The sequence below is a fragment of the Phyllostomus discolor genome, chromosome 4 (assembly GCF_004126475.2).
Source record: "Phyllostomus discolor isolate MPI-MPIP mPhyDis1 chromosome 4, mPhyDis1.pri.v3, whole genome shotgun sequence".
Classification (NCBI taxonomy): Eukaryota; Metazoa; Chordata; class Mammalia; order Chiroptera; family Phyllostomidae; genus Phyllostomus; species Phyllostomus discolor.
This window is the reverse complement of record NC_040906.2, coordinates 105,848,375-105,917,839: the sequence shown is the minus strand read 5'-3', so window position 1 is coordinate 105,917,839 and position 69,465 is coordinate 105,848,375. Positions and strand designations below refer to the sequence as shown.

Genomic DNA, 69,465 nt, shown 5'->3' with positions numbered 1-69,465 from the left:
CCTCTGGCACCACCCTGAGGCTTTCTCGGCCGGTCCGCTATTCCCACGCCTGGGGCTGTGACCTGGCTCCAGACTGAGACCCTAGCCCTGACCTGCGCTGGGTAGCCAGATGGGGCGCAACCCAGAAATATCCCTACTGAGCGTCTGCGCTGTTAGGGTGGTCGGTGTGGCTGGCCGTGAAAGAATTCACAAAGAGAAGAAAGTGCAGGGAGAAAGGGATTTTATATTTACTTTCTTAAGGGAGGGGAAGGGCTGGGTACTGTGAGATACACCAGCTTTGAGGGGTGGGGCTTTGAGTTTTTATTAAATTACAATTGGATTAAAAAGGGGTCAGGGAAGGTTGCTGTTGTGTGGGCCCTGGGCTGTTGGGGCATTGTAACAGGAGGCTGAAGTTTGTTCCAATGTTATCTTCTTCCTTTGGCTGTAGGGAGCGGGTTAGTTCTGTTCTTGCTTTCTAGTAATATCCCATCCTGAGGACACACGCTCAGGAGAGTAAAAGTGTAACAGGGTGCAGCCAAGGGGGGGGGGGCCCAAATAGGGATTTGGAACAGGGTCCAGGGGTCCAGAATTCAAGGTGTCCAGGAAATATTAGAAAGATATATAGGATGTCCTCACTGCCCCCTTACAGGTGTGAGTTGGGGGAAGGGACACATGGAGCAGGAATATGCAGAGCTGTTTTGTACAGCAACAGCTTTGCAGCTAACCTCTGGCGTGATCATTTAACACATCTATAACCTTTAACTGGTTGCATAGACATGTTAAATAGCTGTGGCCATGCTTTGAGCCAGGGGGATGGAGGTACTTCCACTCAAGATGTAACTGGGGGGCAGCTCCCCCTGGTTACAGCGCCTGCGGAAGAGCTTGGAGACAATTGGCTCCACGCCAGGGGGCCATGCCTGTCCAGACTCACTACAGCAGCCCAGTAAAGCTGGAAGGATACGGAAATTCTGGCAGGTGTAACTGATTGTAGGAGGAGCCGGAAATGAGGCTGTAGAGGTAGGTTGGCTCAGGTATTTAAACTCAGACTCAGCAACCATGCCAGGAGAGAACCATGAGGCTTTGGCAGAGTGAGGATCACGTGGCTTTGGGGTGCTCCCTTTTGCTATGTGACTTAGGATGCAGGAGAGACTTTACCTGGAAGAAAAGGGGTGAAAGGACTCTTGCTGGTGGGCCATAAGAAGGTGCCACATGGCTTTAAATTAACTGGAGATCCTGGCGGCAACACAGCTAATGGTGCCGGGAGCCAGAATCACGGACTTCGACTTCTCTTCCTGAGATACGGTACCCCGGATTAGGGCAGAAGGAGAAGGAAGGACTGTGTGCATCTGTGGGTATCCTAAAGGACTTTAATATTTTAATGAAGACATTGGGTCACTACTTTAAGTCTGTATAGCTTTAAATAAACATTTCCTTTCCTTTTCACAAATCTCTGGCATTGAGAGATGTCTTTCCTCTGGTGGCAGGCATAGCGAACCTAGTGGGGGGTCCTTTCAGTAATAGTGTATTGTACCTCCCCCCGCCCCCCGCCCCCAACTTGGCCCTGTTCTATAACGAAAGGGCAGTCATGTTTAACAAGGTCAGGCCTGCTCGAAAGTGGTGCCACAAGAGCAAATGGGACTGACCTTATCCTTTCACTCATGACCCCATGCAACCTTTCCTGGACTCCAGAGTGGGCTTCTGAACTTCCCACTCCTCACAGCTGCTGGTGGCTGGGCCAATTATTCATTTTCAGGGAGGATGGGGGAGGGGAGAGGTAGGCTGGAGGAGGAAGTAGGGGCAGAGCCTGGAGAGGAGGTGGGATTAAGTTGGGGGGGATGCAGGAAGTGTTCCCGTGCCAGCATTTTCCTCGAAAGTATAGTTTCCTCTCAGCTGGACCCTGATGGCTGCTCCCCACTCCAACGGGCCAAGAGAAGAGCAGGAGGGGGATTTCTAGTAGAGCCTTCCTGTTCTTTCCAAGCCACGACATGAATCAGGAACTTATCATGTAAGTTCACTCTAGCCTACCTGATAAATGTGGATCTTGAGTAACTGGAATCTTCCCCACTGGCAAGTGGCAAAGACTCCTTTATCCCTGAACAGAATAACCTGAAAGCATTGGTTGTGCTCCTAAGTCCACTTCCAAACCTCATCCATGACCCCGAAAGACTATATATATATATATATATATATATATATATACACACACTGTGTTAGTGGAATGACATAAATTATTTATAAATATATACAGTATAGTATTATATAAAAAGTATATAACAAATATTTCATATATACATAGTTAAGTAGAATAGAAAAAGATAGAATGGAAAATACCAGCCTGCCCTGGCTGGTGCAGCTCAGTGGATTGAGTGCCACCCTGAGAACAAAAGTGTTGCCAGTTCAATTCCCAGTCAGAGCACATGTCTGGGTTGCTGGCCAGGTCCCCAGTAGAGGGTGTGCACGAGGCAACCACACATAATGTTTCTCTCCCTCTCTATCTCCTTCCTTTCCCCTCTCTAAAAATAAATAAATACAATCTTTAAAAAAAAAAGAAAATACCAACCTGATTTATAGATAGTGAATGTAAGTATAGTTTTATGAAATATATAACGGCTTTTTAAATGTTTGAAAAACACTGATTCCTACCCCTGAGCTGAATTCCCAAAGTAACCCAGAAGCGTTCTCTGAGTGCCTCTCCTCTCCCTTACACTCATCTATAAGGAAAGCAGTCCTGAGCCAATGACCTTCCTTCAGACAATGGCCCATGATGGAAATGGGCTTTGCTCTTTCTCTCTGAAAATAGTTGCTAGTTGGGGCTACCATGCAATGACTAACTCATTTTTCAGTCACATTAAATGCTTTTTAATCATCATCTATAGAAAGAATTGAATTGATTGTTGAGTGTCTTCCCACAAAGAAAACTCAAAGCCCTGTTTGTTACACCCCCACCAGTTGTACCAAATACTTAAGGAAAAGTAATTCTAATCCTACACAAGTTTGTACAGAAAATAAAAGAGGATATATCTCCTCATTTTATGAAGCTAGTATAATCTTTATACTAAAAGCATGACAAAGACATTAAAGAAAAAAATTATGTCAGTCATACTCATGAATATAGATACAGATCCCTAAACACAAGTTCCCATGAGCTTTCACACAGGGAGAATAAATCTCCCACTCAAATAAAAGATATCATTGGTTCCTTGGGAAAGCTGAAGATTGTTCCTTCCAAGAAAAAGCAAGGAGAAAATACATATGGGGTTGGCAAATGTAGGCTTACAATTGTGAGTACATGGAACAGTTTATTCTTGTATTATCGTTTATTAATTATTGTATTATTTACTTGTATTACAACTGTAAACCTCCTTTAGCCCAACCCTGTATATCTAGAAGAGGAAAATATATACATAAGTTCCTTAAGTTTTCTTCTTTCCTTCCTCCCTTTCTTTTCTCCTTTTTTTAAATCTTGGAGTGGTGGGTTGTGGATCTCAGTTACTGAGGAGAAGCAACCAATTGGAACCTCTGTGTTCTGCACCATGTCCACCCCACAGGGTGGGAATACACTCCATCTTAGCCTCATTTCTCACAAAGAATTATTTCAAATCAGATGAAATTATTACTTGATCAACTCAGAAAAGCAAAGGACAGGACATGTTGGAGTAACAACTGTTCTATGCCAGTAGTTTTCAAAATGTGGTCCCTAAACCACATTTGGCAGCTTCAGCATCCCCTGGAAATGTATTAACATGCAAATTCTCAAGTCCAACCCCAGACCCACTGAATCAGAAATGGTGGGTGTGGAGCCCAGGCATCTGCATTTTAACAGCCCTCCAGATGATTCTGATGCACTCATTTGGGACCGCCTGCTTTGACTCAACTGCTGCCCATACTGCCAGTGACTTCTTGTAAAATCCTCTAGACAAAAGTCAACAACATAATAAAACCTCATAATTGTCTCGCTTTCTAATAGCTCTGGATTTCCAGTACAAATAATTCTTTAACAAAGTTTTGATTTAACTAGGGAAAGATAACAGAGGTAGGTAAGCTCCCACTGAGGCCCAAAGGGAGAATCATCTTACTTGCCTTTTTAAAAAAATATGTTATTTATTTATTTATTTTAGAGAGAGGTGAAGGGGAGGAGAAAGAGAGGGAGAGAAACATCATTGTGTGGGGTCCCTCTCTCACACCCCCTACTGGGGACCTGACCTAGCCCATAACCCAGGCATGTGCCTTGACTGGGGATTGAACCTGAGAACCTACAATTTGCAGGCCAGCACTCAATCCACTGAGCCACATCAGCGAGGGCTTACTTGACTTAAAAAAATTTTTTTTTTATTATGGGCTAATTTTTAGGCCCAGCATGGAATCACCCTCATGTCCCCACTTCCTGCTTGGTTCTGTCATCCAGCAGTCTCTCACACTTTGTTTAAGAAAAATCCAGGAGAGCCATTTTATTCTGTATGTGAGAGAAAAGGGGAATGCCAATGATCCTTTTCTGGTCTGACAAAAAAAAAATCACAAATAATTTTACCTTTTTGTAGATGGAGATGTTAACATTGTCATCAGAGCATTAAAGTGTTAGGATGAGTGGTCAAAATTACAGATGTTTTATGGGTTAAGGGTCATTTTAAAAAGTCTGTCCAAAGTCTTTGAGGTCTAGAGGTTTGACAAATTATCTTTGTTAAAAATATTTACAAAGACAGATTTATGTTTTAAAAAATACATTTGTTGCCCTCCCCTGCTTTTGGGGCAGGAAAGAACCTTTTTCTTTCTTATCTGGCTGGGAATTTTGTGACTAGCATTTCAAGGCTAAGAACTAAAATTTCATTATTGGCATTGAATTAAAAAGAGGCAGACCCTATGGAAAATGCTGTGGTAGAACTGTAAGGGGTGTGGAACGAGGTTCAGAACAGGATGTAGGCTAAGAAGCACCGCCCCCCACCCCGCCCCGCCTCCCCTCCACCAAGCCTAGCTTGGGGGCTGGGAAAAGCAGCAGCACAGGGGTTGAGAGTTGTTTTGCATATCAACAACAGCTAGGCTACCTTCATAGTCTGCCTGGGTCACAGAGATGGGCATGACTTGGAACCGTAATGTAGCTGGGAGGCAGCCTCCCTGGTTACAGGGCCTGCACAAGAGGTTGGAGATGGTTGGTGCCATGCCCCAGAGCCACCCCTGCCCAGACTCACTAAGGCAGCTAAGGAAGGCAGAAAAATACAAGAGTGATAGCAGGTGTATCCTATTGTGGGAGGAGTCAGAAGTGGGGTTACTTATGGAGGAGGATCCAGGCTGGGATTTAAACAAAAAGGTGGGTTGCCTGCCTTATCCACATTGTGACAGGGACAATGCAGGACCTTCTGAGACTATGAAGGTCAATAGGGGGTGAAAGGACTCTTGTCAGCCAGCCATGAAGTGGTACCATGTAGTTTTGGATTAAGAACTGGAGATTACAGTGACACAGCTGATACTGCTGGGAACTGCGGAAGATGTGTTCAACTGAGCACAGATTATGGAGAGGAAGCTGGAGAAGTGAGCTTCAGACTTCTGTTTTTTTTTTTTTTCTTTTTTTTTTCTTCTGGAAAGCAGTACTTCTGGCTGGAATGCTCTGAGACTGGCCAGACTAGGCAGAGGGGGAGGGCAGGACTATGTCTTTGTGGGTGTAATCTCCGTTTCTAAAGGGAGTGAGATTTACCGGCAGAATTCCGATTGTTCTAAACCTGTATAACTTTTAATTAAATAATTCCTTTCCATTTTACCAAACTCTGGCTTTGAGAGCCAAAATTCCTACCAGTGGGCAAAGAAGAACCGTAGAACAAAAAGACCCCTGAGGGTGTTTTCTGTAACAGAACTAGTTAGGTAGGGAGTAGGGGACTTTTAACAATAGCCAAAAAGAAAAAGGAAAGAAAGAAAAGAAAAGAAAAGAAACAGAAAAGGAAAGGAAAGGAAAGGAAAGGAAAGGAAAGGAAAGGAAAGGAGACAGAAAGGCCCAATTTTCCCAAGGCCACCCCACCTGGAAAAAAAATACGTCACTCAATTTAGACCTATTCAACCAGGAAAGGAGACAGACAGAAAATTCAGAAGAATAAGAAAGGAAGAAAGCAAGCTTTCATTATTCATAGGTGATCTGATATGATTATAGAGAAAATGTAAAAGAATCTAAGATAAGAATTAATAAGAGAATTTAGTAAGGTGGTTGGATAAATATGCAAAATCTCAACTGTATTTTTCTATCAAAACAAAAAAGAAATGTGATAAAATAATCTCATTTAATAGCAAAATTATAGTAATCAGTAATAAAATCTTACAAAGAAAAGACATGCAGGATCTTTTTAAATTAAATTTATTGGGGTTACATAGGTTAATAAAATTATATCGGTTTCAAGTGTACAATTGTATATACATCATCTGTATGTTGTATTGTGTGTTCACCATTGAAAGTCTAGTCTGCTTCTGTACCATTTATCCCATTTACCCGCTTCTACCTGCTCCATTCCCATTCCCTTTCCCTCTGAACTCGCCATGCTGTTGACTGTTTTGGTTTTGGGTTTTTTTGTTTTTGTTTTTGTTTTCTTTGCTTAATCCCTTCACCTATTTCACCCAGTCCCCCAGTCTCACTCCCCTCTGACAGCTGCCAGTCTGTTCACTGTACCTATGAGTCTGTTTCTATTTTTTTTATTTTGTTCATTAGATTCCACATATAAATGCAATCATATGGTGTTTGTCTTTCTCTGACTGGTTTATTTCACTTAAAATAACACCCTCTAGGGTCCATCCATGCTCTCATGAAAGGTAGAATTTCCTTTTTTATGAGTGGATAGTATTCATTGTGTAAATGTACACAGATTTTTTATCCACTTACCTACTGATGGACACTTGGGCTGCTTCCAAATCTTGGTTATTGTAAATAGCATGACAAAGAACATGGAGGTGCATGTATTCTTTTTGAACATTGATTTTTAGAGAGAGAGGAAAGCGGGGAGAGACAGCGAAACATCAATTGGTTGTCTCCAATATACACCCCAACTGGGGATTAACCCCAAAACTTAGGTATGTGCCCTCAATGGGGATCAAACCCACAACTTTTAGTGTATGGCATGATGCTCCAACCATCTGAGTCACTCTGCCAGGGCTATTCTTTTGTTTCAGTATTTTGGGTTTCTTTGGATATATTCCTAGAAATGGAATCACTGGGTCATAAGGCAGTTGCATAAGGCAGTTTACTTTTGTGAGGAAACTCCATATTGTTTTCCACAGCAGTTGCAGAAACTATTTTTTTACCAATAGTGAATGAGGGTTTCTTTTTCTCCATGTCCTCACCAACTCTTGTCATTTGTGGATTTATCGATAATAGACATTCTGACAGGTGTGTGAGGTGGTATCTCATAGTTTTAATTTGCATTTCTCTGATGATTAGTGACATTTTTCATATATCTTTGGCCAACTTTTCATATAATCTTTTCATATATCTATTGGCCAACTACATGTCCTCTTTGGGAAAGTACCTATTCAAGTCCGTTGCCCATTTTTTAATTGAATTTTTCATTTTTTGTTTGGTGTTGAGTGGTTTGAATTTTTAATAAATTTTGGATATTAACCCCTTATCAGAAGTATCATTGGCAAATATATTCTCCCATTCAGTGTCTAGTCTTTTCATTTTGTTAATGATTTCCTTTGCTGTACAAAATGGTTTTGTTTTGATGTAGTCCCATTTGTTTATTTTTTCTTTTGTTTCCCTTGACCCAGGCTATATATATAAAAAAAGTATTGCTTTGAGAAATGTCTGAGATTTTATTGCCTTAGTTTTCTTCTAGGACTTTTATGGTTTCAAGTCTTACATTTGCCTTTAATGCATTTTGCATTATTTCTCGTGTCTGGTGTAAGAAGGTGGTTTGATTTCATTTCTTTGCATGAATCTATCCAATTTTCCCAATACCATTTATTGAATAAACTGTCTTTATCCCATTGTATGTTCTTGCCTCCATTGTCAAATACTAATTGACCATAGACCCATGTAGGTTTATTTCTGGGCTCTCTATTTTGTTCCATTGATCTGTATGTCTGTTTTTATGAGAGTAGCATGCTGTTTTGATTACTATGGCCTTGTAGTATAGTTGAATATCAGGTAGTGTGATTTCTCCAGCTTTGTTCTTCTTTCTCAAGATTGTTGTGTCTATTTGGGGTCTTTTGTGGTTCCATATAAATGTTAGGAATATTTGTTTTAGTTCTGTGAAATATACCATTGGTACTTTGATAGGAATTGTGTTGACCCTATAGATTGCTTTGGGAAGGATGGACATTTTCATAATGTTAACTCTTTCTATTCATGGACACAGTATATGCTTCTACTTATTTATATCTTCCTCAATTTCTTTCTTTAGTATCTTATAATTTTCTGAGTACAGATCTTCTAGCTCCTTGGTTAAATTTATTCCTAGGTACTTTATTCATTTATTTTTTTTACATGCAAGATCATAATGGGGAAAATTAAAAACAATGAAAGATGTTGCCAAAGTCCTGTATAAATGGAGAGATATATCATAATTATGGTCAGGGAACATCAATGTTACAAAAATGTGAGTCGTTCCCAATATGATCTATAGTTCAATGCTATTTCTACAAAAATTTATACCAGGTGTTCATAGAATTTAGACAAGAAGTGGCAAGATACAAGTGAAGACAAAAATGAAGTTGAGTGCTTCCAAAAATATAACAAGAGAGTATAATGTCATTGTAGCAAGACTGTACACTATTGATGGTGGTAGGATGTGTGGAAAACTGGACCAACAGAATAGGGTGGAAAAACAGCAGCAGGCCCCCTTGAATATGAAGAGTGGGTGTTAAAGATGGGGTAAAAGATGCACTGTTCAATAAATGATGCTGGAATAATTGTATATACATTCATCATACATAAAAAAAAATTCCAAGTGAACTAAGAAGAACTAAAATGTTGAAGACAAAACATTAAAGATTTCAAACAAAAATGCAAATAAATATGACTTCAATAAAGGAAATATTGATTAAACATGACACAAATGTTTTAAAAAACATAAAAGTAAAAGAAAACCTGGCTACATTAAAGTCAGAAACTTTTTATTAAAGTACACTCTAAAGAAAGAAGACTGAAAAGCCACAAACTAGATTTATTTGCCTCACACATAATTTACATAGGATTATAACCAGAATATTTAACAATAATCCAGGAGAAAAATGGTGAAAAGGTGTGAATAGGAATTTCATGAAAAAGGAAATAAAAATGACCAGTAGATATATTTTAAAATTATGCACATCTATAGTGATTACCAGAGAATTATGAATTAGAACTGCCTTTGAAATCTCACATTTTAAAATCATTAGCCAGGATGACTTCCAGAGCTATTAAAAAGTAAAATCCCTAGAGACTCTTCCCACCCAACTCTCTGGCCCACCCAAGCTATTAACAGAGATTTTTCCTTATAAATGGCTGGTCTTGGCTTATGCTTCACAACTTCCTAAATCCTCTCAAACAAGCAACAGCTGGCTTCAGTGAGCCCCCACTCCTTTATCTCTTGCTAAGGTACCCCAATCAGGCATTAGCAGTAGCTAGCCTAAGTTCACAGCTTGGCTTTGCCTGGGAATCTCTAAGCCCAGCAGAAGTAGCAGCCATCTCAGATTGCTTTATAGCCCAGGCAGGGTGACCTGAGGAAACACATAGGTGGGGGCTGAACTTGGCCTGCACCACCCGGGAAACCCCAGAGCCTGTGCACCCAGTGGACACCTACAGACCATGTTGGAGCACTACCACTCTGCCCCTGCACAACTGATCCTCCACAGAGGGTGGAGGTTGGTGATGAGTGGTCATAGCCAGTCCTTGAAGATGACTGACCTGGGTAAATCCCTCCCCCTCCATTGACCTGCTAACAGCAATCAAGGCTCAACTACAAGAGGAGGGTGTATTCAGCAAACATGAAGGGTGCACCTCAAGGACCCAGCTGGGGCTGTAGGGGAGGCTGTGCTACTGGACCTTACAGGACACCAGTACCTTAGGTCACGCTAATAAGAAAGGGAGTCATAGCAGCTTTACCTAATGCACAGAAACAAACACAGGGAGGCTGCCAAAATGAAGAGACAAAGAAACATGGCCCAAATGAAAGAACAGATCAAAGCATCAGAAAAAGAACTAAACAAAAGTGAAGATAAGCAATCTTCAGATGCAGAGTTTAAAACACTGGTCATAAGGATGCTCAAGGAACTTAATGAGGACCTCAACAGCATAAAAAAAAGATCCAGTGAGAACTGAAGGATACACTAATTGAAATAAAAAAAAATTTATAGGTAAACAACAGTAGAGTGGATGAAGCTGACAATCAAATCAATGATTTAGAACAGAAGGAAGCAAAAAAACAGCCAAGCAGAATGACAAGAAGAAAAAGCAATAAAAACAACAACAACAAATAACCAAGGATAATGTAAGCAGACTCTGGGACAACTTCAAGTGTTCCAAATGAACTAATGAAAAGATGTGAATAGGAATTTCATGAAAAAGGAAATATAAGTGACCAGTAAATATATTTTAAAATTTATTTTAAATAAATTAGAACAGATAAAGATCTTCCCAGGCAAGAAAAAAACTAAAGGAGTTCATCATCACCAAACCATTATTATACAAAATGTTACAGGGAGTTATTTAAGACAAAGAAGAAGATCAAAACTATGAACAATAAAATGGAAAACACGTATCAACAATCAAATCTATAAAACAAACTAAGCAAACAAGAACAGAGACAGAATCATGGATACAGAGAGGATTTTCAAGGTTGTTAGATGTGAGAGGGATATGGGAACAGGTGAAGAGGTGAGGGAATTAAGAAGTATAAATTGGTAGTTACAGAATAGCCATGGGGATGTAAAGTACAGTATAGGAAATGGAGTAGCCGAAGAACTTATACTCATGACCCATGGACATGGACAGTGGTGTGGGGATTGCCTGAGGGAATTAGGGGTGCTCGGTGGAGGGGGTAAAGGGGGAGAATTTGGACAACTGCAATAGCATGATCAATAAAATATAATTTAAAAATAATTTAAAAAATAAAATCATTGGACAGACAAAAATCAAAATGTCTAACTGTAACTGGAAAAGACACTGGCATTTGGGTTACCTGTCACTACCAAATCCAATAAGCAATGACAGTGATTGAATCTTTATGGGTGCTTTATTCAGATGGCCAGTGATCTGAGAAGATGATGGGTTCATACCCTAAAAGACCATCTTCCCTTTTCTTTCTAGGCCAGACCTTTTATAAGGGTGGGGGAGGATAAACAAGGTACAGTGAAGGCTTTGAGATTCAGAAGCTGCAACATGCATGTCGTGGGCAGTTAGCTGTTCCCAGGGGACAATCTACTCTCCCTGGAACACAAAGACCCAGATGCCTCCAACTTGTCCCCTGTGGTAATCTCTAGCAGTGCCCCAGGAGATCGGCTGTTTTTCCAAGAGCCAGGATGGACCTTATCTGTAGTTTCTGAAACAAAAGCTTTAACATACACATCACTTGCTAGACTTACAACTTTTTACCTTAAGCTAAAGTTTTCCAAGTCTTGAATCCCTTATCATAACATTCCCAGGCTTATTTGACAAAGGATTCAGTGTGCTAAAGTGGGAGAAAGAGCACAAGTTCTCAAATTTGAAAATAAATAGTAATGAGAGAAATGCTGTGTGAATTGAAAGGAAATGGCCAGGCAATTAAAAGTAAGTCATGAGAGAGAGAGAGAGAGCGATTTTTGAACTTGAAATAGGTCTGGCCCTGGCCAGGTAGCTCACTTAGTCAGAGAGTGTCCCCATATGCCAAGGTTGGGGGTTAGATCCCCGGTCAGGACACATACAACAATTGAATGCGTAAATAAGTGGAACAAAAAATTGATCTATCTCTCTCTCAGAAAAAAAATAATACATTTAAAAAGAAAGAAAGAAAGAAAGAAATCTGGTTTGCCCATTAGTCACAGGGGAGTACTGATTTCATTGTTAAAATGCTGAAGGTTTCCTGCCCAGTTTGCTGGGAACTCTGACCAGTGATGTTGGAGCCTGACTTGTGCTTCCTCTGGAATTGGCACTAGTTAGAATGAAAGAAAATGAACTAAGGCCGAACTTGGGGGGAGGGGGCATGAGTAGCAAGGGTCATGAACCAGAGTCTGATAGAACACACTGAGGGTTTAAACTGCTGTCCAGTGTGGCAGATTTCAGATCCCAAGGGAAATGGACCTGAGGGGTCACGGGAGCCCCAGGCATAGGGAAGTGAGTTTGGTGCACACTGCAAAGGGTCCCTGCAAGATGACACAAGTAGTTATTAGAAACCAGATCTGGCTTTTGGCTCTCTGAGCAGCACCATGGCAGTGGGCACAAACAAGTGCTGACAAAAGGTACAAAAAGGGAAAAAAAGAAGAAAGTGTTTGGTCTATTTTCTAAGAAAGATTGGTATGATGTGAAAGCACCAGCTATGCTCAATATATGAAATGTTGGAAAAACACTAGACTTACAACTTGAGTTCATGAGAACTCAAGGAACCAAAATCATGTCAAATGGTCTAAAGGGTCATGTATTTGAAGTGAGCCTAGCTGATCTGCAATATGATGAAGTTGCATTTAGAAAATTCAAGCTAATTACTGAGGAGGTTCAGGGAAAAAAACTGTATGACTGATTTCCATGTCATGGATCTTACCTGTGACAAAATGTGCTCCATGGTCAAAAAATGGCAGCCCATGATTGAAGCTCTCATGCTGATGTCGAGTCTACCAATGGGTACTTGCTTCATCTGTTCTGTGTTGGTTTTACTAAAAACTGCAACAATCAGATTCAGAAGACCTCTTCTGCTCAGCATCAACAGGTCCTCCAAATCCGAAAGAGGATGATGGAAATCATGATCCAAGAGGTGCAAACAAATGACTTGAAAGAAGTGGTTAATAAATCGACTCCAGATGGCACTGGAAAAGACATGGAAAAGGCTTGGCAATCTATCTGCTTCATGTTGTCTTTGTTGGAAAAGTCAAAATGCTGAAGAAGCCGAGGTTTGAAGTGGGAAAACCATGGAGCTTCACGGTGAAGGTGCCAGTTCTGGAAAAGCTACTGGGGATGAGACAGGCACTAAAGTTGAATGAGCTGATGGATTTAAACCCCCAGTCCAAGAATCTGTTTAAATTCTGACATTTAATGCTGGCAAATAAAAAAGCCTATTTGTGACATTTAAGAAAAAAAAAAAACAGATGTGGCCTCTAGAAAAAAGAAATATGTCACAGGTAAGAATATCCAGATCTTACACCTGCTGGCCAGATCAGACCTGGGGCCCAGGTGGGATGGAAGAGAGTAAAAGGAACAGGCAAAGGCACTGGGCAGAGATGTAATGGTCATTGAGCAGATCAGTTAAACATGGGGGGTTTGGGGGCAGAGTGCTGTAACCCCCTTGTTTTTGCTCCTCCTTTTATCTTGGAGACTTAGGGAGAGGAATGTGTGCTGGTCCAGTGTGTATTACTACATTTTTATGTCACCTAAGGAAAAAGAGTGTATATACTTTTATCAATGTGTGTATCTGTTCTCAAGTTTCTAGCATTCTGACCACAGTGGACACCGATTGTTCAGTTTCAGTAGTGGTATACATCTCATGCCAGTTCACAGAAAAGCAGGTTATGGTAGAACGTAACCAGAAAAGCATTGCTCAAAAAAGCATACTACGTATCAACTGGCATTTACAAAAGACAACCTTAAACTGAACTAGTAGTGTTTGATTTTCAGCTTAAAGACTATTTCCTCCTGCCCTTCAGTTTCTGACTGATATTATGATTCTTTACTACCACCTAGTGGAAATTCATTCATTGTTTAACACACACACACCTAAATTCATTCTTGTTATAAAATGTTCAAGCTGCATAGAGTAGTGTAGGGTAAAAGGTATCCATTCATCATTTCCCCCCACCCCGCTCCCCATCTCACTCTGCTTCCCAGAGGGAACTCTGCCATGTCCTGCTAGAACACTGCCTATGCAATTAAGTATTCAGCTGCGTGGCACCACAAGTTCCTCTGATATATCCACAGAGGACTGTGTTGTCTTTCTACTATAGAAGTAGATACAGCATTTTCCCTTCATGCTTTGGGTGAACACAGCAAAACAATGGTGATCAAAAGATTAAGCTCTTGAATTTAAAATCTATTGGAAGCTATGGTAGAGACAAGATGGAAGAAAAGCCTAGATTAGTGAATATCTGAAGTCAATGCCTATGCATCAGTAACAGATTTGGGAAGGACTCTTGATGAAGGTGGAGCCAGTTTCCTTCCTTCCTTTCTTTCTTTTTCTTTCTTTCTTTCTTTCTTTCTTTCTTTCTTTCTTTCTTTCTTTCTTTCTTTCTTTCTTTCTTTCAGAACTGAATGGGAATTTTATTTTATTTATTTATTTCATTCCAAATTATATTTTTCTTTTTTAATTTTTAATTTTTTAATTTTATTGTTGTTCAAGTACAGTTTTCTGTCTTTTACTCCCATCCCAGCCACCCCCATTCTCCTCACCTCCCTCCCATCCCCCGCCACCCAGTTTTTGTCCATGTGTCCTTTATACTTGTTCCTGTAAACCCTTCCCCTTTTCCCCTGAAATTCCCTCCCCTCTCCACTCTGGTCACTGTTAGCCTGTTCTCTATTTCAGTGTCTTTGGTTATATTTTGCTGCCGGGAGCTGACACAGTCCATGGGCTGAGGAAGGGGAGTGTTGGGAGTGGCTGGGGGCCCTCACTCTGCACTTCCTTTCCGCTGTCACAAGTGAGCAGTGCACCCCCAACTCAGATATTTTTGGCATAAAGGGCAGGACCAGAGATGTATAGTCTGTCTTATTATAAATTTGAACAAAATAAAATATTTCTGACAGTTTTTAAACTGTCTTTGCTTAATGTTCAGGGGAATGGATGGTCATCCATGCTGAAGAAAGAAAGGTCTAGGCAAGGAAAGAAAGAAACATGGAGATCTTGAGAACCTGGGTGCAAGAGACCCTGGCACCGAGAGAGAGCCATGGTTAATGACTCTTGGGTAATGGGTAGAGAGGTGACTTACACTGCTGTGCAGCAAATAAAAACCAGTTCAGCGCCTTAGTTTGGTTTCTTCCAGAAGCAGTTTCTGACACAAGAACAAGTGAAAGTAGTTAATTTGGGAGGAAATTCAGAAGCACAGGAAACTTCAGAAGCAATGGTGAAGGGGTGGGGAAGGAGGGCAGCTCAAATGACTGGAGCTCAATCCCACAGGGAAACCCTGGGAAATGATGTGGGACTCCGTGCCTCAGAGTTACTGCAGCTGAGGAGTGAGGGAGCTGCTCCTGGCATGTGAATTCCCTGCATTGTCCAGGCTATGTGAGGCAGGGCAGAGTGGCCTCCATGGCTTTGGAGAAAGCCTTCAGGAAAGAGATGCAATTGCTGGTGTAAGGGGTGCGGCGTTCACTGCAGTAGTAAGGCCCAGGGACACGGGCAGACACTGGGGGCAGTGGCCTCCTCTGGTCTGTTTCCAGGTGGGAAACCTCTGCATGGGCTTGGGCCTGTGGTCTGTAAGATCCATTATGTTTGCCATCAAAATTGAAGGCTTTAATAGTGTCATTTTCTTCAGTTGTGTCCAAACCTTCAGTAAAGTCTTATTAAATGTTACAGTCTTATCTAGCAGTTCTTTAATTAATAAAGACTAGGCCTAGGTGCAAATATAGGAGGCAGTATTGATTTGCTTCGGGCTGCCATAACACAGTGCCACAGACTGGGAGGCTGAAACAACACAAATCGATTTTCTCAGCGTTCTGGAGGCTAGACGTTTGAGATCGAAGTGTCAGCAGGGTTGATGTCTTCGGAGACCTCTTTTCTTGGCTTAGAGATGATGATCTTCTCCCTGTGTCTTCCTACGGTCTTCCCCTTGTGCGTGCCTGTGCCCTAATCTCTTCTTGTACCAACACCAGTCATATTGTGTTAGATCCTGTCCTCGTTGTAACTTAATTACCTGTTTAAAGACATTATCTCCCAATAAAGTCACATTCTGAGGTATTAGGGGTTAGGACTTGAACAAGATATGAATCTTAGAGGGTGAGGGACTACAGTTTATAACAGAGGACAGTAGGGCAAAGGGAAAATCCTCCTCCTGCATCTCCTTTTCTTTTCCCTCCCAAAGGTCAAGGTGAGTGAGAACAAATGGCATCACGGGGTTTGGTGGTTCTTTGACTCAGGAGACATGTGGCTCCAGTGTGAACAGTGAGCGACAGCAGAACTGAGAGCTAACCTGGAGCTGGATCACACGAGCGTCAGGCTACAGTTTCTGGGGCTAATTTGCAGCCAGAACTCCAGGTATAATTTTGGTTCACTTTCTGCTCAGGCATTTTCTAAAATTATTTTGAAAAACTAGAAACATCTTCATATATATTTAAAAAAATTAACTCTTTTATTTTGAGATAGTTGTAAATCCACATGCAGTTGTAAGAAACAGGATAGTGACGTCCTCCTAGTGGGGACTCAGGCAGCACAGACAGGACACTGCCCTTTGCTTGGTTCCCCCCCGTAGTGACATCCTGTGAAACTGTAGCACAATGTCCCAACCACAACATCGACATTGATACAGTACAGACACAAAGCATTTCCTTCACACCCAGTAGCCTTCCTCTTGCCCTTTTATAGTTTCCCCACCTTCCTCCCACTCCTACTACCTCCTTACTTCCAGACAACCACTGATCTTTTCTGCATTTCTATACTTTTTATAATTTCCTGTATGTTATATGAATGGAATCATACAGCATGTATGGCCTCTCCACACAGCATTCCAATAGGGATAGGCAGGTGAGCTTCATTACTTCCGGAACTCTGGTTTCCCGTTCAGTCCCAGCTGACGCACAGAGGGGCCCTTGTTACTGGAGTGGGAATTCTATTCCCCACTAGGCCCTCACTGGAACCCCCTGCTGGTTGGGGCAGGAGTGCCTCTTACTACTCCCCACCTGGGAGCAGAACTGACTCCACAATGGGGGTCTGGGTCACAGGTATTGGGGTTGCCTGATTAGCTCTGGGTTGTGTTAAAAATCCCAACCGTCTACTAGGCATTGTGTGACACCACCCAAGAGGGGTGGGGAACAGGTTCTGCAATGCTGGGGAGTGTCTAGATCTCCACTGATAACCTTGGGGACTGGGGGAGGGGCCCATTTCCACTGGGAAGGGATAACTATTCTGGCTCCCTACTCACTTTCTCTGGCATCATCCTGGCACGCGCGCACACGTGTGTGTGTGTGTGTGTGTGTGTGTGTGTGCGTGTGCGTGTGCGCTTGCGTAAGTTCTTTACTGCCTGATGAGGGTGGATGGAAGTCTAGGCTCCTCAGTGGGCTTTTGCTGGTGGGGGTGGAGTGAAGTTTTTGTGGGGTTTGCTGAAGTAGAGCAGTTGTCTAAATGTTTTCCATCTGTCTCACTAGGTGGCCTCCCTCCCTCCCCCTTTATTCCCTGTAGCTGTTGGTGTTTCTGGGCTGCTGGCTTTTTGAGCTCAAAGTCTGAGAGATATGAGGCCAAGAGAAAGTGTGGTCCCTTGGGTCCTGAAGTCCCTAGACAATCTGTCTTCTTGCCACCTTTCTGAGTCTTCCTGTATCTGTTTTACAATAACATTCAGGATCTGTGGTTGTACTTAGCAGGAGGAAGAGGAAAAAGGACATGTACTTTATTTATTGGAAGCAGAAGTCTTCTCTCCATAAGATTCTTATTGTAAGTTTAAATATGTGCAAGTTTCTGATCAATATTGGCATTTAAAAAATAAAATTGCTCATCATTTTAAAAATGTATCCAGTATTTTACATGCCCTCATCTGTATCATAAATATAAACATGTAGACATTTTGCATTGTTTCTTTTTTCCAATTTCATTTTCAACTTACCAGAATTTTATCCTAAATTTAAACTCCCAATTATTTTTTGTTTGGTCACCATATCATACTTCTATGCAACAACAAACTCAATAAATAAAAAGTTTTTATGGCCATAAAGTTCTAAGAATTATATATTTTTTGTTTGACTTACTACAATTAGGTACAGTGCACAATAGTTCAAAACAGTATTCATTTATTACACATTTTTATAAATAATTGCCAGCCACAAAAGTATTTTGGCAGTGAATCTTTTAACTGAATAGATGAGGCTTTTCCAATTAGCTGAATGCATCTGTGAATGAATAATATTTATTTCTAGAATAAGACAGAATTTAGCATCAGTGTTATTTTGAATTCTCCTCTTATATACATATACTTGGAAACTTTGTGCATATAAGTAAGTAGATGGTAACATGGAATTTTGTCATAACATTTTTACTTAACTGTTTGAGATACTGCAGAAGTATATTTCCTAAATCATCAAAAATTACTCTAAATGATGTGATAGCTGACGGCTTGGTTAAGTCCTCTTTCCATTCTGTTGGAAGCAAAGAACTAGAAACAACCCAACTTGCAAAAAGGATTCGAGTGGTTGAGAGAAATGGGTAAAGTGTATTTTTTCTTTTAGTTTAAATAAATTGAATAAAGAAGACTGATCTACTAAATTAGGGGGCAGAAAGGAAAAAGGTGTTTGCACTATCCTTGACATAACAACCTGTTTGGTTCTCTGTTGCTAAGGCCCACAGACTCCACACATGAAACTTTTGATCTCATTGTATGGTTTTAAATAAACTTTATTGAGGTATAATTTACATAAACAAATGGAAACATTTAAAATGTTTGGTTTGATGTTTTGATAAATGTGTACTGCTGTAACCACCGCCTCAATCAACATACAGGATATGGTTGTTCCCCAGGAGCCCTCCTCAGCCCGAGTGCGGTCACTCTGCCTAGTCCTTAGCCCTCCCCACTCGCCGCAGCTACTTCTTGCTTTCTATCACTGTAAATGGTTTTGTAAAAAAAAAAAAAAAGGTTCTTCATCCTTAGACTCATTCACTGTCCCAGTTTCTGGGATGCAAACCTAAATGTAAACATAAGCACTTAATATAATTTAATTATCATAACAAACACTTTTATTTGTTTAAACTGTTGGCTCCTGTGAACTTTAAGCTGGTAAGAACAGATCTCTTGGTTGATCTTAGCCAAAGTCCGAGAAAAGCTCTTGTGAACCTTTGAGGATTCTGCGGGGTATTTGACTTGGTTACTCCACTTACTCCCTCTGTAAAATTTAAGTTTCACCTCTTAAAAAAACTTGTAAGATCAATAGTTATTATGTTGCTCTGTAGTGTCAACCTAAATGATTTTTATGATGTTGGACTAATTTAAATTAAGTTAATTATCAAGTGACTTTTTGTTACCTGCAAGATTCTTAAAAGAAATAATAATTCATAGAGACAAAGAGAAAAATTGCTGGATCATGAACCTTTTACATATACGTCTCATCTATAATTACTTTTTGAAAAACTCAAATTGAAGTGGTAAATCCAATGTGGCATATACATTAGTGTATTGTATTAATAAGGTTAGTTACATTTTAACACTGAAGTAAAAAGCTTTAAATATTGTCTTCTAACTATATGCACATTTCTGTATGTTTAAAACACACACATAATGATGAATTATAATTAATAGGCAAAAATAAAGAGAAGACTAGTACTTCATGATTGGTCTTAGAATAGTTGTTATACTCTTAAAAAGAGGTAGAGAAAGTTTTTTTCCCCCTTTGCTATAATCAGCTCAGCTAGCAAAGATTTTTATTCTCATCAGAATACATTCATTCAATGTCCTGATACCTTTGAGTGCCTTGAACTGATATTGTCATGTTCTTAAACCAGTTTGAAAACAGATCACAAATGCACTTTGCTTCTGAGAGACCTAAAACATCTTTTTATTTTATCTATTTTTATTTAATCTTTATTGTATTTTTTCTGTTACCATTTAGTCCCCTTATATCCCCCTCCCCACAGCAATCACCACACTGTTGTCTGTGTCCACGAGTCCTTTTTCCTTTTTGCTCAATCCCTCCTCCCCCTCACCTCCCCACAGCCTCCCCCCCCCACCCCGCTGCCCCTCCCCACTCTGCACTGCAGCTGTCCTCTGTTCTCCATCTATGAGTCTGTCTCTGGTTTGTTTGTTAGTTCAGTTTGTTTATTAAGTTCCACATATGAGTGACATCATATGGTGCTTGTCTTTCTCTGCCTGGTTTATTTCACTTAGCATAATGTTCTCCAGGTCCATCCATACTGTTGCATTGGGTAAATTTTTATTCTTTTTTATGACCAAGTAGTATCCATTGTGTAAATATCCCATGGTTGTTTTACCCACTCATCTGTTGATAGACACTTGGGCTCTAAAACTTCTTATAATTGTCACATACTTTTTTATATTTATTTTATGTTTTTAGAAGAAATCAGTTGGTTTTTAATTTTTTATACCTTTACCTGAGGACATTTTTTCCCAATGCTTATAGAGAGGGAGGGAGGGGGAGAGAAATACTGATGTGAGAGGGAAGCATCTACCGATTGCCTCCCTTGCGTGCCCAGACCAGGGGAGTGAACCCAACACCCACCCAGGTATGTGCTCTGAGCAGGATTTGAACCTGCGACCCTCCAACCACTGAACCACACTGGCTAAGGCCTTTATATTTATTTTAAAATGTTTTGTCACTCTGGTCATTGGGATAGAAAAAACTATTTCACTCTCAGGTACCTGTGCACTTACATTAATTAAGTGACCAGTTTCTGTGAAAATTCTTTTTGATTATTGCTTTCCTGGCGCCCAGACCCTGAATTCAGAATGTTAAACTATCATGCTATCTTGTATTCTGAAAAAAGTTGTTTTTTTCCCCCCACTGGGTAGTCATTACCCACTTGACCACTAGATAGCACCAAAAGCTCAATCTTTCACCTGATAAATGGAACCAATTTTAAAATGGAGCCGTAGCTGTGACCCCAGAGGATTTAAATGCCTTGTATGTCTTATGCCTCAAGCCTTTGGATGTTAAAACGGGCAGAATAACCTTTGCACTGGGCCTGAAGCAACATTGTGTCCCAAAGAACTGTTTGCAAAAAAGAAAGCAGGTATCATGACTAGACTGAGGACTATGGGACTGAACATTTAAAACATTGTTTAGAATGAATGTCACTATGTTGTTTTCTGCACCAATAGGAATGCCTTCCTTCTGTGGATGTAATCGTTCCCCTTCCCTTCTCATAAATATCATCGCCTTCGTCTCCTAATGTGAACACTATTTGGGCTTCTGTCTGAATCACTGCATCCTGACGGGCTATTCTTAGTAATCTCAACTAAGTATTTATTGCCTCTCACTTTGAAAGGCCTTTATTTTTAGGTTTAGAAATAACTAGGCACATTTGGCATGTTTTATGTATTTTAAATTAATTTCATACTATCAAACAGCTATCCTGTGTATCAAATCTACAATGTGGAAAAAGCTGACAAATTTAAAAAAAACAAACCCTTTCTTGATTAATTTTGTTTAGGCAAAAATATTAATATAGGTTTTAATGATTATGTTTTAGGATAAGTAAAAGCATGCTCTTTTTCATATTTCAAGTTGGGCATGAAGACACTCATTTTTAAGAAGATTTTGTTTTTGGGTTTAAGATACCCACAATTGGTAGGAATTGGTAAGAACCCTAATACACATGTTATGGGATGGCTAGAGGGCTGTGGACAGCTGTCAGTGCCCTCACTACCTGCTACGGGGTGGGGGGGCGGAGGCCAACTTTTTGGAGTCTCTGCACCACACTGGAAGAAGAGTCGTCTTGGGCCACACATTAAATATACTGCAACACCTAATCACAAAAAAAATCTCATCATGTTTTAAGTAAAACATTACAATTTTGTATTGGGTCACAGTCAAAGCCATCTTGGGCCTCAAACCTCATTAATTTTTAAAAACTAGGTCTTCTGAGGGAAACAACAGAAAAAGACAATCTCAGAAGCTCAGTGTAAATGACTCTGCCAGGTTATTGCAGAGAGTAGAATTATGAGAACAAACTTCCCAGTTTAAGCATTGGAATTTAGGACTTTTAGGACAGAAGCAGATGAATTTATGGATGTGTGTTAGCCCAAGATCAGTAGAACAAGAAATGAGACTAGATGAAACTGTTATCCCATGCTTAGTCATGATAATTTGTTTTAGAATATTGTTTTAAATGTTTTATTTTCTGAGATGAGCATATAAGAAAACTATTTAATTTTCTTCTTGATTTGTCTATCTATAACTCTCAACTTTGCTCGTGGAAACAAACCAAATGTTCTTTGAATGGTGTCTTTTTTCCAATGGAACCTAAGAATTCAGGAAAAAACATCCTATAGTAAATCTTAATATAGATTACAAAGTATAAATATCAGGAGAAATTACTGATGACGATGACTCTATTAACTGAAATTCCAAGAAATGCTTCTACAATTTTTTAAACTAAAAAAATCTCAGTTATTTTTTGTTAAAGGACATTAACTGAAATTTTGCTTTTTATAACTACCACACATCTACAAGCCATTGAACATTTCTGTGACAGCATCACTTGTAGAATGTATGGTGATTCTATTGAAAATTTGGTATATAGTTCTTTTCTGCAAATACTTACTATGCAAAGTGCTTTTATGGGCTGCTTTATATTTCACGGCAATGTATCGATGTGCAGTGGTTCAGCAGTCTTATCTCCAAACTGGGACCCTGATCATGCCAGAAATGTCCCATTCAAAGGAAAATCCATTCAATTGGGCATGCCAAGTCACCACTTAAGAGAAAAGACTGCAGCGTGTGTGAAAACAGGGCCTACACAGCTCTCCTAGCGCTCTCCCTGACTCCTGGTGTAAGTCCCCTCCTGACAGGTGGAAAAGGACACTACTTCTGAGCAGCCCGATCACTGGTGAACTTTGGGCACCTCAGAGAAAATGGGATTTTGTCCACAGGTATAGGCACTGCAAGTGAAACTCTGCGGAGGTGAGTTGAGGGAGGGTTCTCCGAATGGATGAGCTGACAGGTGGCAACAAAAATATTTCTGGTTATGATAGCAGTGGTTAAAATTATGACCTTATGGGCTAAATCCTTCCAGACAGATGAAAACTCTCTAGGTTTAATATCTTAAAACCTTTGTTTTGTTGACTGCACACCAGGAGGTTTTTGACATCTTAATCCTAAAACAGGCCAAATAAAAGAGATTATCCAACTAATGATACTGAATTAGAACATTCTAGAAATGTTCTAGTCTTATTTGGTCAATTCTGTACCTTAGGGGCAGGAATTGATCAGGGAAAGTGTTCCAGAAATTATAAATAAGGCAGAATTGTGCTTGCTTAATCATTTAATACCACACCTGAATGTTTTCTCATAACCCTGCCCTGCCAGAGTCTGAGAGTTTTAGGGATTGTACTTGACTGAAAAGAGCCCAGCTGGCCCTGTGCTAGTAGAAAGCTGATACCGTGTGATGGCTTTGCTTTTTCTCCGGTATTGAAGATAACACCAAGGTTATGATTTTATTGCCCTGTAGTACAGTAAACACATTGCATCTCTAAGGTAGCGATTTCTTCTGACTACAAACATACTTTGTTTTGCAAATACTCTTTGATTAAGTCTGTTGTATTCTTCCTGGTTAATTAGTTTGATAAAACTTTAAAGTCTAACCATTTTTCCTCAGAATTGGAATAACAGATGGGCAGCTCATTATAAACAGAAGAAGACGCCCCTTTCCTCCTCGCCCCAGATCTGACAAACCGCACCACTGCTGCTGTGTCTCCTCCCTCATTAAAAGGGGACTTTAGCGGACTCTACTGCAACCAGTACTGACGTACCTCCTGAGCCACTGCTGTTCCAGGAAGTTCCCTTTTTTGGTCACCACTTCCCCAAAAGCCAGTTGCATCTTTGGTCACCTTCGTCAGTGGGAGGAATGCAGAAAGAACCCCCACTTCCTCCTGTTGCTCAGATTGAACTGAAGTCTCAGGTGGATGAATTTGATGGTGGGCCTTAGGTTCCACATATGTGCCCCAGCTTCCAAAAAGGCTAGGGAAGTGAGTGTTCTGAACTCGCTATGGGAGACCAGACTCATAATGTGGGGAACATGTTTACGGCATTCTAAAGACGTTCAAATCCGACGGGCAGCCAGCAGAGCCAGTGCCTGCACAGAGTATAAGGTGCTGCGCGAGTGGCTGCCAGGGGTGGGGGTGGGGGTGCTTTGGTTCATGGGACGCTTCAGTATTCTTAAGGCCCAGTAAACCTGCAGACTCACAAAAAATAACAAAATGATCGTTTTTGTTTTAAGCCACAAAATTTAGGGGTGGTTTTCCACACAGCAATAGAGAACTAAAACATAGATTGTGTATTTTTGTGTGTATCTGGCATCTTCACTCAATATTATTTTTTTTAAAGATTGTATTTATTTTTAGAGAGGGAAGGGAGGGAGAAAGTGAGAGAGAGAGAGAAACATCAATGTTCAGTTGCTGGGGGTCATGGCCTGCAACCCAGGCATGTACCCTGACTGGGAATTGAACCTGTGACACTTTGGTTTGCAGCCCGCGCTCAATCCACTGAGCTACACCAGCCAGGGCTCCTCAATATTATTTCTGTAAAATTTATCCATGTTGCTGCATTACCAGCAGTTGGTTAAAATACATTATTTACATAGTATTTCATGATATAGGTGCCCTACATTTTATTTATCCATCTACTGTTGAGGAATTATTTTGTTAAGCATCTGACAGTAATCTGTGGGCACTATGACGTCATGCCCCTAAACAGTTCGCGGTGTGTGTTTTAAGAGCGAGGACATTTCTCCTGTATGACCACAATATCGGCATCACCCCAGGACACTTAAAGTTGACTCACTATTATCAAATCTTCACGTCCATGATCGTATTTTCCTGATTGTCTCAATAGTGCCCGGTTGTAAAGCACTGGGTCTGTTTCTGCAAAGCTGTTCTGGGAATTTGGGGTTCACAGTTCTCAGGCTCCTCTGTATCTGTTCATACACCACCATTTCATATCTCAGGATCCAAACCCATCCCAACCGGTGGCCTTACCTCAGCATAACCCCTGTGGGGTTATGCGATTAATATTTCTACAACTTCACAGCCTTTATCTTCAGACCCTACCCTTGGCCCTCATCTGTATCTGTGCTGGGTCATAGGAGAAAAGGTTATAGTGGCTTTTCAATTTTTTTCATTCTTGTCCTGAGTTTGGATGAAAAGCTTTGACTTTAGTCTTTTTTCTTTGTATGCTCTCTAGGGTAAAGGCAGGAGAATGGGGGACATTTGTAATAGTGTCAACAATTTAAATAAGTAAATAAATAAGTGGAATATGTTAACTAGATTCTAAAAGATTTGGAATCAAATTATGCATATGCACTGGAGAGAGGTGCTACAAATGTAGGAAAAATTTGAATATTTTTAATTCCTACCATCTCTAAATCCTGACCTTCAAATTGAACACTTTGTTTCCTGTTTATTTATTGGATGGGAAAATATGAAATTATCTATTACTTATCATGAAAATATAGAAGAAATTGCTCTCAGAGCTATGTTTTTCTTTGACTCATTGACTTTTTAAAATGTTTAGATGCAGCCCTGGCTGGTGTGGCTCAGTGGACTGAGCACCAGCCTACAAACTAAAAGGTCTCTGGTTCCATTCCCAATCAGGGCACATGCCTGGCCAGATCCCTGGCAGGGGGTGCGTGAGAGGCAACCACACATTGATGTTTTCTCCTTCTCTTTTTCCTTCCCTTTCTCTCTCTCTAAAAATAAATAAAATCTTAAAAAAATGAAATGTTAGGATGCAAATGGCAGAATTAATTATATTCTTCAGTTCATGGCACATGCTTATCATTCCATACAAAATATCCTATGTTTGTTATTTTTTATTCATTTTTATCCCCACTTTCCACTTCCAATTTCTGTTCCCTCACTGAGTGCAACCATTCTAATGTGTCTTATATGTATCTTTTCGTTATATGTATTCTTCCAAAATGTGTATTGTTTTATGTATATATTTTTTTACTTAAAGTGAATAATTTTGTGCTAAATAAGCTCATCCTGTTACTTGTATTTTCCCTCTACCCTCTGTTTTAAAGATCCACCCATGTTACTGTGTGTGCATTTAATGAACTTCTTTTTAACTTCTTCCTACTACTCCAGGGTATGCATTCACAACATTTTCCTATGGTCTTTCTGGTGGACTCAAAGTTGGCCTCTATTTATCTGCTAGCACAATAACTTACAGATGGCATCCTTGTATGGGTCTTCTCATGAGCCTGCAGGAGGAAGGAATGGGGTGTATTCCCAGTAGTGGAATCATTGGATCATAATATTTTTGCACTAAATTTAATTAAGCATCACAGAATTCTCTCCAGAAAGGTTACCCTCGTTTGTTTTCACTAGCAGGCTTCCTTATTCCTGTTTTCTCACCAGTACTTGGCATTATCTAAGTCTCTAATGTCTCCAGTCTAATAGCTCTAATGTATAAATTTGTTTTCCTGTGATTTTTGTTGAATCCAATTATCTCTTCAAATGCTTGTTATCTTTTTTGTTTTCTTTTCTGTAAAGTCTGTGTCTGTCCCTTGTGCATTTTTCTTGAGGGGTTGCTGCCTTTTGTTACTGATTTGCATTTCATTGCATATTCTGGATATTATCCCTGGTTGGTTTGAGATGATGCAAATATCCTCTCCCATTCTGTTATTTGTCTGAATGAGTTGTCCATGGTCTTCGTTTAAAAAAAGTCTTTAATTTTGATGCAATGAAATAATATTTCCCATTATGATTTGGGGGGATTTATATAAAAAGTCCTTCTTTGTCTCTAGTCACACAGGTAATTTTTATGTGTTATTCTATCACGTTTAAAGTTTCCCATTTCTCTTTTGGGGCTTCAGTTCACCTGCTATTGTATGTGGCATTAGGTCAGGATCTAGCTTTGTGTTTCCTTATATGTGAGCCATTTTTTATAATAACACCGATTAAACAATCCATAATTTCCTTATTAATTTTTGGTGCCAATTTTATTGTATATTAGGTTCCCATAGGCTTGTCTGTCAGCTTTCTAGTTCCATACCTCACTTTGGATTTCCATTCCTTTGTCAATTTATTATATTTTTAAGATAACTATTGCTGGAAGCAACCCAGGTGTCTGTCAGTGAATGAATGGATCAAAAAATTATGGCACATTTACACAATGGAATTCTATGCAGCAGAAAGAAAGAAGGAACTCCTACCCTTTGCGACAGCATGGATGGAACTGGAAAGCATTATGCTAAGTGAAATAAGCCAGGTGGTAAAAGACAAATACCATATGACCTCACCTTTAACAGGAACCTAATCAACAAAATGAACAAACAAACAAAATATAACTGAAGACGCTGAAATTGAGAACAGGCTGACAGTGACCAAGGGGAGAGGGGAGGGAATTTCAGGGGAAAAGGGGAAAGGTTTGCAGGAACAAGTATAAAGGACACATGGACAGTAACAATGGGGGTTGGAAATGGGAAGGAGGTGGGGAGAGCAGGGGTGGGACTGGAATGGGGGTAAAGGCAGAAAACTGTACTTGAACAACAATTAAAAAATAAAATAAAAAGAAAACTATTGGATTTATAGTATGATTTTTCTCTTTTTAATTTTTTTTTAAAGATTTTATTTATTTATTTTTAGAGAGGGAAGGGAGGGAGATAGAGAGAGAGAGACATCAATGTGCGGTTGCTGGGGGTTATGGCCTGCAACCCAGGTATGTACTCTGGCTGGGAATCGAACCTGGGACACTTTGGTTCCCAGCCCGTGCTCAATCCACTGAGCTACGCCAGCCAGGGCTTTCTCTTTTTAAATTTAATCTTTATTGCATTTTTTCATTATGATTTAGTCCTCTTATACCTCCTTCCCCTGATCAATTGCCACACTGTTGTCCATGTCCATGAGTCTTTTTTTTCCTTTTTGTTCAATCCTTCCACTCCCTCCCTTTTCCTCCCCTACTAGCTGTCACCCTGCTCTCCATCTATGAGTCTGTCCCCATTTTCCTTGTCAGTTCAGTTTGTTCATTAGATTCCACATACAAGTGAAATCATATGGTATTTGTCTTTCTCTCACTGGCTTATTTCACTTAGCATAATGTTCTCCAGGTTCATCCATACTGTTGCAAAGGGTAAAATTTCCTTTGTAGTTGTATTCCATTGTGTAAATGTCCCATAGTTGTTTTATCCACTCATCTATTGATGGACACTTGGGCTGCTTCTATATCTTGGGTATTGTAAATAACACTGCAGTGAACAAAGGGGTGCTTATATTCTTTTGAATTAGTGTTTTGGGTTCCTTCGGATATATTCCCAGAAGTAGGATCACTGGGTCAAAAGGCAGACCATTTTTAATTTTTTAAGGTATCTCCACACTGCTTTCCACAGTGGGTGCACCAATCTGCATTCTCACCAACAGGGCAAAAGGGTTTCTCTTTCTCCACATCCTGTCCAGCACTTGCTGCTGGTTGATTTATTGACGATAGCCATTCTGACAGGTGTGAGATGGTATCTCATTGTGGTTGTAATTTGCATGTCTCTGATGATTAGTGAAGTTGAGAGTCTTTTCATATGTCTATTGGCCATAATAATCATATAATGTTTTTTATAATGTTTTAATATTTTTTAAGACAAGTTTCTCTTTACATTGCATTTACTTAAAGTTTTGCTTAGCTATTTGAAGGCCTTTGTCCTAATATGTTTTTTTTAAAAAAATATCTTATTTATTGATTTTTAGACAGAGGGGAAGGGAGTGAGAAAAAGAGGGAGAGAAACATCAATGTGTGGTTGCCTCTCACATGCCCCCTACTGAGGACCTGGCAGGCAACCCAGGCATGTGCCCTGACTGGGAATTGAACTGGTGACCTTTTGGTTTGCAGGCCAGCACTCAATCCACTGAGCCACACCAGCCAGGGCCTATTATATGTTCTTTAGGGTAAATTTATAAATTTCTCAAAAATGTCAAATGGAGTTTCAATTGGGATTGCACTCAATTTAAAGATTAATTTTGGGAGGGGTAATTGATATCTTTATAATATTATGATCTTATCTACGAATGCCAAATGACTTTCTATTATTTGAAGTTATATTCAATAACTTTTTTAGAGTTTTAAATTTTTCAATGAATTCTTATTTGAATTAGTCAGTAAATACTTTAATAATCTTTTAGCTATTGTAAATTATTTCTAATTTTTATCCTATTTCTTATTGGTTATTCTGATTCAGAGAAATGCTATTAATTTTCTTGTTCTTATGGCTAAAAATCTTGTTAATTTTTTGTTATTTTGATAGTTTGCTGCTTCTGTTGTTTTTATTTTTAACTAGATGGTTATATAATCTTCAAGTAACAACAGTTTTATCCAGTCCTCTTATTTCTCTTTCCTTCCTCATGCATCAACTTGAACTCCAGTGCTCTTTCACTAGTAATTACAGTGCACGTCCTAATCTTGTGCACTTAAGATTTTTTCCATTCAGTATGCTGTTCATTATAAATCTTTTGGAATATAACCTTTACTAAGATAAGAAAGTTTATTTGATTCCTGGTTCCTTAACTGTTTTTTCACAAATCATAAATGGGTACTTAACTTCATAAATTGATTGAGAAAAGTGGGGGATTTTCCTCTTTAGTCTATGAATATGGTGACTTACAGTGATATATTTTATTATATTGAAGTATCTTTTCATTCTAAGAATTCTCCATTTAATCTTGATATAACATTATTATTTTTAATACTGTTGAATTTAGTTCATAAATAATTATTTATTCTTCCCAACAATGTTCAAGGTGAAATTGGCCTATTTTCTTTCCTTGACTTTTCCATAACTCAATTTGAAATCAAGATTATACTAGCCAGATTACATTAGCTGAGCAGCTTTTAATTTTTTTTCCTGTTTTCTAGAAAAATATATAGGATAAGAATTGCATATTACTTGAATGTTTGATGTTTTTCACCTTTGAAACCATCCAGACAGGTTTTTTTAACAAATTATTTTTATCAGAGGTATTTGACAACTTTTTCTATTTCTTCAATGTTTACTGACATAGCAAATTTTGTATTTTTGACAATTTTGGTAGCTTAAAGTTTTCTAGGAATTTATCTATCTCACAGAGGTTTTTAAATTTATTAGTATATACTTGTTCATAAAACCATTTATTTTTCATATCTATTTTATATCTGATGGTTATCCCCTCCTTTTCATTCTGTACTTTGTTTATTCATTCCTTTCACTCCTTTATTCATGGTCCATCTGGTTCTAAGTCTGAATATCTCACAAATAATTTTTAAGAAGCATCTTTGGGTTTTGTGAGTCTTTACTACATAGTTTTGTTCTCTATTGAATTGCTTTCTATTCTTATCCTTATAATTTCCCTCTTATTTCTTTAGGTTTGCTCAATTGCCCTTATTCTAGATTTTTAGAAGAATTTTTAGGTTATTTACTTTTAAGTTTGCTTATTCTAATAAATGTATATTTGAAGCTATAAAGTTCTAAGTACTATTTTAACCATGTTTAGCTGTTATGTATCAAAGTTTGATATATCACATTTTTACTACCTTGTTCTAAATGAGTTAACTTCCTTTATGATTGCTTTTAAAATCCATGTAATTTATCCATTTTTCTTAGTTTGCATACCATGAGAACATCAAGTATCCTTTTGTTCTTAAGTTCTGATTTTATATACAGTCTGACCACAGAATGTGGGTATTTTCAAGGATGCAAACACTTTGGAATTTATTGGAGTTTTCTATGTGGCCTAGTGTATATTCTATTTCAGTAAATCTGTGACTTGAAAAATTTTATGTTTTTATGGCTTTTCATTTCTTAATGAATCTTTTGAATCTTGTACCTAATTTCATTTCTTTCTTTGCTTTCACTACCCTGTGGCTCAGAGCCAGTTGGTTCCTACCCATCTATAGCTGGCTGATAAGTGTGTGTCCTGGTAATCTGGCTCTCTGGGTGGGGAAGCTCTGACTGGTAGCATTGCTGGTTTCTGTGGCATAATTTTTTCACCACGGTCAAGGTCCACCTGCCACTGCTTAACAGCTTCCTTTCAAAATTCATGAGTACTTTACAATCTGCTCTTATTACCCAGTATAAGACAGTTCCAACACACACTTTTAAAAAAAATATGTATGATGTATATTAGTTTTAACCCTTGGCTTCTTTTCTTTTCTTTTCTTTTCTTTTCTTTCCTTTTCTTCTCTTTTCTTTTCTTTTCTTTTCTTTTCTTTTCTTTTCTTTTCCCTTCCCTCCTTCCCTTCCCTTCCCTTCCCTTTCTTTTCTTTTTTCTTTTCTTTTCTTTTCTTTTCTTTTCTTTTCTTTTCTTTTCTTTTCTTTTCTTTTCTTTTCTTTTCTTTTCTTTTCTTTTCTTTTGTAATAATTATCCATGCACTCATTGGTTGATTCTTGTACTTGCCCTGACTGGGGATGGTACCTGCAGCCTTGGCCTACAAGGACAAGGTTCTAATCAACTGAGCTACCCAGCCAGGACCAATAAAATTACCTCCTTAATAGCATGTTTAATACTAATATTAAGCCTCCCCCTTCTTGGTTTCTTGGCATTTTGTGCAACATCACTTTTACTCGATTACTCATGAGTCTGTTTGGCTTCGCTTATTTCTAAACTTTGTTTTTCTTTGTTCCAATTTCTTTTTCTCTTCTTTTTTTTTTAAAGATTGTATTCATTTCTTTTTAGAGAGGGTGGAAGGGAGGCAGAAAGAGAAGGAGAAAAACATCGATGCGCTGCCTCTCGCACCCACACAGCACTCCCCCAGACCGAGGATCCGGCCCTGCAACCCAGGCATGTGCCCTGACTGGGAATCAAACTGATACCCCCCTGGTTCGCAGGCTGGAGCTCAATCCACTGAGCCACACCAGCCAGGGCTCTTTCTTCTTTTTAAATTGTGTCTGTCTCTGTAAGTTGCTATAAGCCCTTTTTGGAACAAGGGGCATAAGAACATAATTTATTGGCCAATAAAGAAAAAGACAGCCTTCTGCTTTTAAAAGGTCTAAGTCTTTGCTGTGGTGTTTCGGGCATGTCACAGGCTTGTGCAGCTCAGTGGTCACCGGTGCTCACGAGGTTCATATCTCATGAGTGAGGGACTCCCCTTCTTCCCACTCCTGTTTTGGAGGTTCCCCTACCCTCTCCCACCCACAGGATCCGTTTTCTCATTTCCTTTGGCCAGAGCAAGGGATGTCTCCTGGTTCTGCACTGCAGCTCTCACTGGAGACCATGAGAAGAAAGAGGAAAAACAATTGAAAGCCACCCCAGGAAGTTGGCTTTTCAAATGTTGACTCTTCACAATCTGCTTTGGTTTCTTTTTCAGAGTCCTTTAGTACTTGATTTTGTCTGCTCTCCAGATCCTAGTTGTGATCACTAGGTGACGTGGGCTTCTAAACTATCATTTTAAACTTTAAAATAAATTAAATATCATGGCTAGAAAGAACTCAAGGATCTAGTAATTTTATATCCTCCCGTCAAGGGCATAAGACTGTTTTTAGGGTAATTTGAATTTGTATGTTTAGCCTGAGGTCCAGAAAGATAAGCAGACAGAGCTTCTGAGGGGGCCTACTAAGATTTGTAAGTCCTCTCGTATCTCTTCACTGCTCACTTAGTAGCAAGCTGGCATTGAATGTCAAAGCAGTAAACCGCAGTAGAAGTCACTCAACAATTTCATTTGACAGAAGAGGCAATGAAGGCCCCAGCGGGAAATAATTTGTGCTGTCACTCAGGAAGTGCACAGCAAAGATAGGACCAGAACTCGGCTTCTTTAATACAGTTAACTCAAGCATCTGGTAACAACTTTAGTTTCCTAAGTGGTAACTAATGTGCTTGGCTAATTGCTGATTTCAAGGAGGAGATGATATATGAAGCCTGAGGGAATGGGAAGCTTTATGTACTGGGAGGAAAGGCAGATTGCAGCTTTTGAACTTGCTATGACTTTGGTCAAGTGACTTGCTCTTTCTAAGCCCCAATCTGTCCTTAAACAGAAGTAGTAGTAGGACCTATTGTGAACCCTGAGAAAAAAGACACCTACTAAGAAGGGCTCCTGGTGGCTAACTGGGCTCAAATTAAAAAAAAAAAAAAAGCAATGCCTAGTAGGCTTTCTGCAGAGGGACCTCTGCACAAAATGCACTTCAGGAAGAGGCCTACACTGTCTTCCTGCCATCTGAGCCAGCCCTTATAAAGGAGTCCCTGGAATCCTGTTTCAACCAAAAGAACTGAGGTTTTTCCTGTCCAATTGGAGCTGCACAGCTCTGACCAATCAGAGTGGCTCTATTCTGACCAATCAGTACAGTGTCTTTTAGACGAATCAAATTTTAATGATTTGGAGTTCTTATTTGCATGAGGATGGACTAGTCTGGGACTAGGGGCCAGGTGGGACTTGGTGTCAATATAAAGCAGCTCCCCTTCCCACCCAAGACTGAAGTCTGTTTCCCCAGAGAAGACCAGGACAGGGTTGACTGGACCAGGACAGAGCTGAGCTGACTAGCTGGAGAGAGGCCTAGCCCCAGGGTGGCTTCCCAGCCATGCTGTATCACAACTGAGCAGTTCCACAGCTGTGCTGTACCGTCAGTGAGCTGTTTGCACTGAATAAAATATCCTTCACCGCACCCCAGCTGAGAGTTCCTATTGGCGTTGAATTGGCTCCAACAACCATCAGCTGACACCATACAGGCTTTTTTGTTTGGGTTCTAAGAGATAAAATTTATAAGCATTTAGCAAATGGCTGGTTTAATAAATATAGATTTGTTTGGTTGTTATTGTCATTTGAAATTCACAAGTGCCCCTTTGAAATGCTTTTTAAAAAATATTTTATTTATTTATTTTTAGAGAGAGGAAGGGAGGGAGAAAGAGAAAGAGAGAAACATCAATGTGTGGTTGCCTCTCACATGGCCCCCACTGGGCACGTGGTCCACAACCTAGGCATGTGCCCTGACTGGGAATTGAAACTGCGATGTTTTGGTTCGCAGCCTGTGCTCAATCTACTGAGCTATGCCAGCCAGGGCTTGAAATGCTTTTTAAGAAAGTCTAAGCATTTATCATGTGCTGAGATCTAGTGTAAATGAATGCATTATGAAAGAAAGTCTTTTCCGGGTGAGGCTGCTGGTGTCCTTAGTGACCTCTCATGTGTGTCGCTGTCTTATCTACCTCTCAGGCTAGGCCAGCGGTTTTCAGTCTTGTTCACCTCATGGCACATATAAACCAATTACCAAAATTCTGTGGCACACCGAAAAATATATTTTTCCTGATCTGACAAAAAATAGTATAACTTTGATTCATTCACACCTAATGGTTACTGTTGTGTTGGCTGTTGCCATTTTTTAAATTTGACAATCTAAGGAAAAAGAGGTCCATGCCCCTGACTAAAATGGGGAGATAGTGCATGTTTTAAAAACTCTTGCCACACACTGGTTGCTGTGGCACACCACTTGAAAATCGCTGGCCTAATTTAAGGCTTGAAAATTAGCCTTAAAGGGATGAATCCCTACTCTTCAACTTCCACCCTCATCCTTGGGGTGTCAGAATGAATTTTTATTGATATTGTTTCAATATCACTCAGTACACGATGACCTGCCATGTATGAGGCTCTTTCTGGTACACTCCCCACCCTTCTTTTCCTGGGAAAGACGTTTTAGACCTGGGGACAAAAGGATAAAAGGGGTATGCTGACACCTGGGGTGGAAGGAGCCCCTCCCCTAAGCTTCATTTCTCTGAATACCCATTTCCCATTAACCAGGCTAGGTCACTTATTGGAGAGTTTATTACAAAATAAGGAGAGGCATCTGAGGAAGATTCACTCATCATAGAATTTCGGCAGCTCATTGCCCAGGATCACTCGATGGTCCACACCAGCAGCTGTAATAGTGGCCAGGTATATGACACCCCCACTAGAGCCATCCCGGCCCATGGCCAGAGTAATAGCTGCAGAGGATTAAAGTTGGAGAGAGAGGGAGAGAGAGAATGGCTCAACTTCAAAGGTCATTTCCTTCCCCTCCTGTCCATATGCCTACTACCACCTCCTGACCTCAAAACCCATCTCCTAGAGAGGCATATTAGGTGGTGTGTTAATAAACCAACTTAAAAGTAAAACAAAAAAAGCAAAAAAAATCCAAATCCCACCTTATATGAAATATCTCTGAATGTCCATGGTCTCAATATTCCTACCACGATCCATTTCAAGCTATAAATAGCTTAAGCAGAAGCTCCCAAATCCTTGAATATTTGACAGTTGGCTTTCATGAGCTAGCCCAAGACAGCTCCAGCACACCACTGGTTCTTATAGTAACCACTTATCTTAATTTGGTGCACACAGAACTTTGTCCTGAAGTCCCATCTATATAGTTTAGCATTTGTCCTGCCCCCTTTCACTTTCAAAAGTGTCCCAGTTTGGACATTAAATTAAATGGTCACCCGACATATTCCTCTTCCTGTTCCTCCTACTCTACATCCTTCCCACGTTAAAACCCCTCCCCCGGTACCCTTTCACTCGGTTAATTACCATCTGTGGTGAAGCGCCTGCACTCCTCAGGAGACATGCCTGGTTTATATGCTGCATCCACATAACCATAGATATAGGTGCTCCCAGAGCCACCAATTGCAAAGGGCTGTCGAGTCAGCATTCCGTCCAGGGTTCCATATACCTGGGGTAGGCATCCTCAAGTCAGACTAAAGAAGCACCAATCCTCTTCTTGCCACTGAGACAAGCAGGTGGTCTCCATGGTTTGCAGTGAAGCATCAGTATCTCATACCCCCATCAGTGCAGACTGCCCCATGTTTTTAGAGGCAGAGTCTTTGGAACTCAATGCTAGACGGACAAATGACCTTCAGCTCCCTCTCAAGGGGAGTGGGGAATCCCAAGGGAAAGAGTGCACTGGGAGAGACTCACCTGGCCACCTTCGCGTTGGTCCCAGCCAGCTACCATGAGATGTGCAGACAGATCCTCCCGGTATTTGTAGCTGATATTTCTCACCACGTTTGCAGCAGCGAGAACAAGCGGAGGTTCTTCCAGTTCCATCCTGAAGGAAATGTTAGAAAGAAGGGTCAATATAATTTCCTGCTGTTCTACCCTTGTGTGCCATTATCATCTGCCTTGCCAAGTGACACCTGAAACCTGTAGCTGCAATAGGGGTCAAACTCCAGCTCCCCTCCCACATGTGCAGGGGAATCAAACCACACCACCAACTGGTAAGAAGATTTCAGCCGTTCCCCTCCTTTACCTTGTTCCACCCACCACTTGCTCCCTGCCCAGTGATATGACTCTCTGGGCTACCAGAGCCCTGTCCTTGTGGGTAAAAGCAGATAAGCATTACTTCCACCCCAGTGGCCTTGGTTTCCCATAGGGTGACATGATACATGAGCCATATCATCATTTTCTCCCTCATTATTTATATTAGGATAGTGATGTACAGTTTTCAAACTGCCTTCACATCTATCATATGATTCTCAAAATAACTATCTGGTGAGTTGGGTAGGTACTATTATCTCCACTTTATGGATGTGGGAATCATCCCGGAGACATGCAAGTGCCAGTTAAAAGTTAATAAAAGCAGAAGTTAAAACCAGAATTTTTCTTTAAGTTTCCAGTGCAGTGCTCCTGGAACAGGGCACTCACTGTATGGGGGTCCACTGGTTGGGGGAGCTCTAGCAGAGGTAGTGTGAGGACCCCAAAGCTTCATACCCATGGAGCTCCAGCTGGTAGGCAGCCATGTCGGCCACAGCCTGGGCGTCGGCAGCTGAACCAGAGAGCGCACAGTAGATGCGATCGTGTAAAGGGGACAGCTTGTCAAACACCCGGTTCACCACGGCCTGTCTGTAGAGAGGAGTTAACAATCATCGACATTAGAGTTTCAGGAGAGCGTCCAGTGTTTCCCAAATTTATTTGACAGGAGAACAGCACAGAGTGCATGCAATTTAATGTTTGGATTAAAGCAGGAAGCCAAACATCATCTCAAGTAAATGAACCACTGCAAGTAATCAAAATTACACTTATGTTCAGGCTTAGATTTTATAAGATAAAAAATACTAAGTTAAGAATAATGCTACTCTTATCAATTTTTCTTTACTGTTAACCATCCTGAGGAAGTTATGTGTTCTATGGAACATAAAGTAATATTGCTTTAATATCATATTCATTTTTCATGTGAAGAAACTGGCAAGGAGGGAGAAAGACACAATTAGTTCAACATGTGACAGATGAGAAACCAGGATACCTGCTTGTCAGAACCATCTTTTCTATCTCTAAATATAGATGGATAGCGGGTCCCTCAGGTCTCTATCTGTATCCCTTTCTCAGACCCTGTTCCCTCCAGGGACAGGCCACACAGCATTCAGGTCCTGGCTCTCCTCCGTGAATTCAGAGACCCAAGTACCCACCCACCCAATATCTTATTATAGTGACCTTTCTGAAAGGTTAACTCCATTTCTCCAGAGTTCTAGTTCAACATGCTCTTCATGAATGGGTAAAAAACTGCATATTTGGGGCCCTTAGCTTCTTTCCAAAGCATATACCTTCACTGATACTTACCCTGCAGACACCCGAGAATCAGAACCCACCACAACACCTCCATGGAACTCTACTGCCATAATGGTTGTCTGCAGAGACACAGAGAATGGATGTCAGAGTAAGAAGAGCCCTGATTCCCTCAGGTCAGAGGTGAGGGGACATTCCCAGAGAGGGGAGGGGACTGGCTCAAGGTCACACATTTATTCAGGCCAGATCTGACTCCCAGTATAGGACTTTTCTCCATCTTCCCATTTTCTCCATTGTCCCTCCTGGCTGCAAGGGAGTGCCACAGCCTGGCCATGGTGCAGCACAGGAGGGACTGCAGCGTATGCCCCAACCTTCCGAGTGGAATCCTTCCCACTGCAAAGAGAGAGGTGGGGGTGAGGCTCCTAGAGGCAGAAGTCTGGTTCAGGGGGCCCTTCCAAGCACCAGTGAGGCAGCCCCACAAGTGAATTACAATCTCCACATGTGCTTGTATGTGTGCAGATGTGGTACAGACCCGACAGAGCAACTACTGTGACCTTGGAAACAAGTTCAGGTCTATATTGGGCCCAGAACCCTCCACCCACACCCTCCTTAATTAGGATTGAGCCCGTCAGTTTAATGAACACAGGAAAGCATTGAGGGGGGCCTCGGTCAGCAGGGCAGTGTCTTAAGGAAGGAGGAAAGCAGGAAAGCACATGAGGCAGTTGAAAACAAAGATTTCATTCAAGGATTTCTGACGAAGAGGTAAACAGATACTCAGCAGTCAGAAGAGATCTGTACCAAGAAATGATTTGAAGAGTTTGAGCTGACTTTTCCAGGTCAAGAAAAGAAATTATGGAAGTGTAAAGGAGGATAAAGGTACACTTTTCCCACTTTCATTGAGTTGGAAAAAGCCTTAAAGATCCCCGGTTCAAATGAGAAACTGAGTCAGAGAAGGTAAGTGACTTGTCCAAGGTCACATAATTAATAGCAGACCTGAGACTAGAATCTAGGTCTAACTGCCATGTCCTGATGGGCTTCTATTTCCTACTTTCTACAGCCCATTGGCAGCAATGGGAGGTTTTCTAATTTCTCACCACTCCGTAAATTACTCTGGCCCTCAGGGATACTGTCTACTGTCCAAGCAGTGTTTTCCTGAACACTGATTTACCTACTGATTTACTGAATAGAGGCCCAGAGGACAGGGGCAACCACACCCTCAGGGTTAATCCTCTGTAACAAAGTGCCCCCAAGAGAAGGCGGTGGCAGTAGTCTGGGAGCAGAAGCCAGCCAGCGTGGGGCTGCCATCCCCCACCCCTCCGGCAAAGTCCTCGGCACGTGCAGAGCAGTGGGCAGGGATGGGAGCTGGCACCCTTCTGGGCCAAGCTGGAAAAGAGCACCACCGTCTCACATGGAACCCCCATTACCAGTGCTGGGGCCCTGATTACCCAGGTGCCAGTTTATCAAAAGTCTGCGTGATGAGTTGGCCCTTCTCATTCAGTGCCCGTATTACCCTCTCCCAAATGCTGTCCTATTTCACCCGGGGCACCATTTCCTTATCTCCTTGAACCGTCTCTAATCCTCTGCCTAGGTTTAACCACCCCTTTTTCTAGCTAGAGTGAAAGCGAAAGCGCTTTAGAGCTTCCAGCTAAGAGCCAAAGCACCCCCTTCTCCACCAGCCTCGCGGGCCCAGGCCCCTCGGGGGCCCCTAGATGATCCCCTTCGGAACACAAATGCCCTATATTCATTGCGGTGACTGGGGCACTGAGGACTACAAGCTACCTCCTCACTGTTGTTAGTCTCCGCATTCACTCCTTGGTGCTTCCAGAGCCCCCAGTCGCTCCACCTCCTCCACCCTTCTGCTAACTCTCAAGCCCAGACTGATTACCCCAGTGTGGACTTCTCCGGCCCGGGGTAAATCCCCCGTTGGTGGTCCCGCCCGCAGCATCACGGCGCCGCACTGCTCGCTGCCAGGGGCACTGAATTCTGACCTGGGACTGTGAGCAGCGAGCAGCCTGCAGCTCCGCCCCTTCGCCACGCCCGCCAGGGGGCGCTAAAGTCCTCTCCTTGTGGCTCGCACCTAGGCGCTAACCCGTGTGGGGCAGATCTGCCTGGAGACTGGTGACCAAAGAGCCCCGCCCTGAGGCTGGGGTAGGAAAGTCTGGACAAGTGGATTAGCTAGAGGCAGCCAGGAAAGGAGGAGGGGCGGGTGTGAGTGATGGAGAAGGGAGAGGACCGACGCTGCTCCTCAGAACCTCAGGTCTGATTTCCACGCCCTTTCTCAAGATAGTCTGGGCTGGCACGTCGGTAAGTGGGCGGGCCTAGGGAGCCCAAGGCGCTTTCATTTTCACTTTCCCCTAAACCGCCCGCTTCTAGCCAGCGCCACTAGGCTGAGCCGGTTCCCGGGACTTTCCGGGAGCAGCGCCCCGGCCCGCCCTTCTCCCACGCCAGTCCCGCGCGCCCGGGAGGGGACTCTGGCAGCACAGCGAGACTCCAGTCCAGCCCGGACCGCAGAGAGTCCCGGGCCCGGCGGGATCCCGGCGCGCAATGGCTAGCTCAGGGTCCCCCGCTCCGTGCGGGTGCCTCTGCCTCTCTCGAGCTTCCCTCGCGTGGCTGGGGGCAGCCCTGCTGCTTCTCGCCGACTGGGTGCTGCTCCGGCCGGCGCTGCCCAGAGTATCGTCCCTGCTGGTGCCCGCCGCTTTGCCGCTGCTCCGGGTCTGGGTGGTGGGCCTGAGCCGCTGGGCTGGGCTGTGGCTGGGGGCCCGTGGGGTCCTCGGGGCCACAGCTGGCACCAAGAGTGAAAGCAGAGGAGTCCAGGGATGGCTGCCTTCTTTGGAGCCACTGGCGGCGGCTTTGGGCTTGGCCCTGCCGGGACTTGCCTTGTTCCGTGAACTGAGCTCGTGGAGAGGCCCCAGGGACGCCGACAGCACCGGGCTACTGCACTGGGGAAGTCGCCTCGACGTCTTCGCCCTAAGCTATGCGGCGGCACTGCCCGCAGCTGCCCTGTGGCTTAAACTTAGGAGCCTTTGGGTGCGGGGATGCCGCGGCAGTTCAGGAGACGTTGTGCGTCGGCTTCTAGGCTGCCTGGGCTCAGAGATACGCCGCCTTCCGCCCTTTCTGGTCCTATTGATCCTCTCCTGTCTTGGTAAGGGATTCAGGGGAGAGGGACGCGCGCTAGGGGACTGGGCAGGAATCAAGAGGCATGGTCAGTGAGATAGGTTAGTGAGTTCTGGGAAATGTGGATCGGGGGAAGACGACCCAGCTCCGGCGTTGAGGATGCCAGCTCCGGACAGGGCGGGAGTCAGGAGTCAGGACTCCAGGCACTGCTTCATTGGACGGCCCGGGGCAGGGCCTTTCCTCTCGGGCAGCGTCTTCCATACACGTGCATCTTGCTCCATGACCTCTAGGCTTCCTAATTCAACTCGTAAGGGTCTGACGGGGCCCCAGGACTGCGAGTTCCAGGGAGGCCTGTTCAGGCGCAGGGTTCTGCTCTCTGTGTTGTTCCTGCGCCGCCCTCCCCGACATGCGTGAGGGGTGGAAGAGGGCTGCGCTGGGGCAGACTGATCCTGGCTGACCTGAGACTTGATCTTTGTGACTGACACGTCTCTCCTCTCCCTCCCCAGGCGAGATGGCCATTCCATTCTTCACCGGCCGCCTCACTGATTGGATTCTACAAGATGGGACAGACGCTGCCTTCACTCAAAACATAACTCTCATGTGCATTCTCACCATAGCCAGGTCTGCGGCCCGCGGGGGAAGGCTGAAAATGGGGGACTCTGAAAAAGTGCCCTCCGAAGTATACTTCTGTGGGAACCTTCTCCCTGCTCCTCGAACACGCCCTGACCCTCCACCTTCTGTCTCTGTCTCTCTCTAGTGCAGTGCTGGAGTTCCTGAGTGATGGGATCTACAACTGCACCATGGGCCACGTGCACAGCCGCTTGCAGAGCGAGGTGTTCGGTGCCGTCCTCCGCCAGGAAACAGAGTTTTTCCAACAGAACCAAACAGGTTTCTCCTGGAACTCCTTTTTTATACATCTGCATATTAGTTATATCCCCATGGGTCCCCTTTTACTTACAGCCTTGATCTCCCTCTCACACATAGAGGTTGTCATTTCTTATTCCTGGTGTACCTCTAGGGCACAACATTGCACTCTTTGCCTTCAGAAAAAAACTGGTTTTCCACCCAAGACTTTTACATAAATTTACCACTACATGTGTATTTAGAAGAATTGGCAACCCTGGAAGTTTTGAGATCACAGAGCCCAAGTTCCTCATTTTACAGAAAAGGAAACTGAGGCCTAGACTCTAAATGCTGAAATGTGCATGGTCACATATGGTTAGAGATGAACTTCGGGACCAAACCCATTTTTTGATTTCTAATTCAGTGCTTGGTAGAAATCTAACAGGGGTGCAGAGAACCAGAATTCTTAGCATTACAGAAATAAAAAGTCTCTTTCTGCCTGCATACAGCGGGAGGCTCAATAAGTAGAAAGGAGGAGTGAACCATAGAGGCCCATGTAGTCTTATTCGGTAGAAGTCATCAGCATCACAGGTCCTGGACTGCTCTCCAGCAGGACCCTCCTTTTTCTCCAGCTCTGTCACATGATCAACTTAAGCTATCACAGCCTATGTGTGCAGAGGGGGATGCACAAGTTCAAGGAACACAAATCTTCCTAGAAGTGGGAGTTTACATGGGTGTCAGTTTCTGTATAGTTAAATGAAGGCTTTTAGCCAGACTTTCCCACTCTAACACACTCTCCCTGTATTGGAATCTTAGAACTTCCCTGTATCCCCGACTTTCTTTTCCCCATCCCCCTTAGAAATCCATGTTGACACCCCTCCCCCTGGCATCCTGGCTCACTGCCAGTCCCTCTCATTCCTCTGAGACCCTCAGTCACTCCACTGTGTTTTCCCCAACCCCTCGCAGGAGCCATCACATCTCGGATAACAGAGGATACGTCCACCCTGAGCGAGTCTCTGAGTGAGAAGCTGAGCCTATTGCTGTGGTACCTGGTGCGGGGGCTGTGTCTCTTGGGGCTCATGCTCTGGGGATCACTGTCCCTCACCGTCGTCACCCTAGTTGCCTTGCCTCTGCTTTTCCTCCTGCCTGAGAAGCTGGGGAAGTGGTACCAGGTATGTCCAGGGAGTTGCCTCAACCTACACAGACTCTCATCTCCCACTCAGTTCCTCTCAGATTTCTTTCCTGGCACCTCAGTGATTCTCCACCCAGAGACACAGGACTCCTTGTCTCTGTAGTCTGTGTTCCCACACTCAGTGGGAGTGTTGCTCTTCATATTCTCAGTGTCTTCTAACTTCTGCCCACAACTGGTCTTTAAGAACATGATTGCTAAGCTAATCTCAAGAATATGATTCCCACCACTGCCCCCACCACCCCTGCCATCAACCTCCCGAGTCATTTTCTTCTCTTCTGGATCCCTTTTTTATCCAAGGGGTAGATCTGTGTCTCTTTTACTTCTCTCCTACCCCTCTGCCTCTTCTCATCCTTAAACCTTTAACCAGGTAACCCAGGTACTAGTTTCTTTGTGGTTTGCCAATCCTGTGTGGCATCTCTTGTCTGTCTCCACAGGTACTGGCAGCACAGGTGCAGGAATCTCTGGCAAAGTCCAGCCAGGTGGCCATTGAAGTTTTGTCAGCTATGCCTACGGTCCGGAGCTTTGCCAACGAGGAGGGTGAGGCCCAGAAGTTCAGGCAAAAACAGCAGGAAATGAAGGCACTCAACCAGAAAGAGGCCCTGGCCTATGCAGTTAACCTCTGGACTACCAGTGTGAGCACCTGGAGATGAATGCCCTTTCCCTTGTTCCCAGGGTGCCTTGGGTCCATTCCCTTTTCTGTGACCCTGCTCCACACTCCTCTTCCCCTGGGCAATGGTTGGTTCAGTGTTCTCATCCTAGCAATCTGAGGCTCAATCACCCTACTCGGTGTTCCTGACCCATGCTCCCTTTTTAGGCTAGAAGGCTTCCTCTCACTGTGATAGACAAAAACTACCCAACCCCCTTTTAGGAAGATGCCATGTCTTCCAGTCCTAGTACCTCCCCTTGTTTCTCAGGGGTTGTTCAATAAGCCACAAATTCCTACATCTGGGCCTGCCTCATGCTGGGACTGTGTGGATGTGCTAGTGAGAGCCATGGAAGTAGCAGAGCCAAGGATGGGGTGGCATCTGTGATGTCCTCAAAAAAGAACTAGACCAGCATTCACAAGTTCCCGGCTTGGTGCCGCATTCACTAACTCTGTGACCATGGCCTTGTAACTTATCTTCTCTGAGACTGTTTTGTCACTTTAAAAAATGGTATACACTTAACCTTGTTTATAGAGCTCTTGATATGAATGTTAGATTATTCATGGAAGCCTTTTTTGAAGAGCAAAATGCTCCCCAAACAAGGCGATAATAATGATGGTGGTGGTGATAACGATGACTTCTATCATGTGTAATTGAATAAGACTCCATGGGTCCCTGTGGTTCATTCTTTCCTCCATCTGAGCCTCTTGCCATCACTGGGGGGAAAGGAACTTTATATCTCCTTAATGCTAAGGATTCTGGTTCTTTCTTCATTAGATTTCTACCACAATCCCTTTTCTCTGTGGTTTCTCCACAGATCTCAGGGATGCTGCTGAAGGTGGTAATCCTCTATATTGGCGGGCAGCTGGTGACAAGTGGGGTTGTGAGCAGTGGGAACCTTGTCACATTTGTCCTCTACCAGATGCAGTTCACCTCAGCCGTTGAGGTGAGCTCCTTCCAGTTTCACTCCCTGGTGCTCCTCCTTCTCTTCCATCACCATCCGTGTCACTCTCCTTCCATTCTTTACCTTTCTCGTATCACATAACCCCTGGCAACTAGATTAGGTGCCTCTGCCACTCACTATTCATGACTCCCTTCCAGGTACTGCTCTCCACCTACCCCAGTGTGCTGAAGGCTGTGGGCTCCTCAGAGAAAATATTTGAGTACATGGACCGGATCCCTTGCTGCCCAGCCAATGGTGTGTTGACTCCTGCAAACTTGGAGGGTCTTGTTCAGTTCCAGGATGTCTCCTTCGCCTACCCCAATCGCCCAGATGTCCCAGTGCTGCAGGTATAACCTCCCAGTCCTTGCATTCCACCACCCACTCTTTCACTCTACCATCCTAAACTGTCTTTCTCACTGCAGCCTGCTTAACCAGATACAGAGAGATCCTTCCTAGCCCCTCAAAGGCAAAGATGGGCATCACCTATTCCATAAAACTGCCCCAAATTGAAGAACCAGTTTGGGTTTCTAAGGGGAATGGCAGAGGAGGCCCTCAGAGAGGAAGCTCTCACATCCTAAGGAATTGCTAAAGCAAAATCTGGCCTCCAGCCTCCTATCATTCCTATTTCTTGTCTTTTGTGATTTTGAATGTGAATTTTTCCTGTTTTCTCATGGTACCTGATAGCAAGTGTGTGGCATGGTGGTGCTTAGTCTTTGTTCCTGTCTCAGCTTCATCTTTCTTCCCTACTGTGTGCATGTGGGAGAGTAGGAGTGACTGTATTTCCCCATTTTGCTCCTTTTCCCCCTGTGGTAAAACATCATGTGATGTAACAGACAGTGACATCCTCAGGTCTAGGGGCCTCAGGCTGCCTCTTACTGTGTGATTGATCCTCTGGCACCCAGGGGCTGACGTTCACCCTGCGTCCTGGTGAGGTGATGGCACTGGTGGGGCCCAATGGGTCTGGGAAGAGCACAGTGGCCGCCCTGCTGCAGAATCTGTACCAGCCCACTGAGGGGAAGCTGCTGCTGGATGGGAAGCCCCTGCCCCAATATGAACACCACTACCTGCACCGACAGGTGAGCAGAAAGGTGGTCTGGGGAAGGGTGGGGAGCACCAAGTAAGAAGAATATTCTCACTAAGCACTCACTGAATACTCTGAAAGGAGGGTTAAGGAATGAGGGGAGACCTTGGGTGGAGATGGGAATGTGGTCAGGAGAGAGAGTGTGTAATTTTGTGGTAAGATACCAGTGCAGATTTTGAGCCTCTAATTTCTATACAGCTACTCCAGTATTCCTTGTTCCTTGACTCTTCATCATATTTTTTCCCAGGTAGCTGCAGTGGGACAAGAACCAGTGTTATTTGGAAGAAGTTTCCAAGAAAATATCGCTTATGGCCTGATCCAGAAGCCAACTATGGAGGAAGTCATAGCTGCTGCAGTGGAGTCCAGGGCCCACAGTTTCATCTCTGGACTCCCTCAGGGCTACAGCACAGGTGCTCTCTCCACTCTTGTCACCACCCAGGCATCTGGACCTTGGAACTCCAGTAGTCTTGTGTTTATTCATCAGTTCTTCTCATCCCACTGACATCAGTTTGAAGTTTTAAGATCTCGTTCCCATGGTTCCTGCATCCACACATCCTCAGAACTCCCCCACTTTCCCAGAGTCTCCCGTGTCCAACTGCATCCACGTACTCCTTGTTCCGTGATTCTTTGTCATATTTTGTCTTGGGTGGCGCAGTCCTCGGCGTGTGTGCATGTGTGTGTGTATAAGTAGAGAATGGGTCTACATGTGGTTATCCAGCTGTCACCTTGGTTCTTGTCTGTGCAGAGGTAGGCGAGGCTGGGAGCCAGCTATCAGGGGGTCAGCGACAGGCAGTGGCCTTGGCTCGAGCATTGATCCGAAAACCACGTGTACTCATCCTAGACGATGCTACCAGTGCCCTGGATGCAAACAACCAGTTATGGGTGAGACAGTCCTCTTCTTAATGCCAGTATCCCACCAATCATCCTTCCTTCCTTCTCTCATGTCACGTTAGTTATATTAACATCATAATTATTCAAACTGGTCCTTGCAATTCTCAGCTTCTATTAGCTTCTCCCCAAGATGTGTAAAACCAGTTACAAGAAAGTATCTGCATTCTCAGGATTTCTGAATCCAGAAGTAAGGAAAAAACATCCTAATATCAATATTAATATTAACTGAGTTTATACCATTGCAGGCATGCTACTGGGCCCATTGCATGCACTGTCTCACTCGTTTATTCATCGTGAATGCAGTGAGCTGGGTGCTGCCATCCTCTTTCTGCAGAGGATGAAATGGAGGCTAAGAGAGGTTGAATAACCTGTCTAATGGCATTCATCTGTTGAGTAGCAGATCCTGGACCCAAATTCAAGTCTGCCTAACTTGAATGCTCACGCCCTTTACCACTAAGTTATATTTCTTTAAAACAATATAAAAATTCCCAGTCCATAGGTAGAAACACTGTTTAATACTATTTTCTCTTTTCTTATTAGTTTTACCCTAGGACTCTGACTTTTATTCCACCGTTGCCCCCTCATGTAAAGTCCTTAACAAATCAAAGATTTTACAGAGAAACACTCAGAACTGAGTCTTCTTTGACCCCCATCCCATGGGGCTGTTGACACAAATGGCAGTGATCCTGGTGAGGTCTGTCCTGGCTCAGGAAAAACAGATGTCTCCCTGGGCGGGGAGTGGTCCCCAGCTCTGACGGAGTCCATGTCCTTTCTCAGGTGGAGCAGCTCCTCTATCAAAGTCCTGAGCGGTGCTCCAGGTCTGTGCTTCTCATCACCCAATGTCTCAGCTTGGTGGAAAAGGCTGACCACATCCTCTTCCTGGAAGGAGGCACCATCTGCGAGGCAGGAACGCACCAGCAGCTCATGATGAACAGGAAACGCTACTGGACGATGGTGCAGGCTCCTGGTGGGTTAGGTGCTCCAGAATGAAAGACTTCTCATCGCCCTCTCCTTTTTTCCTCCTTTGTATACTGGAGAATTTGGGAACAAAGATCTTACCAGAGTCGCAGAGTTGTCAGGAGTGACATCCTAAAATGACCTCCTCTAGGTGATACTTGAAATTCTGCCATGAATATTACCCTGTCTTGAAGATCCTCTTGAAAAAACAGATTCCCTGGAAGAAAACCTGGTTTATAACTAATTCCTTAGTATAACTAGGTGGACAGCCAGGGTCAGTGTGGATAGCACTCTGAAAATATTTATAATATAAAGAAAGGAAAGATCAGCTAGTGCCAATGAAACCAAAGGCATATATATGCTGGCCCATAAGTACCTTGTAGAGTTTTTGGTATTTATAATAAAACTGGTGTTTTGTACTGTGGTTTCTTGCGTTTTCAGCGCACCAAATGACTCACTGACTTCTGCAGCGCACGTTTCAGGAGCCTGGCGTCTTCTCTTTAGTATCCTCCGTATTTCACAGCCCGGTGTGAGCCATCTTTTCCCTTAAGTGTTCTGTATCCTATGGTTGCCCCTCCACTTCCCAGTCCCCCCATGCCCACCCCCAAGGATGGGCCAGACTGGGATATGGCGCCTTCTAAGGTACTAGCAGCAGCGCTCACAGCCATGGCCTTTCTAAGGTGGAAGGTAAGGGCCAGCGCGGTTACAGGAAGCGCAAGTGCGCGAGGGGAGGACCTCGCGCTTCACTTCGCTGTTCAGGTCCTTTCGTATAGGGTCCCACCCGCAGCGCCACCGAAGTGGCACCTGTCTGGCAAGCCTCAGCACAGTGGCCAGGGTTATCTAGAAAATCCCTTCCAATTAGGGAGGGCCATGGTTTGTGACGGTAACAGTTGCTGGGCAGATTAGGCCAGTACAGGTTGCAAAGAGAGGCGGGGTTTAGAGGGCTCTGAGTTTTAAACTCAGCTTTGCTCAATCAAGCAAGAATTAAGCTAGGAGGTGTGGGCAGAAACGGCAGTTCTTGTGGGTGGCTACAAGTTTGGGAGACCGCTGAACCCTGAGAAGCCGTATGAAAGGCCACGTGGAAAGATGTAGAGTCTGCGCTCTCTCCTTGGTGCCCCCTTCCCCCACACGCAGGCGGTATATTATGTTGCCTCAAGACTTGTCTTCAAGACTCAGTGCCTCCACTTAACTCCTACACCTCCCCCACTTTTAAAAAATGATGCTCATGTGAACACCCCTCCTCCACCCCGGACATGAAACTGCTCGCAGCCTCTTTCTTGCTGACATCCAGCCCTCTGGTCGAGGCTACATCTTTAGATGATACGGCCCATTGCCTGTACTGTTTCACTACCCACTCCGTAACTTCCCAGAGGGTGCCCCGAGCTGTTGGTGTCTCTCACGGTAATCTCATCGCTAGGGGGGCTTTCGAAGCCGCTCCATCTCTTCATTTCTTGTGAGTCTATCACCCATTGTTTCCCCAGCCTTCCTGAAGGCGGAGCAGAGAAGTTTATCCCCAATATAATAAAATATACCTGGTGCCCAGACACCCACTAGCTTCTCGGAAAGGTCAGTGGGATGTGGAAAGGATTCTGGTTCCCTCCCCTTAAGGCTGAGGGCTTTCGCTTTCACTTCCTCCAGCGGGTGCGGGCAGATCTCCCGGTGCTAGGCGATCATGGCGCTGCAGGCGGTGTGCGGAGCCCCCCGAGGACAGTCGGAGGACTGGGCTTCCCCCCTTTGGGGAAGCCGGCATTGCTCGGACCCAGGACACTACAGTTTCTCTATGCGATCTCCGGAGCTCGCCCTCCCCCGGGGAATGCAGGTCAGGGCTGTAAGAGAACCCTGGGGGAGGCACGGCGAGGGCGCGGAGGAACCGAGGGTCTGTCTGGAGACGGCCCAGAGGCGGGGAAACGCGGAGCGGGCCATCCTTGAGCCTTGGAAAGCCACGAACAGGGAAGGGGCCACGTGGGACTCGCGACTGACCATCTGAGGGTTAGAGGTGTGGGATCAGGACAAAGTTAGAGGTGCGTGGGTGCGCACATGGAAAGACAGGAGCGCTTTCCTTTCGGACCGCCTCACACACAAAGCACGAAGCCTTTCTCACGGGACTGTCCTATGATACAGGGGCTGTGCAGTGCCTTGGAAAACCTATAAACATGGGCGGTTAGCCTTGCCTTAAAAAGTCACTCACTGGGTGACTGGGATCAAGTCGCCCAGACTAGATTTTGGGACTCCTCAGTAAAGTAGGGATACTAGTGATAAATGTGTTTTGTGAAGGTTAGATGACCTATTAAAAATTATTAAAGTCACCCTTAAAAGTTTTAGTTATGATAACATTTATTTTCTTTTGGAAACAATTGGTGTCACATGCCTCTTTTTTCCTTCTCCTGGGGCCATTTCCTTGTAGAGATGGGTTATTAACCATTCCATTTACTCATGGTGGGAGAATCGCTGTGTATCTCCTCACCAGAACACTCTAAGACCCTTTCTGGGAGCCTCTTGCATCAGAAGTTTTCATTGCCCCTTTCTCTGCCTCTTCTCTCTGACTAGCCCACTGAATTCTTCCAGTCTCTGGGTGGGAATGGAGAAAGAAACGTTCAGATTGAGATGGCCCATGGCACTACCACCCTCGCCTTCAAGTTCCAACATGGAGTGATTGTGGCTGTGGATTCTCGGGCTTCCGCTGGGAATTACATTGGTGAGAGCCCTGTCCCAGCAGGCCGACTCTGGGGAGCTGGGCCCTCTTCTCAGCAGGGGCCCAACTTCTGCACCAGAATGGAAGCAAATATTGAAGTAAGACACACAGGGAAAGGTGTGGGGTCATTCTTGTTCTCTCAAAACTCCATCTTCTTCCAGACACCTTAAGGGTGAAAAAGGTGATTGAGATTAACCCTTACCTGCTGGGCACCATGTCTGGCTGTGCAGCGGACTGTCAGTACTGGGAGCGGCTGCTGGCGAAGGAGTGCAGGTAAGTGGGGCCTCTCTTCCCCCTTCTAAGGCTACTGGTTGATTCTGGATCCTAGATCTTCCAAACCGCTAACCCTTTCCCCCTGTGCTAACTCAGAATATTAGCTCGAATGTAGGTTTGCTCAAAATAGCCTTTTGGTGATAACCTCCCCCCAAACTCACTTGGTGTTATCAATAAGCCAGATAATTTGTCAATTATTTAGCACTGTTGCCATCAATCCTGGTGGGGTGGTATCATTACTAGACATTCTTTATGTGGTTTAGATACTTTAAATCTCAAATCTCTTCCTGATTCTTAGATCCTACAAAGCCATTCCCTTAGAATGCTTATCTCCTTAATTACTTCCTGCCCATCAAGTAGGCAGCTCACAGACCTCACCTTCTGCCACCTCTAAGCCCTCTGCCCCCACCACCCTGTCCTCACCCAGGCTGTATTATCTGCGAAATGGCGAGCGGATCTCAGTGTCAGCAGCCTCCAAACTGCTCTCCAACATGATGTGTCAGTACCGGGGCATGGGCCTCTCCATGGGCAGCATGATCTGTGGCTGGGACAAGAAGGTGGGTGCTCTCATTTCTCATATTGCCCCCCTATTGTTGAGAGATTAGTTCCCCACTGTACATTCCCATTCCCTCCCCTGTAAGGTATGTGGTGCTTAGGGTGCTCTGTCATTGGTATAAGGCTGTCCCTGCATATCCATGGCCATTTCTGGATCCAGATGTTTCAAAAGCTTGTCCCTTTTGATACACTAGCTGACTTGAAGTTTATTCTCCCCCCTTCCAAAGTTCTATGATTGTTACAAAAGTCCTGTCGTAGCTCAAATATTCTTGTGGTAAACTTTTCTTCTTTTGTCTACTTTTTGTGATTCATACTTGAAACTGTGTGTGACCAGCAACTCCCTCTGTTTCCAACCTGTACCCTTCTTGCATCCATTAGGGTCCTGGACTCTACTACGTGGATGAAAATGGGACTCGGTTCTCTGGAAGAATGTTCTCCACTGGTAGTGGGAACAGCTATGCCTATGGGGTCATGGATAGTGGCTACCGGCCCAATCTTAGCCCTGAAGAGGCCTATGACCTGGGCCGTAGGGCTATTGTTCATGCTACCCACCGAGACAGCTATTCTGGAGGCGTTGTCAATAGTAAGACCAGTGGTCCCACTGGCAAGCCCGGGTGGGGAAGGGGGATTTGATGTTGGGAGACTGGGGGAGGCAGAGGGACAGGGAGGAGGTTTTCAGGGTCGGAAGAGGGACACTGAAGTCTCAGTAACAAAGGCTGTGGTGTGTGCGCTCTTGTCAGGGCCTTAAACACAACATCATTAATAAGAACTTGCTGAAGTGAAAGGTGACTCCATGTTCTTTCTCATTTGTCCACAGTGTACCACATGAAGGAGGATGGCTGGGTGAAGGTGGAAAGTACAGATGTCAGTGACTTGATGCACCAGTACCGGGAGGCCAGTCAGTAACAGTGGTGGCGGCTGGGCAGGCTCTGGAACCTGAGCCAGCTTAGCCTCCAGGAGAAAGGGAGGCCCAACCTGAGCCCAGAGACAAGGAACCTGCATCCAGAGGGGTTGGAGCAACGTTTATCTCACACATGTTCTCTGTTTCAAAGAGCATCCCCCCACCTCAACCATCTGGGTGCCCCCCACTAAGCACAATAAAGGAAAAACGGTTATAACAACCTCTGTATTGTGGCTGAGTGGGCTTGGTGGTTGGAACGGGAAATAAAGAAAAACGTTTCCTGAGAAGACAGACTCAAACCCCTACCTAAGAAATGGGGCCTCACCAAATATTTCTCCTGGGTTCCCTCCCCCCCCCACCCCATCATCTCTTCAGGACCTCAGGAAGCCTGACCGTTGTTATCTGTGGACACTTGTTCGAAATTTAATTCAGGTTAGGGCACCTAGAACAACTGTTTTTGAATTAGTAGAGTTAGATGAAAAAGCTTCCACCGTGAATGTGTGTGGTAATTGTAAACACGGTACCATTGACCTCTAATAGCACTTTGGAGATACTGGATATTGAATATAATATAGACATTAGAGGTTCGGTTTCACAATGTGTCACGCTTAATTGTAAGATGACAGGACCCTGACTGAAGAGGAAGAGATAAGGAGGACGCCCTCAACTGGGAACTCTGAGGAAAAAGTAAGGGGTTTAGAAAAATGAGACAAACATTGAGATTTTTCTGGAGTAGGCTGGAACATGGACGATTCACCTCTCAGAAGGAAAGTCAGTAAAAGGAAGAACTTGAAAGTAGGAAGTAGCTGAGCATGAAGTGTTTTTTCATTAGGGAGAGACCCTTAAATTCCCAGAAAGGGCAGGGGTGGAGAAATTTTAGTAATCCCTCACTTTGAATTTCTCCCCTTCCCCATTATCTTCAATCTGAAGTGATTCATTGGTAGTCAGACCAATGTTTGCAAAGGGGGTCCGGAATCCCAGTGATCACCTCTTTGTTTCAACCTGAAGAGCCAGTTCTGGAATCAACAAACTTGCACACTCCCTAGACAGGCTCCGGGTCAGGCAGGGCCTAGGGACCCCTGATGACTGCTCTAGTCAGTGTTAAACCAAACCAAGAAACCAAGTCCATTCTCTCACGTGCGGAAGGTGCTCCAACATAATTTGGAACACACGCCTAGAGGCCTTTCAACACCGGCTCTGCCCAAGGTGCTGTGTTAAGGGCGAATGAGGGTCAGGGCCTTCTCAGCTCAAAATCTGTAAGTGGAAACCCTCTTAGGTCCCAGTGAGAGTGGCTGCTGCCTTCTGCTTAGGAGACCCCATGTGCTTTTCTGCTCAGAACTTGGCTGTTTTTACCCCAAGACCCTAAAACTGGAGTTTGGGTAGGGAAGAGGGCACTTTTCAAAACAGGTTCAAAGCTTGAGGTAGTTAGTCATCGAGGTAAGACAACCCAGTGGTTCTCCGATTAGAAAGCAGCCCAATCCTTGAAAAAGCTTTACTAAGTGACAATTTTTAAAAATTGCAATAGTTTTCTACTAGAGTAACAGTTGTTGCTAAGAGCGAGATACTCAACAGGGTCTGGCAAGTTCCGGCAAGCGGTAGGCCCAGGTGCAGAGACCGCGGGTGTCGCGACCCCTCGTCCCCATGCTGTGCACATGGCCCAGAATCCCGCCCCTGCGGGAAGCGAAAGCGAAAGCGGTGGCGGCGGCGCGGGGACGCCCTCGCTGGGGAGAGTCCTGGGCGGACGGAAGGGGAAAGGAGCCGAGGCAGAGGGAGCGGGTGTCGGAGCTCAGTCCTCAGCACTTCACGGCAAGACCTCCGGAGCTGCAGTCCTCCAGCAGCCGCCAGTGAGTTCTTGCGGATGGGAACTTGGAGTGCTACCAGGATGCATCCCAACCCGCCAGCACCCCGCGTTCATTGCCCCTTGTACCCTTGGAACCTAGTGGTGGGTCGGGGGAGGGTGTAAGGAGTGGGGCAGGGACCGCCAGACTTTTCCGAACTCCGCGCGGGCAGGTGGGGGAAGTGTGGGGCGGGGCGATGGAGGCCGTGGAAGGCCCGGCTCTCCAGCTCCCATGGAAGGGCAGCGCGCCATCTGCCGGGAGAGGGATGTACTGATGAGCACGGGATACCCAGGGGAACTTTCGGGATTGGATCAGCTAAAGTGAGAAGCCGATTCGGCGGAGTGGGAGTGGGGAGCATAGGGAGAAGGATCGGGCTTCCACCTCTATAATTTCTCACCTTCCCTCCCGTAGTCACACCATGCGGCTCCCTGACCTGAGACCCTTGGCCTCCCTGCTACTGACGGACGCGGCTTTACTCTGGCTGCTTCGGGGGACTCTGGGGGCTCTGCTACCCCGAGGGCTTCCAGGCCTGTGGCTGGAGGGGACCCTGCGACTTGGAGGGCTGTGGTGCCTGCTGAAGCTGGGGGGACTGCTGGGATTCGTTGGGACGCTGCTGCCCCCGCTCTGCCTTGGGACTCCCCTGTACCTCTCCCTGAGGGCCCTGATTCCCGGGGCCTTGAGTGCCCCCCCAGTCAGAGTGGCTTCAGCTCCTTGGAGCTGGCTGCTGGTCGGGTGCGGGGCTGCAGCGCTAAGCTGGGCGGTGTGGGCGGTGCTGAGCCCTCCAGGAGCTCCGGAGAGGGAGCAGGGCCCGGAAAACAGCAAAGCCTTGATGTGGCGGTTGCTGAGGCTCTCCAGGCCAGACCTGCCGTTCCTCGCCGCTGCCTTCTTCTTCCTTGTGGTTGCCGTGTTGGGTGAGTCAGAAGTCTTTGGGAATTGGAGGTGGGAAAGGAGCTTGGCATCAGCACATTTGTTTCTCATCCTGCCTGGTCTTTCAGGTGAGACATTAATCCCTTACTATTCTGGTCGAGTGATTGACATCCTGGGAGGTGATTTTGACCCTGAAGCCTTCGTCAGCGCCATCTTTTTCATGTGTCTCTTCTCCGTTGGGAGGTAGGTGATGGGCGATTGGATTATTTGCAAAGACCCAAATCTTTACAGGGGGCACGCACACTTCTAATTCTGTTTTCAGATACTTTTGTGCACAAAACACAAAATATTTAAAACTAAAACATGCATGTATTTATTTATTCACCATTCTATTTCATGTATTCACTCTTTCACGTCATTCTCCATTTTTGCCCACCATATTTAAAGTTTACGTTACATTACTATAGTACAAATACAGTGAATGTGGTACAAAAGGTGTTCATGTATCAAATGAAATATTTCTCAGTGGCTTCTTAACATTTTTATCTCCATGAAATTCCAGTTCTCCTTTGTCTTCTACCTCCCACCTTAAGTTTGTTTCTATCTTCTTGTTAGCGCCCGCGTGTGTCTTCCTTTGACCCTCCCCCCGACTCATCTTGTGACTCTCTGAAGTCGATCCCTGATGCATCTTTTCTCTTTTCCACTTCATTTGCTTTTCCTTCTCTTTTTAGACAGGAATCTGCTGTCAGCTAGCTGACTAAGTAAGGCTTAGACTAGGATGAAGTGAGTGAGGCACCTAGGATGCAAAGTTCAAGGAGTTGCTCACTCTCAGGGTCCTGCCAGTACCTCCCTCTCCTCCCCCTACAACCTGATAGCTCTCCTTTTAGGGTCATACTTCATTCAGAGTATCACAGAAACCAATTCTTCATTATGTCGTCATTTCATTTTTGCTACTTTTTGCTGAAACCAATTACTCAAAAGTTTGTTTTAAAATTAAACTTAAAAAAATAGGTCCTCAATTCTCTTTGTTTCTCTGTAGCATTTGGCACTAGAATAATCTCTTATTGATCTCTTTCTCAAGTTAGCTTTTCTGAATTCCTTTTCTACTTCCCAACCTACTCTCCCTACTCAGGTGAACTTTTTTCTTCTGGACCCTTAAATATGGACTTTTCTCATGACTCAGTTCTTTATCTTTAAGAACATTTTTCCTATTGAGCTCAGTTCATTTCTGTAAGTGACTCCAAGGTCCATATTTCCCTGCCCAGCTCCAGTCTTGTAATCAATCTGCTGCCTTGAGAGTCCCATTGGACAACCCACTCTCATCTCATGCTCCACATACCCAGAGCTCCAAATCCATCACACTCCCTCCTGGTCTTCTTGGAAGTGGTTTCCTCTCTTTATTCCTCTTTGTGAAACCATCAGTATCCTACACTACAAGCATCAGCCTCACCGATGCCTTTCTCATGGTTAAAACTAGCCTCGTCATTTTCTGTTTTCAAAATGTTTCTCCTGGGCTCCTTTCTTTTCATTCTTTTAAAAACAATTTAAAGAAGATTTTATTTACTTATTTTTAGAGAGAGGGGAAGGGACAAGAAAGAGAGGGAGAGAAACAATAATGCGTGGTTGCCTCTTGTGCTCTCCCCACCGGGGACCTGGCCCAGTAACCCAGGAATGTGCCCTGAATGGGAATTGACTGTGACCTTCTGGTTCTCAGGCTGGTACTCAATCCACTGAGCCGTACCAGCCAGGGCCATTCTTTTCTTTTTCATTGTATTTATTGTTGTTCAGCTACAGTTGTCCACCTTTTTCTCTATTGCTCACCCCTACCCGGTCCCCGCCCCACTCCCACAGTCAACTCCCACCTCCCACCCCCCATTGTCCATATCCATGAGTCCTCTCTTCCTGTTCCTTTGCTTGCCGCTTCCCCTTCTTTGTCCCATTATTCCCCTTCCTCCTTCCCTCTGGTCACTGTCAGTTTGTTCTTAATTTCACTGTCTCTTATTCTGTTTTGCTCATTTGCTTGTTTTGTTGATTAGGTTCCACTTATAGGTGGGATCATATGGTGTTTGCCTTTTACCACTTGGCTTGTTTCATTTAGCATAGTGCTCTTCAGGTCCATCCATGCTGTCACGAAGGGTAGGAGCTCCTCCTTTCTTACTGCTGCATAGCTTTCCATTGTGTCAATGTACCATAGTTTTTTTGATCCACTCATTTACTGATGGGCCCTTAGCCTGTTTCCAGCACTTAGCTATTATAAATAATGCTGCTATGAACATTGGGGTGCATAGATTCTTTTGAATTGGTGATTCAGGATTCTTAGGGTATAGTCCCAGCAGTGGGATCATTGGATCGAGAGGCAGTTGCATCTTTAGTTTTTTGAGGAAATTCCATACTGTTTTTCACAGTGGCTGCACCAGTCTGAATTCCCACCAACAGTGTATTAGGGTTCCCTTTTCTCTATAGCCTCACCAGCACTTGTTTGTTGATTTATTAATGATGGCCATTTTGACCAGTGTGAAGAGGTATCTCATGGTGGTTTTAATTTGCATCTCTCTAATGGTTAGTGATGCTAAGCATCTTTTCATATGTCTCTGGACCCTCTGTATGTCCTCCTTAGAGAAGTGTCTGTTCAGGTGCTTTGCCCATTTTTTAATTGGATTGTTTAATTTCGTGGTGTGGGGTTGTGTGAGTTCTTTATACATCTTGGAGATCAAACCCTTGTCCAAGGTATCATCGGCAAATATATTTTCCCATACAGTGGGTACCCTTTCCATTTTGTTGATGTTTTCTTAAGCCGTGCAGAAGCTTTTTAGTTTAATGTATTCTCATTTGTTTAGTCCTTCCTTCCCTTGCCCTAGGGGATGTATTGGTGAAAATATTGCTTTGTGGGATATCTGAAATTTTCTTGCCTATGTTCTCCTGTAGGACTTTTATGGTGTCATGACTTATACTTAAGTCTTTTCTCCATTTTAAATTTATTTTGTTGTATGGTATAAGTTGGTAGTTTAGTTTCATTTTTTGCATGTACTTGTCCAAATCTCTTAACATCATTTATTGAAGAGGCTCTTTTTACTTCATTTTATGTTCCTGCCCCCTTTGTTAAATATTAAGTGACCATATTGACATGGCTTTATTTCTAGTCTCTCTATTCTGTTCCATTGGTCTATGTGTCTGTCCTTATGCCACTACCAGACTATTTTGATTACAGTGTCCTTGTAATATAGTTTGATATCAGGTATTGTGTTCTCTCCTACTTTGTTCTTCTTTCTGAGAATTGCTGAGGCTATTCAGAATCATTTATAGTTGCATATAAGTTTTTGAAATATTTGTTCTATATCTATGATGCATGTCATTAGTATTTTGATAGAGATTGCATTGAATTTATAGATTGCTTTGGGTAGTATGGAAATTTTAATGCTGTTAATTCTTTCAGTCCCTGAATATGTTATATGCTTCCATTTATTTGTGTCTTCCTTAATTTCTTTCTTCAGTGTTGTGTAGTTTTCTGAGTATAGGCCTTTTACCTCCTTGGTTAAGTTCATTCCTAAGTGTGTTTTATTTTTCTTGTTGCTGTGGTAAATGGAATTTTTTCCCCTAATATCTGTTTCTAATGTTTCAGCGTTGGTGTACAAAAATGCCTTCGATTTTTGAATTTTGACTTTGTATTCCACCGTTTTGCCAAATTCATTTATTAAGTCAAGTAGTTTTTTTTGGTGGAGTCTATAGGGTTTTCTATGTACACTATCATGGCATCTGCAAACAGTGACAGCTTTACTTCCTCCTTTCCAAATTGGATGCCTTTCATTTCTTTTTCTTGTCTGATCACTGTGGCTAGAACTTCCAATACTACATTGAATGGAAGTGGTGAAAGCATACACTCTTGTCTTATGCCTGACTTATGGGGAAAACTTTTAAATTTTGACTCTTGAGTATGATATTGGTTATAGGTTTCTGATATATGGCCTTTATTATGTGAGGAATGCTCTCTCTGTTCCCACTTTGTTGAGTGTTTTTGTCATAAATGGGTGTTGTACCTTATCAAATATTTTTTCAGCATCTGTTGATATGATCACGTGGTTTTTGTCTCTTGTATTGTTTATGTGATGTAGTACATTTATTGATTTGTGAATATCGTACCATCCTTGCATCCCTGGATGAATCCCACTAATCATGGTGTATGATTTTTTTAATGTATTGCTGGATTTGGTTTGCTAATATTTGTCGAGGATTTTATCATCTATTTTCTTCAGTGATGTTGGCCTGTAGTTTTCTTTCTTTGTTGTGTCCTCTCTCTTCATTCTCTTTGTGATCACCAAAGTCCATACCATCATTTTATCTCCTTACAGCCTTCTAAACATAGTAACTAGATTTGTATAAGAAACCCATATTTTATAAAATATTTGCTTCCATGTTTTCACACTTTTCCTTCACATTTTATTGTAAAAATCTGGTTGGTCTAAGAGGAGTTGTCCAGCTCCAGGGACTGTAGTAATGGGGAACAGTGATGGAGGAATAGCTGGGGGAGACCTTGTCAGCCACAGCCTGTTTCTATTTACAATGTCTTTTCACTTCTATTGTATTTTTGCCTTGTGTCTAGCACAGAGTGAACTCCATAAGTACTGGTGAATTTGTATGGGTTAGGGGTTAGGATTTTGTAACATTTCTCATGTTCATCATGTCCTTTTTTCTTCCTTTGTTTATTTCTGCCCCTCTTGCCACCCTCTCTCTGCTGTTTCTCGCCTTCTTCTCATGGTATACTTCCCCCGACTTTGCATTTATTTTCATTCTGTGCTTTCCCTTCTGTTTCCCTCACTTATTCCCTCCCTCTCTGTTCTATGTCCCCTTCATTCTCCTGTCCCCTCCCTACTCTGCAGCTCACTATCCGCAGGTTGCCGAGGAGGCTGCTTCGTCCTCACCATGTCCAGAGTCAACTTGCGGATCCGAGAGCAGCTTTTCTCCTCCCTTCTGCGCCAGGACCTCGGTTTCTTCCAGGAGACCAAGACAGGTGGGACCTGGAGTCCAGGTGTGGGGTTCCCCTGCATCCACACACAGCCTGTCCCTTCACCTGCACCTGTCTCTCTGCAAGTGAGGGAGGCTGCTCAGAGGAGGGGGCCGTGTCAAAGGGGAGGGTCTGGAGGGAATTTCTGAGGGTTTAATTGCACAGGGCTTCCCTGTCTGCTATGTCTTGCCCAGGGGAGTTGAATTCACGACTGAACTCCGATACCAAACTGATGAGCTCCTGGCTTCCTCTTAATGCCAATGTGCTCCTGCGAAGCCTGGTGAAAGTGGTGGGACTGTACGGCTTCATGTTCAAACTGTCGCCTCGACTCACCCTCCTGTCTCTGCTCGATGTGCCTCTCACGATAGCGGCTGAAAAGGTGTACAATGTCCGTCATCAGGTATATATGGCTGTTAGGGAGCCTCCAGAGAAGAATTGGTCCTGGATATCTTCTCTTCTCAGCCCTTAGAGCAGCAGTTCTGACAGGCTTCAGAAGGTCCATGACCCCTGGGGCTGTATGCAAGTGTGTGTGTGTGTTTGAGAGAGAGGAAAGGAAGGAGGGAAGACACGTTTTTCTGGGGAGAGGATAATTGTCATCAGATTCTCAAATGAGTTTGTACATACCTTCCCCACAAAAGCTTAAAAATGCCTCTTAGAGGGGTTTTAGGTAGAGTTTTCCCCTTTATAATCAGCAGGAGTGAAGAGAAAGTAGAACATGAAGGGCCTGAATCTGAATGTTAACTCCACCTTCTCTCTCTTTTTTAAAAAAATTGAGGTAAAATAGGCATAATGTAAAATTTACCATTGTAAACTATTTTTAAATGTGCCATTTCAGTGGCATTAAATACACTCACATTGTTGCCCGGTCACCATCCATTTGCAGAACTCTGTTCATCTTCCCACAAGGAAACTCGGTGCCCATTAAACAACCACTCCCCATTCCCTGTGGGCCAGCCCCGGGCAACCACCACTCTACTTTCTGTCTCTATGAATTTGATGACTTAGGTATCTTATAAATGGGTTCATACATCTTTGTCTTTTTGTGACTGACATTTTATTTAGCATAGTGTCTTTGAGGTTCATCTATGCAGTCGCATGTGTTAGAGTTTTTTTTCTTTTTTTAAGGCCGAATAATATTCTGTAGATGCAGACAGAACGTTTTGTTTACCCAGCCATCTGTTGATGTGCACTTGGGTTGCCCCCACCTTTTGGCTGTTGTGAATAATATTACTATGACCATAAACACAAAAATATCTGTTGGCATCCCTGCTTTCAATTCTTTTGGGCACATACCCAGAAGTAGGATCGCTGGATTGCATGGTAACTTTATTTTTAATGTTTGGAGAGCCGCTGTGCAGTTTTCCATGGCAGCTGCACCATTTTATGTCCCCACCAGCAATGCACAGGGTTTGGTTCAATTTTTCCACATCCTTCTCCGACACTTACCTTCTGTGTTTTTTTTTATTACATTTTTTGTACTTATTTGTTTTTAACTGGAAGTTTGTACCTTTTGACCACCATCATCCAATTTTTCTGTCGTCCACACTTGCCTTTGGTAACCACGAGTCTGATCTCTTTTTCTTTCAATTTGTTGAAATATTTTTTTAGATTCCACTAATAAATGAGCTCACATAGTTTATGTCTTTATCTGACTTATCTCACTGAGCATAATGCCATCAAATTCCATGTTGTTGCAATGTTGTTGCAAAAGGCAGGATTTCCATTTTTAATGGCCTAATAATGTATATGTCACTTAAAATAACCATTCTAATGATTGTGAGGTGATACCTCATTGTGGTTTTGATTCGCATTTCCCTAGTGATGAGTGATGCTGAGCATCTTTTCAAATGCTTATTGGCCATTTTTATATCTTTTTGGGAGAAATGTCTATTCAGACCTGTTGTTCATTTTTAAATTGGGTTGTTTTTCAGTTGTTGAGTTGTTCTTTATATATCTTGTGTATTATCCCCTTATCAGCTATAAGCAAATGTTTTCCTGTTCCGTGGATTTCCTTTTCACTCTGTTGATAGAGTCCTTTGATGCACAGAAGTTTTTAATTTTGATGAAGTCTAATTTATTTCTTTTTATTTTGTTACCTGTGCTTTTAGTGTCATATTCAAGAAACATTTGCCAAATCAAGTGTCATGAAGCTTTCCTTGTGTTTTCCTCGAAGAGTTTTATAGTTTTAGTTTTCAGGTCTAGGTCTTTGGTCTGTTTTAAATTACATCTCCACCTTCTGTTAATCAGCTGTGGCTCCTTGGGGGACTGCTCTGTTCATTCAGACACGGGTGGTGTGAATTAGCTTTAATGAAGGTAAAAAAAAAATAGTGTGCGTCTCCTACATTAACTAGCATTGAGAGCCCAGTGAGAGTTTGTTCCCTCCCTCCTTCACTCTCCTTATTCCTTCCAAAAATAAATGTAAGGAAGAGGGAAAGAAGACAGTTTGCTCTTCTTAGGTAGATTGGGGAGCATCCAGGGTCTGGAATGGGACGTAAGGTTTGCTGCCTTCTGCCGAGTGAACCGGGTACATCTTCTGTCCCACTTTTCCAGGAGGTGCTTCTGAAGATCCAGGACGCGGTGGCGAAGGCAGGGCAGGTGGTGCGGGAGGCAGTTGGAGGGTTGCAGACCGTGCGCAGTTTTGGGGCTGAGAAGCAGGAATTGTGTCGCTATGAGGAGGCCCTTGAAAGATGCCGGCAACTGTGGTGGCGACGAGACCTGGAACGAGCCCTTTACCTGCTCTTACGGAGGGTGAGAAGGCTGAGTGGCTGGGGGTGGGGGCAGGGGAGGGCCCAGGAGGAGGGCAGGGCCAGGAAGTGGGGAAAGCCTGGCAAACCTCCATTGAGTCCCAGGTTTCTGCTGCTCAGCCTGGTGAGAGCAGGGAGGGAAGGAATTGGGAGGAATCTTTCTCAGTCCCTCCTTTCTCGTCCTTTCCAGATGCTGCAGTTGGGGACGCAGGTGCTGATGCTGCGCTATGGGCTGCAGCAGATCCTGGCCCGGCACCTTACCCAGGGCGGCCTGCTCTCCTTTCTGCTCTTCCAGGAGCACGGAGCTGGTTATGTGCGGGTGAGTTGGGAATCCGCGCATGCTCTCTTTGTCCCTGTTTTTCTCTCTGGCCTCTGGGCCTTGGGCTTTATTGATTTCATTTAAAAATATAAAACAAACCCCAGCTGGTGTGGATCAGTGGGTAGGGCAGCCTCTCTTAAACCAAAATGTTACAGGCTTATTCCTAGTCAGGGCACATGCGTGGGATGCAGGCCAGGTCCCATCCTCTGTTGCCGGCTGGGGGCTTGCAGGAGGCAGCCTGTGGACAGCTTGATGGTGTTTTTCTCACACTCAGATGTTTCTTTTCCTCTTTCTCTCTCCCTTCCCCTCTCTCTAAAAACAAGGAAATAAAATCTTTAAAAAATGCAAAATGCCAGCTGTGTTGTGAAGAGTTTAAAACATGCAAAAAAAAAAAAAAAAAAAGAGACAAACTATAATGAACCTGCATGTACCTGCTTTGATAATTACCAATTCATAGCCAATCTGGTTTCATTGGTACCCTCACCATCTTCTCTCCCACCCATATTATTTTGAAGAAAATACAAGGTATAATTCCACCTGTAAATACTGTATTTAAAAAATGTAAGCATTAAAAATATAACCACGAAGCAATTATCACACCTGAAAAGTTAACAAGTTTCTAAAATTCATCAAATATAGTCAGGGTCAAATTTCCACTTGTCTCATACATGCAATACGTGTATGTACTGCATTTATCTCTCTCTTGTGTGTGTCTATCTGGTGGCATCAGCCATGGTGCCCAATGAACTTACTAAGATCCATGAACTTACTAAGGCTGCAAAAATGGCTGCACCCTACCAACCCTCATCTACTGCTTGGTTATCCAGTCATGCAGTTGGACTAGGAAAGGCAGAATGAGCATTCAGCTGTTCCTCTATATTTACCAGGTTTCAAACTAGTTACATTTGTTAAATATCTCTTGTGTGTGGAGAACTGTGGGAGGCACCTGCCTTTAAGGGTTTCCCCATCTCCTCAGGCAGGCTGGGCCTGTGCAAAAGGAGTACAGAACAGTGACTGAGAAGGTCGGGGTAGAAGTCATGCTGTGGGGGGGGGGTGTGGACAGCTCATCTTTCACAGTGCAGTTGGGATGGGGTGTCAGGGTGTTGGTGCTGCTTTTAAATGTCATCCAAATCGCACATGTGAGAGTGGGGAGTCTTTCTGGATGAGGGGAAGTGTGGCTGGGGTGAGGTGTGGCTGACACGTGTGAGCAGTGGGGAAGTTGGTTTCTGCTGGAGCTACATTGGGTTAGTCGACCCTCCACTCTGTTTTCCAGACCCTGGTGTACATGTGTGGGGACATGCTGAGCAATGTGGGGGCTGCCGAGAAGGTTTTCCGCTACTTGGACCGGCAGCCAAATGTGCCTCCACCGGGGACTCTGGAACCTCCCACTGTGCAGGGGCTGGTGGAATTCCAGGATGTTTCCTTCGCCTATCCCAACCGCCCTGACCAGCCTGTGCTCAAGGTGCCCGGAAGAGGCCAGGGGAAGAAACAGAAGTCCTCACTCCCTGCTGCTTAAGTGTGACCAGGCATCAGATCCTGCAGATCAGTTGCTTCTGAGAAGCTGATGTTACCTCTGATAGGAAGAGAAGGGGAGGGGGCCTGAGGGAGGAGAGGCAGTCCCCTTACTCTTTCCTGGCTTTTCTAGGGGCTGACGTTCACCCTGCGTCCTGGTGAGGTGACGGCACTGGTGGGGCCCAATGGGTCTGGGAAGAGCACAGTGGCCGCCCTGCTGCAGAACCTGTACCAGCCCACTGAGGGGAAGCTGCTGCTGGATGGGAAGCCCCTGCCCCAATATGAACACCACTACCTGCACCGACAGGTGAGTGGTGAGGAAGAAGGATAGGAGAGAGGAGGGAAGAAGCAAGTGCAGAGCATGGGAAATCCGTGGGGGGAAACTGAGGAGGTAGGGGAAGAGGTAGGGAAGGAGGCAAAGAGGATCTTGCTGAGGGGGTTCACATACCATCCCCTGCTCCCATTCCCTGCACAGGTGGCTTTGGTTGGGCAGGAGCCTGTGCTGTTCTCGGGTTCTGTGAGGGACAACATTGCTTATGGGCTGAAGGGCTGCAGTGACGAGCAGGTGATGGCAGCTGCCCGGGCAGCCCAAGCAGATGAGTTCATTAACGAGATGGAGCATGGGCTACATACAGGTACCTCTGTCAAAGCAGAAACGAGCTTATTCCTGGATGAGGGTTGTGTCCCTGTACCTCCATGTGTGCTGTTCCCTCACCCTTTCCTCGGCTCCCACTGCCTCCCTCCCCTACACCAGGAGATCTACAGGGGCCACCAGCAGGTGCAACCCCATTCCTACATTACCCAGGGCCATCCTATTTGTGCCAGTGGAAATACTGTCTTCCCTTGTCCCTGCTTGTGTGGAGGGTGTCATCATGGTTCCTTGTGTCTGAGAAAGGGTGTTTGCCTGTTCCCTCAGATGTAGGGGAGAAGGGGAACCTGCTGGCTGTGGGACAGAAACAGCGTCTGGCCATTGCCCGGGCCCTTGTGCGGGACCCACGTGTCCTCATCCTGGACGAAGCCACCAGTGCCCTGGACGTCCAGTGTGAGCGGGCTGTGAGTACTGACCGGGGCAGGGGACAGTGGGGTCTGGCCCGTCACATTTGAAGGACTAGCCTCTGCAGAACCAGGCAGCGGGGCACAAGTGGCCACTGGCGGAAAGAGTATCTGCCTTTTTGGTGGTGGGAAGTGGAATGGAGAACGTGGTGCTGTGGGGACAGTCCCACGTGGGCATCCCTGCCTTTAGCATCCGCCAGCAGCCACTGTGCAGTGGGGGAAGGGCAGTGCAGCCCTTCATCTTCCCCTCTCTCCTACCTTCTCTTGTTTCACACCTTCTGAACCCTAAACAAGAGGATGGGCCAGTGCGGGTGTGGTGTCCATCCTGTTCTCTCTTCCTGAGGTGTCATAGCCCTCCCCCTTCCCTCTTCAGCTGCAGGACTGGCAATCCCGCGGGGACCGGACGGTGCTGGTGATTGCGCATAGGCTGCAGACCGTCCAGAGTGCCGACCAGGTCCTGGTGCTCAGTCAGGGACAGCTGCTGGAGCGCGCCCAGCTCATGGAGGGACAGGACCTCTATTCCCGCCTGGCGCAGCAGCAGCTGGAGGACTGAGGCCCTGGATACTGGCCCTTCTGGCCATTTTCCTGATCTAGCAGCTCCACTTTGAGCCTCCCTGGGGCTGTGCCTCTTGGTACTTGGTTGTTCTGTGATGGAGATTGGGACCACGTGTGCCTTTGTTCACAGGGAGAGGGGGTTGCTGTCTGTGTCCAAGGACCTTACTTCCTTGGTGAACAGAGCTGTGCCTGGTGCTGAGTAGTGCACTGTGCGTAATAAATGTACTTTAAAACACTTTTGCTTATTACCCGTATTTTTCTGACTATAAGATGCATCTTTCCCCCCTAATTTGGGAGGAAAGGGGGTGCAACTTATAGTCTGAATGTAGCTTACCTGGCTTGCTGTGAAATATTATGTTATTTATGTTATTAAATGTTTTACCACATTTTTTGCTTCAAAGTTTTTTTTTCCTATTTTCCTCCTCTAAAACTTAGGTGTGTCTTATGGTCTGAAAAACATGGTATATAAATAGCACACATTCATATAGAGAAGTAAATTTAAGGATAAATTTAAGACTCTCCTATTAGTCTTTTATCTGTTCTCTGAGTACATGTGAGCCAGTTTGACATGAATATTGATGAGGTTGCCTTTCTGTACCCTTCCCCATTTCTGCCAGTGTCTGATACTTGGGAGCTAGGGTGTAGAAGGGCAAAATATAGTTTCATAATTAAGTGTTAATAAAAGTTGGTAATAGGCCCTGGCCGGGTATCTCCATTGGTTAGAGAGTCTTACTGATATACCAAAGTTTTGGGTTTGATCCCCGGTCAGGGCACATACAAGAATTAGCCAACAAATGCATAAATAAGTGGAACAACAAATTGATGTTTCTCCCTATCTCTCTCCCTCTTCCTAAAAAAAACCCCAAAAAACAAATAAAATTAAAAAAGTGATAATAGCTCCTGTTTATAGAGTTAACTTGAGTGAGAACTGTGCTAAGCATTTTTAGTGTATTACCATTTTGTGTCCTTATTCTTAATCCTATGAAGTTATTATTATCCCCATTATGTAGATGAGGAAGCTGAGTCTCAAAGAGATTAAATAACTTCCCCAGGCTTACACAGTGGTAGAGCTGGAGTTTGAATCCAGGCCTGACCTCAGAGTCCACACTAGGCCATCTATCACAATAAACTTTATATCTACTATCTGGCACAGGGTTCAGTGCATAGTAGACAGTAATAAATGTCTGTTGGGTAAATGAATAAATCTCATTCCTTCATTGTCCTCATTACCAGTCTTCCTTTCAAGTACCAACCAATGAACATCCAAAACTGTACACCTAACTGGTTACTGGGTGGACTTACCATTAAAGATTCCTGTTCTAGGAACAGAAACTTCACGTTCCCAGAAATAGCAGGTACTTTCCAGCGCTAGCAATGAACTAGCCAGGGCCTCTGCTGCGTGGGAGGGATTTTGTTCTGCCTGGCAACCCCAGGCAGCAGGATCAGAAGCTCCTAACCCACAGAAGGCTTTGCTTCATCCTGCTCGCACCCTGCAGCTCCACATCTGTCCCAAATGTCGCAAAGGTGAAATACACCTCTGGAGGGGGGAAGGCTTGCCTGGCTCTTCCCCCTCCCACCAACTGTCCTTCCTGTGTTTATACGATGGGAATTATGATTCCTGTGTCTCCCAACCATGGAAACTATGTAGCCCTCGTGGAAAATGATATTAAAATTCTGTGACATCCTCAGCACATTTACACCCCCAGACTCATAATCCTTTCATCGGAAGGCCTCATAAAAAAAAAAAAAAGCGAGCAGTCAAATCTTACATTATAGAAAAGGGAAGTGGCCTGAAATGACACAGCGAATTGTCTGTGTCAGAGCTGGGAGGAAAAGTTGGGCATCCATTGGCATTACAGGTAGCCGCAGCAGACCTTGGGATCTTAAAGTGTCCCCGAAATCTGTCATCTCAGGAGAAACTGCCAGGTACACATGTCAGGGACACAGGAAAATGTCTCCTGACAATCAAGGTGGTCATCCTGGACAGACAAACCCTACAGGTGTGGTCTGTCTGTAACCACAGGTGTTGGTGATGCTGTTGCCCCAGAGTTCTAGTTCTTTTCAGTCACCCCTCCTATCCTCCTGTCCCCGTAACACTGTTGGATTTCCTCTTACTCTTGCCACTGACATTCGGTATCTTCCCCACTCAGTCATGTTTTGTTTTTGTTCCAAAGGAAAACATGAATGGAAAGGGGGAGTCTTAAGAAACTCATTTCTTTGGAGCCCCAAACACCCCCACCTCATCTGCTCTGCTCGGTCTTGAATTTCAAGTCCTTTGTGTCCTAGCCGAGTGGGGCAGCCACCAAACGGCAGGGGTGAATCAAGAAGAGGAAGAGTGGAGTTGTCAGAATTTTCGGGGGAAGAAGGGACTTAGGGAACAAGGAAAACAAGTATCTACCCTTTTGGGTGCTCAGTGAGTGAAAGGAACACCCATTTATTTGAGTCTGATGCCATCTAGTGGTTCTAGGAAATCCTGGGTTTTCTATCTAGAGTCTTAATGGACTCGTGAACTTTAATAATTCAATAACAATAACAATTGTTTATTGAGTCCTTCCTGTGTACTACTGCTGTGCTAAGTGCCTGGATATATCTTCTCATTTTATCTTCAAGATAATTCTATGTGGCAGGTATTGCTGTTCCCAGTTCTGGGAATGAGAAAAATGGAGATTTTGAAATGTTACTAACTTGCCTGGGTCACAGACTAGGAAAAAGTGACTTCTGCCCAACTTTACAACAAAACTCTTCAAAACAGTTGCCTATACTTTCTGGATCACTTACCCTTCTATTGTTTTCTTTTTTAAAAGAAGCTGTTTATTTGAGTAGGCAATATACTAATGTGGTTTAAAATTTAAGACACAAAAGGGTATAGAGGAGAGCCTCACTCCCATCCTTCCCCACAGTGCGCTAACGCCCCTGGTAGGTGATCCATGCCTGGAGCTTTATGTTACCCTTCCAGAGAAATTAATGTATATTTAATCATATATGTGTGTATACACTTGCTTTCTATTTTTACATGTAGCAACTCCCTAAATTCCTTGTTTTGAGCTTAACTTTTTAGATTTCAGAAATACATGGTTTTAAAAAAAATAGTAGTACTGTATTTCATTTAACCTGTCTCTTGCTATTGATGAATAGTTAGGCTATTGGATGTTTTTCACTCTTATAAGTAATGTCTTGCATAGACTTCGTAAAACACAAAGAAATTGCAAGATGTGCAAGAAATTCACAACAATAAAACCCTGATGGGGAAGTTGCTGAGTCCAGGTGTACTATATATATACATTTTTAAAGATTTTATTTATTTTTAGACAGAGAGGAAGGGAGGGAGAAAGAGAGGGAGAGAAGCATCAATGTGTGGTTGCTTCTAATGTGCCCCCTACTAGGGACCTGGCCTACAACCCAGGCATGTGTTCTGACTGGGAATTGAACCAGCAACCCTTTAGTTTGCAGGCTGGTGCTCAATCCACTGAGACACACCAGCTAAGGCCAAGTGTACTATATTAGCAATATTGACAGATATTGCAGAATTGCCTTCCTAGAGATTGTACTACTACATAGTTCCATCAGCAATATGAGGTTTTCTGTTTCTCCACATTCTCGCCAACACAGTTTTGTTAACTTTTTAGATTTTTCCAGTCTTATGGATAAAAGGTAGTTGTCATTGATTTTCTTTTATTACCAATTAAGAACTTGGAAGAAAAAATTAAGCTCCAAGCAGCAAAGCTGAGAAACACACACAGACACAACAACAAACAGCAGCAATGACTAGCCTGTCTGACATATTGGCAAATTAAACTGGAAAATGACAAATGACTGTGACTATAAAAATCACTAGCAGTAATGACTATTACATTTAAGAACAAGAGGGACAAATCACAAATAACATGAGAATGGGGCAGTAAAGTAAAAGTGTTATAAAATTTTTGTCTTGGTTGGAAGGAGGGTAGAGGTATCGATGAACTTCAATTGTTAGTCAATTGTTGCCAAGTTGTCATGTTAAAAGTGCAGGGGTAACTCTTAACTAATTGGATTTAAAACTCCTAAGCCAGTAGGAGGACATTAGAGATTACTTAAAAATTTAATCAATTTAACATAAAACATGAAAGAA

General features: G+C 43.8%; 4 protein-coding genes and 1 pseudogene across 6 annotated transcripts; 4 read left to right on the top strand and 1 right to left on the bottom strand.

The window, feature by feature from the left end:
- Positions 1-12,199: 12,199 nt before the first annotated feature.
- Positions 12,200-13,200, top strand: LOC114495301 (annotated as a pseudogene).
- A 21,457-nt stretch (positions 13,201-34,657) lies between these two features.
- On the bottom strand, positions 34,658-39,414 carry PSMB9 (proteasome 20S subunit beta 9). The gene is made up of 6 exons (XM_028510393.2): positions 39,270-39,414; positions 37,439-37,506; positions 36,593-36,724; positions 35,801-35,930; positions 35,414-35,555; positions 34,658-34,836 (listed from the first exon to the last, which is right to left on the bottom strand). The coding sequence occupies exons 1-6, from the start codon at positions 39,327-39,329 to the stop codon at positions 34,709-34,711; spliced, it is 660 nt and encodes a 219-aa protein (XP_028366194.1). The 5' UTR covers positions 39,330-39,414; the 3' UTR covers positions 34,658-34,708.
- Positions 39,415-39,591: 177 nt separating this feature from the next.
- TAP1 (transporter 1, ATP binding cassette subfamily B member) lies at positions 39,592-47,473 on the top strand. 2 transcript variants are annotated; one of them, XM_036023891.1, is made up of 11 exons: positions 39,592-39,688; positions 41,005-41,119; positions 41,256-41,386; positions 42,308-42,513; positions 42,968-43,165; positions 43,995-44,123; positions 44,279-44,467; positions 45,023-45,196; positions 45,449-45,611; positions 45,947-46,083; positions 46,870-47,473. In XM_036023891.1, the coding sequence occupies exons 2-11, from the start codon at positions 41,010-41,012 to the stop codon at positions 47,080-47,082; spliced, it is 1,650 nt and encodes a 549-aa protein (XP_035879784.1). In that variant the 5' UTR covers positions 39,592-39,688; positions 41,005-41,009; the 3' UTR covers positions 47,083-47,473. The 2 variants fall into 2 exon arrangements, with proteins under 2 accessions (XP_035879784.1, XP_028365866.1); XM_028510065.1 differs by lacking the exon at positions 39,592-39,688 and adding an exon at positions 39,719-40,526.
- Positions 47,474-48,435: 962 nt separating this feature from the next.
- On the top strand, positions 48,436-51,690 carry PSMB8 (proteasome 20S subunit beta 8). Its single transcript, XM_028509645.2, has 6 exons — positions 48,436-48,868; positions 49,597-49,744; positions 49,903-50,014; positions 50,442-50,571; positions 50,948-51,152; positions 51,387-51,690. The coding sequence occupies exons 1-6, from the start codon at positions 48,722-48,724 to the stop codon at positions 51,473-51,475; spliced, it is 831 nt and encodes a 276-aa protein (XP_028365446.1). The 5' UTR covers positions 48,436-48,721; the 3' UTR covers positions 51,476-51,690.
- A 1,465-nt stretch (positions 51,691-53,155) lies between these two features.
- Positions 53,156-65,592, top strand: TAP2 (transporter 2, ATP binding cassette subfamily B member). Of its 2 annotated transcripts, none has more exons than XM_028510015.2 (12): positions 53,156-53,314; positions 53,720-54,219; positions 54,304-54,418; positions 59,050-59,180; positions 59,369-59,574; positions 61,725-61,922; positions 62,109-62,237; positions 63,511-63,699; positions 63,883-64,056; positions 64,225-64,384; positions 64,666-64,802; positions 65,176-65,592. In XM_028510015.2, exons 2-12 carry the CDS (start codon positions 53,727-53,729, stop codon positions 65,353-65,355), a joined length of 2,112 nt encoding a protein of 703 aa, XP_028365816.1. In that variant the 5' UTR covers positions 53,156-53,314; positions 53,720-53,726; the 3' UTR covers positions 65,356-65,592. The 2 variants fall into 2 exon arrangements, with proteins under 2 accessions (XP_028365816.1, XP_028365815.1); XM_028510014.2 differs by lacking the exon at positions 53,156-53,314 and adding an exon at positions 53,544-53,628.
- Positions 65,593-69,465: the final 3,873 nt, after the last annotated feature.

Bases quoted from the DNA above. Each gene is read 5' to 3' on its own strand.
- PSMB9 (XM_028510393.2), bottom strand. From the start codon at position 39,329: ATGCTGCGGGCGGGACCACCAACGGGGGATTTACCCCGGGCCGGAGAA. The intron at 35,931-36,592 runs GTATGAAGCTTT...CATTTCCTTCAG, and splicing joins TACCAGCTGGAGCTCCATGG to GATGGAACTGGAAGAACCTC. The intron at 35,556-35,800 runs GTGAGTCTCTCC...TGCCTACCCCAG, and splicing joins ACCAACGCGAAGGTGGCCAG to GTATATGGAACCCTGGACGG.
- TAP1 (XM_028510065.1), top strand. From the start codon at position 39,929: ATGGCTAGCTCAGGGTCCCCCGCTCCGTGCGGGTGCCTCTGCCTCTCT. The intron at 40,527-41,004 runs GTAAGGGATTCA...CTCCCTCCCCAG, and splicing joins ATTGATCCTCTCCTGTCTTG to GCGAGATGGCCATTCCATTC. The intron at 44,468-45,022 runs GTATAACCTCCC...TCTGGCACCCAG, and splicing joins CAGATGTCCCAGTGCTGCAG to GGGCTGACGTTCACCCTGCG.
- PSMB8 (XM_028509645.2), top strand. From the start codon at position 48,722: ATGGCGCTGCAGGCGGTGTGCGGAGCCCCCCGAGGACAGTCGGAGGAC. The intron at 48,869-49,596 runs GTCAGGGCTGTA...CTCTCTGACTAG, and splicing joins CCCTCCCCCGGGGAATGCAG to CCCACTGAATTCTTCCAGTC. The intron at 50,015-50,441 runs GTAAGTGGGGCC...GTCCTCACCCAG, and splicing joins CTGCTGGCGAAGGAGTGCAG to GCTGTATTATCTGCGAAATG.
- TAP2 (XM_028510014.2), top strand. From the start codon at position 53,582: ATGAGCACGGGATACCCAGGGGAACTTTCGGGATTGGATCAGCTAAA. The intron at 63,700-63,882 runs GTGCCCGGAAGA...TGGCTTTTCTAG, and splicing joins CTGACCAGCCTGTGCTCAAG to GGGCTGACGTTCACCCTGCG. The intron at 64,803-65,175 runs GTGAGTACTGAC...TTCCCTCTTCAG, and splicing joins ACGTCCAGTGTGAGCGGGCT to CTGCAGGACTGGCAATCCCG.